The 64,156-nt window shown below is 32.7% G+C and overlaps 3 protein-coding genes across 4 annotated transcripts; 2 read left to right on the plus strand and 1 right to left on the minus strand.

The window, feature by feature from the left end:
• The first annotated feature begins 10,110 nt into the window (after window positions 1-10,110).
• On the plus strand, window positions 10,111-10,982 carry LOC126885609 (zinc finger protein 514-like). The gene is made up of 4 exons (XM_050652213.1): window positions 10,111-10,405; window positions 10,519-10,638; window positions 10,722-10,874; window positions 10,975-10,982. Exons 1-4 carry the CDS (start codon window positions 10,324-10,326, stop codon window positions 10,980-10,982), a joined length of 363 nt encoding a protein of 120 aa, XP_050508170.1. The 5' UTR covers window positions 10,111-10,323.
• LOC126884856 (uncharacterized) lies at window positions 10,816-14,254 on the plus strand. The gene is made up of 3 exons (XM_050651172.1): window positions 10,816-11,904; window positions 12,669-12,741; window positions 12,795-14,254. Exons 1-3 carry the CDS (start codon window positions 11,006-11,008, stop codon window positions 13,905-13,907), a joined length of 2,085 nt encoding a protein of 694 aa, XP_050507129.1. The 5' UTR covers window positions 10,816-11,005; the 3' UTR covers window positions 13,908-14,254.
• Window positions 14,255-30,997: 16,743 nt separating this feature from the next.
• On the minus strand, window positions 30,998-60,066 carry LOC114329635 (snRNA-activating protein complex subunit 3). 2 transcript variants are annotated; one of them, XM_028278814.2, is made up of 6 exons: window positions 59,942-60,066; window positions 58,011-58,208; window positions 53,041-53,251; window positions 47,679-47,942; window positions 44,915-45,061; window positions 30,998-34,661 (listed from the first exon to the last, which is right to left on the minus strand). In XM_028278814.2, the coding sequence occupies exons 2-6, from the start codon at window positions 58,190-58,192 to the stop codon at window positions 34,317-34,319; spliced, it is 1,149 nt and encodes a 382-aa protein (XP_028134615.1). In that variant the 5' UTR covers window positions 58,193-58,208; window positions 59,942-60,066; the 3' UTR covers window positions 30,998-34,316. The 2 variants fall into 2 exon arrangements, with proteins under 2 accessions (XP_028134615.1, XP_028134623.1); XM_028278822.2 differs by having other exon boundaries at window positions 58,011-58,196; window positions 59,942-60,052.
• Window positions 60,067-64,156: the final 4,090 nt, after the last annotated feature.

Below are 64,156 nucleotides of genomic sequence, written 5' to 3' on the forward strand. Positions count from 1 at the left end.
TAAAAATATTTGTTTTTTTCGCATGCAAGCGTTTTAAGATCATGTTACCTTATGCTTTTTAATATCATTTTTTTTTTTATTTAAATTTATTTTGCAATCTGTTGAGTGTCAACAATAAAAAAAAGTAATTACATTGACTAAGGACAAGAAAGATTTTACCCACTAGCAAAATCAAAGTACAATTTTTTATAAAGTTCTGTACAAAATAATTACATTTCATAACTACTAACTCATTAGTTTAAAAGTTTACTCTAAATGGTAAGTCCAATGGTTTGAACCTCTTTAACCTACGCTGTTCTTGGGAATTGTCTAGGAGGTTAAGTGCAAACTGGTTTTCATGATCCTCCAACTTGGCAATGTAAGCAGCGCTACGTTTTGTGATGACTTCTTGTACCGTATCAGTTTTAAGGTCTCGATGAATAATTCTATTGTTGATGTACCAAGTTGCATTAGTGATGGTTCTGAGGGTTTTTGATTGGAAGCGTTGGATGATTTCGATGTTGGAGTGACTGGCTGTTCCCCATAGTTCCAACCCATATGTCCAGATTGGCATAAGTATTGCCTTATAGAGCAGCAATTTATTATCCAGAGATAGTCTTGATGAACGGCCCATTAACCAATACATATTTCTGAATTGGAGACCTAGTTGCTTTCTCTTGGTCCAGATATGTTTCCTCCATGTGAGACTTCTGTCCAAATGAATACCAAGATATTTTACCTCGTTGGCTGATGGTAATTGGTGATTGTTTAAAGTTACAGGAGGACAAGTTCCTCTTCGTGTTGTAAATGTAACTTGAATAGATTTTCCTTCATTCACTTTAATTTTCCATTCCAAAAACCAAATTTGTACTCTGTCTAGATACGCTTGAAGGATATGCGAGGCATAAATAGGGTCTGTGTGTGAGGCTAGGATTGCAGTATCGTCGGCAAATGTTCCTAGCATCATTTCTTCTGTAAGTGGTCTCTCCTCTAGTGGTTCCTGAAGAGGTGGAGGTATATCTGCGGTAAACAAGAGATACAAGGTAGGTCCCAGCACGCTACCCTGTGGTACGCCAGCTTTGATAGAATAGAGTTTGGAAATTGCATCTTGGTATTTAAATATCATTTTAATATTTAAAAATTTATGCAAGTTCCATGCACTTTTTTGAAATCTAAATGGGTGATCTGGAATCATAGGTATTTGAACGAAATAATAATAAAACAATAGTACATAAACAATCATTTCATTGTGAAGCGAAACAAGGGCAGACTTATTTTATTTAGTTCATAGAGCGTCAAAAGTACTCTAACTAGTTTCAATCTTTTTTTTTAATGAACTTTTCCCATTTTTTTAAACTATTGATAATATTTTTAGAATAAAAAATTAGAATTCGAAATACATATTTTTACGTAAATATACTTACCTATAAGCAGTGCTGTTTTTGTGACGGTACACGCCCGTATGCCGTAACGGTACCTCTTACGACAAAAAAAAACAAAATTATAGACAAATTCCTTAATTTTTTCCTTGCTCCCAAATAGCTTTAAGACTCCCTTATTGAGGCTAAATTTAAAAAGTATTCTAGGGGGGCGGACCCCCTTATGAACACCCCGAAGACCCCGGAACATTGCGTGCCAGAACCTGTATTGTTACAAAACCAGCACTGCCTATAAGTAAAACTCACAATTAACAATAATCTTTTTTTTTAATAGTCCAACAGTTCTATTACACAAAAATATAAGAAATTTAATTTTTAAAATAATACACTACTGCACTGAACAGATGTTGATACAGATAACAGAACAGATAAGAGAATCGTGCTATTACATTTAGAAATCTGACGCAGGTTTTTCAAAATGACAGTGACTTTTTCGCTATGTTGACTAATCAGTTATTTAGTTATTATAATCGATACAGATTACAGAACAGAAAAGAGAATCGTGCTATTATTACACTTAGAAATCTGACGCAAGTTTGTCAAACTGACAGTGACTATTTCTCTATTTTGACTAATCAGTTATTTAGTTATAATATGGTCGATTTACCCCCTCTGTGGCTCAGTGGTAAGAGCGCCTAACCTTGGGATCGAAAGTTCCGAATGGTAGTGAGTTCGAATCTCACCAGGGTCAGGAATTTTTTCATTTATTATAAATTAATAAATGAAAATAGTTTCTGTCCTTGTGGGATCGGTACTCACCGGAGGGACCGCAGACGTTCGGATACAATTAGCGTCTCTTTGCAAACACAATGACGTCGACTTTGCAAAGTAACAAGACACTTACTCAACACACACGACACATTACACCTGAGTTACTGATAAGTTATACAATTACGTGGCTAAAGGTTCTAGTTCTAAACCAAGGCCAGAATCAGAGAAAAAAAAATATGCTCGATTTCTTGTTAGAGATAAAAAATTTTAGTAGTTCCAATATGACACAAAATCTAGGCATGGGATAAAAAAATTTATTTGACTTTTGTCAAATTTGCATTTTTTTGTTTTTCTTAATGGCGGTACATGCTCGTTTTTATAATATTGTATTTTGTTATAGAGTAATTTCCACATATTTCTCAAATTGGGCTCTGTACCGCCATTCTTGACTATATTAAGAAAATGTGTGCCAAATATATTGACAAAATATTCAAAATTAAAGCCGCAATCTTGGAACGCGTTTTTCTTTTTGATGATAGGTTACTAGGTATAGCCTTTTAAATATTTTGTGCCCGTATATGTGACGTCACTCGCTATGACGCGGAAGACGTGCAACGGTATTTATTCTGTAGGAACCATATCATATTATATAAGAAGTCTAAGGACTTGATAATAAGTTAGGTTACAACATTTTTTTGAAAAATATTTAATTAAAGCAAATTAGGAAGGTCGCAATATCGCTGAAAAATTTATGCATAGCTTTATGTGAATACGCAGCCATCCAAGCGAGATTAATGAAGAAATCTCCCAATTAGATTTTCTTTGAGGGTGAATATTTAATGAGTCGACGCGAACGTTTTCGGTGGTTTACCTATCTCTTCTGTCACTTCAACTTATTTTCATTTCTTTAGAGGAGAGGTGACATCGTTGCCGTTCGATGTTAATGAGATTCTGGTCTGCCTTAAGGTAAACATAAATAAGTGTAAAAAGTACTAAACAAAAAATATAAAAAATATTTAACCTTCCAGAGGGCACGCCTTTTAATTTGTCATCAGCGGGCGCGTGTCGTAAATTTTACGTCTTTGTAAATGATGATTTCTTTAAATAAATGTTGAGAAATTCTTACAAGGATATAAAAAGATATATTTTACTATATTTTAAACTATTTTTTTAGTTTTGTTTGCAAAAAAACCAATCAACACTTCAAAAATATAATATTTTGAAAGAACCTGATTATTGCTCAGAATCGATATTCTCATTCATACCATAATCTTAAACTTCCTCTTGCACGCAAATGAGTGATAATGCCTACACTTAATTTAACCTAAGGATGTTATGGTTACATGTTGTAGCATTACAAATTCCGTTACAAAGTTTTGTTTTAAATCCGCCTAATAAATAATTATTCCTTGTATTTTGTGTTGGTAATATCATTCATTAAAATATTCTAAAACCGCCCCTGTTGGAAATATTTCAAATTATTTCGCAACATTTAGAAACCTTATGAAATTTTATGTTCATCTGTATAAGCATTTGTTATTCTAGAATAATTCGTTGAAAGTCCTTGAAACAGTCTACGCATGTTTTCTCTTCTTTTGAGCGCAAAGAATCCCGTGCTACTATTGGAGTAGATTTTGAAAGATCCCTTGGTTGTCTCAGATGGGTGAACGTCTTCAGCCGAGGAAAGTGCATCGGCTTAACGCGCAAGAAGAGAAGTGAGAAGGAGGGTAGTTCGAAATGGATTTTTGAGCCGTCCACAGGTGGTTCCCATAGATAAATAATATATAGTATTACCAGATAGATAGGCAACTCAATGTAAAAATTTGGTTCCTTACGCCATTTGCGAGCGATGTGTTAACTAATCACCATTTGGCGGGAAATTCAAATGGACAAGCATTAATTTTATCCGTTTAGCGCCTCTTGCGGGCAATTTCGTTACTAATTAAAATATCTTGTTATTTTACAAGAAATAATTTCACCTATATTATTAAAATAAAATACCAAAACTTACTAAGCTTGTTAAAGTATTTTATTTAAATAATATCTAAGTAATACCCATAAATTATTCGGAATTCTCAAGTTGCAAAATATGTTATTTTGCTGTCAAATTTAGTAAGGAAAAGGGATATAAAAAAGTTAGACAATTTTTTTCTAAATATAGGTACGTGTATTTATTCGTTGTTTCAGATAAAACAGTTATAAACTAATTACTATTTACCTATGCATTTTCTAACTTTTCTATGATTTGTACACAACAATAATAAACCATGTTTATTTTTTTTAACACAACACCAAAGTTCTTTCGCAACTAAAACAAAACTACACACTACACTTTATAAACGAAGGATAAGGAACCAACTGAAATTGAAATTACTAAGAATAAATCGTTACAGATAATACAATAAAAACTGTAAACTAATAGAAAATTATTTGTATTTGCACTAACTCTAACTGTCATTACTTTTGAAGAATTGACAATAATTGACATCGTCGAGTTAAGCCTCGTTTGATTATTTTATTTGTGACATTCAGGTATGGTGTTTTAACATAAATGATTGGTTAAAGTCTTCGTGAGCGAGAAAGGCTGTCGTTTCTCCTTATTTAGCTGAGCGGTGTGGAAGTGGTGGGGGAAATTCCCCAATTTTTCCATATGAGATTCCGGGACATGGGTGGTTCCCGTCGACTCATAGAAGCTCCACCTACCGGCATAGATTGGCTGTTATCGCTGTGTGAAGTCGATTAAATGGTTTGCAGTGTATTTTGTGTCTATTGAAAAATATCCATGAAGAATTTCACTCCATAATGTTGGATTTTTAAGGTGAAAGTCAGATACGCAGTACAAATAAATTGTGTGACACAGTTGTGACCGGTAGTTGGTGGAAGTTTCTGTTCCTTTTTTTAAGCCCTGTGTAGTCGAATATGGTCAGTTTTAATAATATATGAAGTTCCCGATGAGATGTCTGGTTTTGTTCCAGCTTTTATTCTGTTCCCATTTTCTAAGGAGCCTGTTTTCGTCATAAGAAGCACCCCCCTGTTGATTGACACATGAAAATAGAAGTTTTTGTTTTGAGTAGTGTGGCAAGGAGATGTTTTTTAAATAAAAAAGGTACTGTACGATTTTGTTTTTAAAAGGTGATTAAATTCCAAGTAAATGTTAAAATTTGCAGTTGGTAGAATCTTTTTAATATTTTTATAGATATTGCTTTCAATATGGTGAAGTTTTTTTGTAAACAGAATAATTGTAAAATGTTAAATATCTGAATATCTTTTGTCTTGTTTTGTTATTCTAGCTATTTAAGTATTATTTGTTTAAAAATAAGGCCCTAATAACAGTATGTAAATTAAATATAATATGCAGTGACATTTGACAGCTGCATGACTTTAAAATATGTAGGTCAAATTTTGTTTTGAAATACACTGCCCAATAAAGTTTAAAATTTTGTGTATATAAAGGTTATAGTTTTTTTTATTTTGTCATTCATAATGGTAGTCAGTATTTTTTTGAGATTATGTTTTTTTCCAAATAATAGAAATAAAGTTTTGTGGTTTAAATAAACATTATAACAATGTACCTATTTTTATTTCTGAAACCCTTTGGAAAATGATTAACCAGATTTCTAATACAACTGAAATTGAGTTTTAGTGAAGAGGAAAAAGGAAAATGGCATAGAAGCCAAGAATGAAGTTAAGAGTAGCCCGATTAGACCCAAAAGAGGAATGTCGAATGAAAGTCCCTCCATTTGGTATCCGTAAGTACAATGATATGTCCAGTAAGTACCCAGTAATGAATCAGAGGATTTTTCAAACGGCGTCCAAAGTTTCTTAAATAGTAGGAAAGTCCTCCAGTCTGTGTAAGTATCCTTTGCTTATTTGGTAAAGGTAGTTAGTCTTCTTAAAATCCCCCCATTCCTTAAACCGATTTCATGACCCGCCACCGAATAACCACTGAGCTGTCGTTTGCAATGAAGGTTTGAATGTTTCTGCTCCTTCTACTTTAGCCCAATTTCGACCCCCAGTATACATGTAGTTACTTATATCCCTGACCCCATCTGAGCAGACATTTAAAATGCTTCAATGTTACCAACACACATGCACACACGCGCGCGCACACACTGTGCTTTGGAAGGTTTCTATTTTGTTCTTCTTCAGTAGGTTCAACCTTCCGACTATAAGTCACATTGAGGAAAGCACTTTTGTCTTTAGGTAACTATCTTAGGGTTAATCTATTTTTCATTTAGGACTTCGACATTTAGGAGCTGTCTCTGAGATATTTAGGAGTTGTCGCTGGATAGGCCAATTTGTATAAAATATGAGCATTTATGTTTCCAATCTTTATCAGACTGTAGCAAACTTTGGACAGCCATATGTTTGTAATCCTAGATAATTGAAAAAAGTGGCAAACAAAAAATATAATAAGTAATTAATTAAAAGATGTTTGACAAGTTTTGAGATGCAGTGTAGGTAAAATAATTGTTTGAAAATAATTGGAAAACAACTCTGCCTGGAGTTAGTTTGGGAATGCATTGAGTAGCTTACAAATTATCACAGCCATTTTTTAGCAGCAACCAGCTAAAGTGGGAAAGTTGAGCAATAGACCAACAACTTTGTCGGCAATATTAATTCATCAATAACTTTGGCAATTAATTATGGCGAGTTGTTCACGGTATTCCTGTCCAATTGCAAATGTTCCTGAGCTGGAAACATATGTATACTTACTTCCTACTCCTCTACGACCCTCGATTTTATCTTTCATGGTAAGCTGAAAGTTTTTGTGCCAGACTCCTTTAAAAACATGCCTTGGGTATAAAATTTGTCTTATTTTAATAGTATTCAATATCTCAGGACCGGAATTTGCTCTATTTAATACAGATTTTTGGTCGGCATTACTGTCCACGGTATTCGTAGCATTTTTCTGTGTCAAAATGTCTTAATATATTTGTTGTGTTCCTGACCAAAACAAACAATAGGGAACTTGCATAAAATTTTAAATTCGAAAAAAATGTTATAAATCACAACAGAACATAATTTAAAACATGTATCAAAGGTAAAAAGTTTTGTTTGGCTTTCGTTTAGCCCCTAAATAGTATGGTATAGTTAGACGCAAACCCAGACATCCAAAATGAAAGTAATTCTCCAACACCAAATTGTTCTATATGGTCCACATAATGTTCAGAAAAAAGTCACACCATTTTGAGCGTCGGGTTTGGGGGGGAGAGGGAGGAGAAATCTGGAAATTCGTAGATTTTTACGTTTTTTGTCAATATTTCTAAAACTAAGCGGTTTAGCATGAACAACCCTCTACACAAAATTATTCTACAATAAATTTGAAATAAAAAAGGCCCTATGCATAACCCTTCTAAAATGAACGGTTCCAAAGTTACGGAGGTAGTATAGTATAATAGGTCCAAAAGAGGCCTAATCCAGACATCCAAAGTAAAAGTTTTCCTTCAACACCAAATTTTTCTATATGGTCCACATATTGTTCAGTAAAAAGTTACACCATTTTGAGCGTTGGGGGGGAGATGGGGGAGAAGTCGGTAAATTAGTAGTTTTTTAGGTTTTTCGTCAAGATTTCTAAAACTATGCTTTAGTGTAAGGAATGTCCTATAGAAAAATGTTCTACATAAAATTTAAAACAAAAAAGGTTCTATACATAATTGTTATAAAATCAACGGTTCCAGAGTTACGGAGGGTGAAAAGTAGAGGTTTTCGATACTTTTTATATTTACCGATTTCTCCCCCCAAACCCGACGCTCAAAATGGTGTGACTTTTTTCTGAACATTATGTGGACCATATAGAACAATTTGGTGTTGGAGGATAACTTTCACTTTGGATGTCTGGGTTTTTGGTATAGTTATATCATAAATATTGCCCAAAAAATATAAAAAGTATAAAAAACCTCGATTTTTCACCCTCCGTAACTCTGAATCCGTTGATTTTATAACAATTATGTATAGAACATTTTTTGTTTTAAATTTCATGTAAAACATTTTTGTGTACAACATTGTTTACGCTAAAGCATAGTTTTAGAAATATTGACGAAAAACGTAAAAAAAACTACTAATTTACCGGCTTCTCTCCCATCTCCCTACCAAACCGGACGCTCAAAATGGTGTAACTTTTTACTGAACAATATGTGGACCATATAAAACATTTTGGTATTGGAGGAAAACTTTTACTTTGGATGTTTGGGTTAGGCCTTTTTTTGGACCAGTTATACTATACTACCCCCGTAACTTTGGAACCATTCATTTTAGAAAGATTATGCATAGAACCTTTTTTATTTCAAATTTAATGTAGAACAATTTTGTATAGAAGGTTGTTTATGCTAAACCGCATAGTTTTAGAAATATTGGCGAAAAACTTAAAAAACTACGAATTTACCGATTTCTTCCCCCTCTCCCCCCCCCCCCCAAACCCGACGCTCAAAATGGTGTGACTTTTTTCTGGACATTGTGTGGACCATATAGAACAATTTGGTGTTGAAGGATAACTTTGACTTTGGATGTCTGGGTTATGCCATCTTTTGGATCAACTATACTATACTAAAAGACGATTAAAAATTCACATTATTTCAGCCAGGCCAAAACGCGTCGTGACGTCATCCGTTTATATGTTTACATTCTTCCAACAAAGTAAACAGAATTTTAAATTAGACGTTATAAACCTCAGTAGAAAATACAGTTATGTGATGTTACAAGTGTTTTTGATCGTTTGAACTATTCATAGAAAACTTCAATGTCAACAAACTGGTATATATTATTACAATGACATACGATACAACTTAATAGAATATAAATATTTTTCCTTTATTCCGCGACGAGGTATACCCAAGTAGGTGGAGGCCAATAAACTAAAGAAGAAGAAGAATATAGGTACCTAATCTAAGTTAATATGAGTTTTTGAAGCGTAAAATTTTGGAAATCTCATTTTTATACAAAACTGAACATTATTATGTAATAAAAAAAATGTGCAAGTTCCCTATAGGGCTTTTCATCGATTGTCATTTGTTTCGAGCTTCTGTCGTGTGTCACATAATATTAATATATCTACTTCATACGTCTGTGGTTTGTATTATTGTATATACCAATAACGTATGTCGTAGATATATTAATATTATGTGACACATGACAGAAGCTCGAAACAAATGACTGTGAATGAAAAGCCCTATTCATACATAAAGAATGCACACAGGCAATAAGTCAATTACGAACAATCAACAGAAAGATACAAGGTAAATTTTGGAGTTATTTAATTTTATCGTAATTGTAATTACTGTATTGAAAGTATTGATTTTTAAAATATTTTATTCTGGTCGATGAACCGTCTACAGAAAGAGAGTTAAATTAACAAAAATCAATATAGTTATGACATCTTTTCATCCTTATAGATCTAGCAAGGAAATGGAATTTTGATACTTAACTTTTTCTAAACCGGAAGGAAGGAAAGACGCATTAAAACTTCATTCTCTATCCTTTATTAAAGAAACTTTTGACCCGCAATACAAAAGTAATGAGATTTCTACTTCAATGTTTATATTCTCCCGTGAAAACTTTCCCATATTCTTCGAAGATTAACGTTCCTATAAAAGCCCAGCTTTACGATCTCATCAAATAAAAGGAGGAATATGACATTTTCTAGCTCGGAAATGAGCATTGGCTCGTCTTTAATGTATGGAAGTGTTTATATGATATCGCGGGATAATATCTAAAGCTGGAAGCGTTTTGTAAAAAAAATTGTTTAATGATTTTCTAGATGCCAGATTTGCTATAAAGCAGAAATTAAAAATTACTAGAATATAGAGCTTAACTCGCGTCTAGAAATTATAAAATATTTTGGCTCCTTGGCTTCCACAAGGTCAAAGTTGTGACAGTTCTATGAGAATGTAAAATAAAATGCCGCGAAATTCAAATATGTTTAATAAGGTTATGTTTCAACTGTTGACATTATTTGAAATATTGATATTTGAAATATATATTGATGTAATATTTGTGCTGATTAAATTTGTATGTATTATTAGTAAATAATATTTGTGCTGAATTAATGTTACAAGACATTCATAATATAAATTGCTGTCAGAGTAATCTAGTAGATGTTCTTAAACTATATAAGGCCTACAATATTTTGAGATTATTATTTACTATAAATCTACATATTATTTTAAAACTATTTCGGCTAAAATAGGAATATATAATGGAACATATATGCACGGAGTGTACGCTCACATTCTCAAAACATTCTAATTTAAGAAGTCACCTGAAAACGTTTCATCCTGGTAAGTTGTTTTTGATTAATAACAATCCACTGGATATCTATGCAATCTACAAACTTGAAGACTTCTCGTTGTTATATCTACAATTTGATGATTCCTAATTCTTGTAATTTTAGATAAACTGGACATAATTGCACCCAACAAAACATTTAAGTCTATTGTACTTTGTAACAAATGTCCCAAAAGGTTCTCTAAATATTCCAATTTAAAAAGGCATGTCACTAAGTTTCATCCAGGTGAGGACAAAACTTCTATTTAGTGCTTTTTGGCTATTATTGTATACAGGAATCAATAGCGAACATATTTTATTTTATTTCAGAAAATATCAACGAGCTGACTTCATCTAAGATTTGCCCATATCAATGCAGTGAATGCCAGAAAAAGTTTTCACATTTACAAAATCTTATAAAACATAAAAAAATTCATGCAAAAGACAGTGATATTGGAAAAAAGCAACAAAACTTCAAGTGCAGTTTGTGTAACTACGAAAATTCTATAAAATCCAATTTAATTCTTCATTTCGAAGAATATCATGCCATTAAAATAGAGCAACAAGATCTTCACTTTTCTAGTGAACTAGAATTTCAAAAATGGAAAACTGACATGGAAAAAAAAGAATTTTCTTCATATGTCACATACAGTCATCCATATACGACTGCAGAGGGCATTAAGAAACAGAGTTATATTTGCCATCGTTCAGGTTTTTATGTGAAAAAGGGTAAGGATATGCGATATTTAAAAACCAAAGGAAGCAGAAAAATTAATGGAATATGTCCTTCTCGATTGAAAGTTTGTATTTTACCAGAAAATGGCAATGTTAAAATTAATTTTATACAAACTCACATTGGTCATGACAATGACTTGGGTCATTTGAATATTACTAAAAATGAAAAAATAGAAATAGCTAGTAAAATTGCTTCGAAAATTCCTCTTGTTTGCATATTAGATGAGATTAGAGATTCTGTAACTAATAATAAGTTGGAAAGGATGCATATCTTAACAAGAAAAGATCTTCATAATATATCACAAACTTTTAATTTAAATTCTGATGGAATTCGCCATAAAAATGAAGTTATAAGTATTGAATCCTGGATTGAAGAAGCCAAGAATAGTGGAATAATTTTATATTACAAGCCACAAGGGGCTTTATGTAATGATTTTCCTTGTTTAAAAAATGAAGATTTTCTGTTAATTGTTATGCATCCTGGTCAACTGGAAGTGTTAGACAAATACTCAGAAGATGTAATTTGTATCGACGGAACACATGGACTTAATGCTCATGATTTTGAACTTACTACATTGTTAATATTGGATGATATGAGGGAGGGATTTCCTTGTTGTTTTATGATTGGAAATCGGTCTGATGAGGAAATAATGACTATTTTTTTCATGAAGATAAAAGAAAATTTAGGAAGAGTAATCAAACCCATGGTTTTCATGTCAGACATGGCCCAATATTACTATAATGCATGGCTCCAAATTATGACTCCAGCTAAATTCAGGTAGAAAACTATGCAATATATTCTTATTTTTAAACGCTTTTATTTAGTTCAATAGTTTTCGTCAAATCTTTAGACATTAATTTGACTGCCTTTTCTCCAATGCAAATGAATGAAAATTTGCAGACATATGCATTTGCGGTAACAATACACGAATAGTCAATAAAAAATTTTTTTGTTTATTAAATACTTAAATTCTCTTGTTTTTTACGATGTAAAAACTTGAAACTTTTACGGATTGTAGCTAATGATATGAACCATACATAATTTCACTTCTTGCGTTAATTGTTTACGTTATGCTTCATAAATAAACAACAAAGTTTCAAATTTTTTGCCCATTCCAACTACTTTTCACGTTAGTAGATACATCATATGTTTTATACATATTTTAATAAACATGACGATATATTTTAATGTTTGAAAAGTGTAAGACTAAAAAGTACAAAATAAAAAAATATGAAAAAAAAATTTTAAGAAACGCTTTTCTTTAGTTATGAGTGACTAAAATTAAATATATAAAAAAATCAACTAAAAAGCAAAAAATAAAAATGAAAAAATCTAACACATTCGTTAAATAAAAGCGTGGGGCGAAAACCATTTATTCGATGAAGACGTGCCACGCTTTTTTTTGACGAATGTGTTAGATTTTTTAAATTTTTTTTTGTTAATTTTTTATAATATTTTTAATTTTATTCATTCGTTATTAAAGAAAAGCGTTTCTTAAAAAATTTTTTTATTAAATCTATATTATGGATATTAAATTTTAGGCTATTCTGTTCCTGGCACGTAGATAAAGCGTGGCGGAAAAATCTAAATAAAATTGATGGTCAAGAGCAAAAGGTAACTTAAATATTTAATTTTTTTGCCCACTCATCATATCATTCGTCTTTTAGGTTATCGTATACAAACAGCTACGTACCTTATTACAAGAGACCGATGTTACTTCATTTAGGGATATGATACAAAATTTTCAAATTTCTCTTCTATCTTCTGGTAATACCCAAGAATTTGGTCAATATTTTCAAAAATGTTATCTGCACAATATGGAATCCTGGGCGTACTGTTATCGCTTGCATGCAGGAATAAATACAAATATGAGCATAGAACGAATGCATCAAACGATTAAATATTTGTATTTAAATGGAAGACAAGTACGAAGGCTGGATAAAACTATCAATATCTTGATTAAATTAATTAAAGACAAATTGTTTGAACGGCTTATTACGTTGAATAAAGGTAAAATATCCAGCAAATTACGAGAGTTACGGAAAAGGCACAAAACAAGTCTTAATTTAGATATGGACACCATTGTCATGTCTGAAATGGGCTGGGAGATACCATCAAGTTCAACCAATGATATCTATTTAGTTCAGAAAAACAAACCCAGTTGTGACTGCCGATTAGTCTGTGATTTGTGCCAATCCTGTCTACATTCATATTCCTGTACATGCTTGGATAACAGTATAAGATGGAATATGTGCAAACACATACATCTTGTGTGTCAATTTATGAAAGGCCATCAAATTCAAGATACTAATGCAGATGAAGAACATATAATAAATACAGATGAGGTAAAAATTAATCAAGCTACAGAGCAAGCTAAATTTGTGGAATTTGTGAGTAAGTCTTGTAATATCAATCAAGAAAAAACGTCCAAACAACTGGAAGTTGAAAAACAGAAATTGATAGAAATACAAACCCAAATAATTCAAAATATAACAACTTTTGAACAACTTGAGGCATTTAAAAGTATTACAGCACCCTTGGTGCCTACATTAAGGACATTAGCAGAACATTCTGGAAATGAATTTAATATTGTGGCACTATCTCATGGAACACAAAACATTCCACACAATAAAAAAGTAGTTGCTCAAAAACGTTTATTTTCCACCAAGAAAAAAACTACAAAGTCAAAAAAAAAGCTGTTATCAAAACCTGATGCTGAAGAAACAAATTTGATAGCAAATCAATTAATGCTACAAGTAAATAATGTGCTCTTTAATTAGAATAAAATCTTTATTTGTATACATTATTAATTTGTTTGATTTTCTCACCTATTCTAATTCAATTTTTTTTAATCCATATTGAAAATATTGTAGGCATTAATACTTTAAAAACATTTACTAACGTACCTACTCTGAAAGCAATTTATGATATTATGTCTCTTGTAACATTAATTCGTAATTTCATCAGCACCAATAATATTTATTAATACATAATATAATAATTTCAAATTCACAATAAAAATAAAACATAACCTTATAAATAATATTATTGTTTGCATTTTTATTTGACATTTCAATCGAATGACCTTGAGAAAGCCAAGGAGCAAAAATATTTTATAATTTCTAGACGCGAGTATAGAGCTTACACTGGAAAAATGATGTTTTAACGTCGCGTCACACCGAAAGATTTTGTTTTTTTTTATTTTGATTTTTAATTGCCGGTTATTACTTTTTAAACTAACGTGTGATCCAAAATTATTGTCACCATAGGTGGCTCTGATTGCTCTGAACGACAGAGATAGCTATACAGTGCATGTCTATTATTATTTCAGATATACTTTCCAGTTTATGTCAACTTTGACAGATACCTGTCAGTGTACGTACGTCAACTTAAAGAACACTAAATTGAACATAAAAAGTAGCAGAGGAAGCAAAATTTTAACTTTATACGAATTAATAGGTCTTGAGATTGAGTATCTTTTCAACGTGTTTTCAATCTTTATTCTTTGTTTAGAAAAGTGATCAAAACAACACTGAATATAGCCGCAGTTGGCCGTGACGTCACACTCCGGCGGTCTTTCAGGTTAAAACAGGACCTACGTAATTTTTTGCACGGATAGCTTTGATCCCAATAGTTTTGGATCGCTCGTTATCATTATGATCCTCTGTAACTCAGAAACAATTGATTTCTGAGTCTTAGGCCATAAGGACTTTTGATCAGTGTGACCAAAGCTACCTCTATGCGAAATTTCAGAAAAAACTTTTAGTTTGTTCAACTGCCAGAGTTCTTTGCTCTCAGAAACATATAGGTAGAATGAGAAATCAGATATAAAAACCTAGTTTAAAACGACATATGTGTCAGTCTTCATAATAATGGATTATAAAAAGCAGCTAATGGTTAGTACCAACTATTCTAAATGGTAAATAAGCCACAATTTAACAAAAAAATGATTTTATTAACGTTTCGACGTCCAATCGAATGTCGTTGTCAAAATACAAAATATTAATAGGACACAGGCAATATCCCAAAAGATTGGCTAGTTTCAGAATTTATTACCTTACCAAAGAAACAGGGAGCAAAAAAGTGCGGAGAATATAGGCTAATAAGTCTAATGAACCATACATTAAAACTTTTTCTTAAAATTATACATCGTAGAATATACAAGCTATGCGAAGAGAGAATACAAGACACACAGTTTGGATTCATGAAAGGCGTAGGTACAAGAGATGCACCGTTTAGTCTACAGGTTTTATTTCAAAGATGCAGAGATATGACTTGCGATATTTACACCTGCTTTGTGGATTTCTAGATGCCAGATTTGCTATAAACCAGAAATTAAAAATTACTAGAATATAGAGCTTACACTGGAAAAATGATGTTTTAACGTCGCGTCACACCGAAAGATTTTGTTTTTTTTTATTTTGATTTTTAATTGCCGGTTACTACTTTTTAAACTAACGTGTGATCCAAAATTATTGTCACCATAGGTGGCTCTGAACGACAGAGATAGCTATACAGTGTATGCCTATTATTATTTCAGATATACTTTCCAGTTTATGTCAACTTTGACAGATACCTGTCAGTGTACGTACGTCAACTTACAGAACACTAAATTGAACATAAAAAGTAGCAGAGGAAGCAAAATTTTAACTTTATACGAATTAATAGGTCTTGAGATTGGGTATCTTTTCAACGTGTTTTCAATCTTTATTCTTTGTTTAGAAAAGTGATCAAAACAACACTGAATATAGCCGCAGTTGGCCGTGACGTCACACTCCGGCGGTCTTTCAGGTTAAAACAAGACCTACGTAATTTTTTGCACGGATAGCTTTGATCCCAATAGTTTTGGATCGCTCGTTATCATTATGATCCTCTGTAACTCAGAAACAATTGATTTCTGAGTCTTAGGCCATAAGGACTTTTGATCAGTGTGACCAAAGCTACCTCTATGCCAAATTTCAGAAAAAACTTTTAGTTTGTTCAACTGCCAGAGTTCTTTGCTCTCAGAAACATATAGGTAGAATGAGAAATCAGATATAAAAACCTAGTTTAAAACGACATATGTGTCAGTCTTCATAATAATGGATTATAAAAAGCAGCTACCCTAATAACACAAAACATTCCAGGAATGTTCCTAGAAGGTACACACAGGACATTGAAAACATTCCTGGAATGTCCCCAAAAGCACACGAACGTCCCTGGAAAGTCCCAGGAAAGTGCTGTGTCAGCATTTTAAACATTCCTTGAATGTCTTGTTGGAACATTCCATGAATGTCTACGAATGTTCTTTGAACATTCACAGTATATTGTTTAGACTGAATGTCTTGTTGAAACATTCCATGAATGTTCTTAGTACTTTCAAAGTATATTTTTTAGACATTATCTGAAATATATCGTCAGTGATGTGACAATACCTCCTATATGTTTTTTCATGAGTTTTGCAGGAGACGAAAAACATTTTTTACCGTCACCTCCTGTTTTCATATGTAAGTTTTGACTTGTTTTGTAGTAAATAGATAGTTAAATTTACTACAAAACAAATCAAAAAATATATGAAAACACGAGGTGGCCCAAACAAGTTTTTGATCTCCTACAAAATTCATGAAAAAGCAGATAGGAGGTATTGTCACATCACCGACGATATACCAGAAGTACAGTAGGAAAAATAAAAGAATACCCATGAACGAACATATAAAACACGCTGTATTTTCCTGTCACCGTGTCACACAAAAAACTGGTCAGCACAAGTACGTGTAATAATTATTGTTACTTGCACTGGACAATTTTCTTTGTGACACGGTGACAGGAAAATACAGCGTGTTTTATATGTTCATTCATGGGTATTCTTTCATTTTTCCGACTGTATATGTAGCCATACTAAATAATACATCCTTGATAAATATAAACATTTTTATTGCACAAAATCTTGTCATATATTTTTTTCCATAATCATCACTACGATGACGATTCATTGTATTGAATTGTTCATTAGAATTACAATCTGGTCGTAACTCTGACCAATGAGCAATTTTAATTTAACCTAAATTACTACTGTTCCTTAAAATGAAGAGCTTACCCATAGCGTCTCTTATCTAATCTAACAGGCACACAAGCACTATGCTCTGCTTTTCTAACCGCACTATTCTAACATACACATGCACACAAGCATTATGCTCTGCTTTTCACTATCACTCAAACTAGTTCAAAAGGCTTTGTCCTCTTCAATCTTCTAGTTTGCCCAGTAGTATCCAGGAGCTGGATTTCCTCAATATTCTTGTAGGTACTTACGAAGTTGTTGCTTGTGACTTCCAACTTTACTCCAACTTTAAAAACAAATCCAGCTGTGAAATATTTATGTGCCTGAAGGCTTTTGTATGCTTTCATCTATAATATCTATAATAGTAATTTGGTGGAATGCACTTTATGGTAATATCCAATTCTGACTGAATTGTATATGGATCTAAATCCCCAATTATTTTCAGCTTCAATAAATATCTAAAACAATAAAAGAAATAATGTTATTGCTTGCAAAATTCATCAATATTGATAAATATCAGAGAAAAATGAACATTGATAAAAATTGTTTGCCCTACCTTTCTCCAAACATCTGGTGTCTCCAATAATAATTTCCTTAAATAATCACTTTGCAGTGTGGTAAAGTTTATAAAGTTCACAAAATACAGCAAACGAAATCCAAATGAATCCAAAATATGACGATAAACAGTGAAATGATGAAATGAAATGATATTACAAATTACAAACATAACCTCTGTAACCTGTATGCCATGCCAACCAGAACCAGAAGTCACGTGGTTTGGATTGCCTAAATACATATACACGCGCAGCAAATTTGAAAATGAATGCAAATTGAATAGTAAATGACCTCTCTTAAAATATAGGACATTGGTAGTATGTTCATAGAATATCTTGTGGTAACATTCCACGAATAAATTAATCAGATATTCACCGAATGTTCCTTGAATGTCCAGTACATTCAAACATTAATAGAACTTTGATAGTACATTCCTGGAATGTTTTGTGTTGTTAGGGTAATGGTTAGTACCAACTATTCTAAATGGTAAATAAGCCACAATTTAACAAAAAAATGATTTTATTAACGTTTCGACGTCCAATCGAATGTCGTTGTCAAAATACAAAATATTAATAAGACACCGGCAATATCCCAAAAGATTGGCTAGTTTCAGAATTTATTACCTTACCAAAGAAACAGGGAGCAAAAAAGTGCGGAGAATATAGGCTAATAAGTCTAATGAGCCATACATTAAAACTTTTTCTTAAAATTATACATCGTAGAATATACAAGCTATGCGAAGAGAGAATACAAGACACACAGTTTGGATTCATGAAAGGCGTAGGTACAAGAGATGCACTGTTTAGTCTACAGGTTTTATTTCAAAGATGCATAGATATGACTTGCGATATTTACACCTGCTTTGTGGACTACCAAAAAGCATTTGATACAGTTCAACACCGAAAAATGATGGATGTTCTAACAAAAGCCCAAATGGATGATAAAGACCGACGTATAATACAAAATTTATACTGGAACCAATCAGCCACAATAAGAACGAATCTTTGAGGTGCACCAACGGAAGCGATCCAGGTTCTACGAGGCGTTAGACAAGGTTGTATACCTTGCTTCGAATTATCGCCCTATTGCACTCCTGCCCACGTTGTCGAAGATAATTGAAATCTGGTAAAAAAAAGAATCTTATCTTTTCTGTTGAAATACAAATTGCTTACTCCACATCAATTTGGATTCCTGAGTGACAAATGCACGAATGATGCTATGTTCTTCCTTTTCGATCATGTTTACTCCAGTCTAAACAACCATCACTCTACAGCAACAATTTTCTGTGATTTCTCTAAAGCATTCGATTGTGTAAACCATAACATCTTGACTGACAAATTACAGCACTATGGATTTCGGGGAAATGCTCTTAAATGGCTTAAATCATATCTTAATAAAAGAAGTCAGTTTGTAAGGGTTGACACGAAGACGTCTTCTTGCATGCCATTAGAATGTGGGGTACCTCAGGGTTCAGTTCTAGGCCCTATATTGTTTCTGATATACATAAATGACATCTCTAGTCTGAACATTAAAGGTAAAATATGTCTCTTTGCAGATGATACTAGTATTACTTGGAGTAACACGGATATTATGGATCTTCGCAATACCATAGCTACAGACCTAGTCACCATTAAATCGTGGTGCGATTCGAATCTCCTGTTACTTAACGTTTCTAAAACCGAAGTCCTACCTTACAATAGTATGATGCAACCTTTAGTACTTAATAACAACAGTCTAGAGGTAGTTGAATCGGTGAAGTTCTTAGGGCTTATTGTGGATAAGTCTCTAAAATGGAACTTGCACATTGATGCCTTACACAAAAAATTAAGTTCTGCTTGTTTTGCGCTAAGATCAGTTGCTACGGAAATGAATTTGTCAACATCTAGGACCGTTTATTATGCCCTTTTTGAGTCTCATCTTCGGTACGCCCTTCCATTCTGGGGTACGTGTTGTGCGACTCAATTTGAGCGTATTTTTAAACTACAAAAGAGAGCTCTTCGTTACTCCCTGAGACTCAATAGCAGAGTTCATTGCCAAGAATTCTTTAAAAAATTTAAAATATTAACTCTTCCTTCTTTGTTTGTTTTTGAATCCGTTTGTTTAATCCGCAAACATGCATCAGAAGGTCCAGAGAGACCCACTCATAACTATGCCCTTAGAAACATGGATCATAATCTTTATCTGCCAACCCCACGGTCTGAGCTGGTTAAGTGCTCTATACTATACAATTCGAGAAAAATGTACAATCACCTGCCATCTAACATCAAATCTATTGCAGAATTTCCCGCTTTTCGCAAGGCCTTGAAAGCTTATTTGCTGGAGAAAGCTTTTTATACAGTGAATGACTTTTTTATAAACGATTTGAATTCAGCAAATTGACTTGTAGGATTATTACTTTCGAGTACTTGTGTACATATTTGCAGCGGCATAGAACTTTGATTTACTTTCCCTTTCCCCTTTCCTCGTTTGCCTTCTTTTTGCTCTGACGTTGTATACATATTGTTTGCAAAATTTTTAATTTTTTAATGTGTACTTAATAACTGTAAAATTATATTAAGTAAAATTATATTAAGTAGTATAACTCACGCCATTTACTTGGTGTCTGTTTCTGTTTTTGTTTTGTTTGTAGTTTTTTACTATTTTTTGTTTTTTATTGTATTTTTTATTTTGTATAAGCTTTGTCCACAAATTGTTAAAAATTTTTGACAATAAAGCATACCTTACTATACTTTCACCTATATTATTTTACCTATATTCATAGGAAATATTTAGTGAAGCCTTGGAAAATTGCGAACATGGAATACTCCTAAATGGTGAACGCCAGAACAAAATCCGCTATGCAGACGACACCGTTATCTTTGCAGACAGTTTGAACAGTTTACATCAATTAATAAACAAAGTAAATAAAGTAAGTGAAAGATTTGGACTTCAAGTAAATATATCAAAAACTAAATTTATGATCTTCAGCAAAAACAAAATTAGAGACGCCCAACTACCTATCAATAATACACCAGTGGACCGAGTACAACAGTATAACTATCTTGGAACAATAGTGCATTCAATAACATGTCCAAACTTTTTAAAAGCCACAACCTTAATCTGGAGATAAAAATAAGGCTCCTACGATGTTGTATGTTCTCAATATTGTATTTCGAAGTTGAATCCTGGACACTCACTGAAGCAATGGAGAAAAAACATGAAGTCTTCGAGATGTGGCTATACAGGCGAATCCTAAGGATATCATGGACGGACAAGATAACCAACGAGACCGTATTACGAAGAGTGGGCAAAGAAAGAGAGGTGATGTATACCAGTAAAAGGAGAAAGTTAGAATATCTCGGACACCTAATGAGAAACGGCACTAAATACAGATTACTGAAGGTAATCCTTCAAGGTAAAGTATTCGGAAAGCGAGTAGTTGGGAGAAGAAGAATATCATGGTTGAAGAACCCGAGGAAATGGTTCTCCACAACAACAACTAATATATTTAAAGCATCAGTTAATAAAATAATTATAGCCAGAATGATCACCAATATTTGAAACGAATAGGCACTAAAACAAGAAGAATAATAATTTTTTAACATTAATATTTTGTATTTTGACAACGATCTCCGATGTGGACGTCGAAACGTTAATAAAATCATTGGTTTTAGTTAAATTGTGGCTTATTCCCATTTAGAATAGTTGATTATAAATTGCTGTTAATAAATTGTAAAATGGTAGCCATTTTTTAATACACATTAAATGTGATTATTTTATATACAGGGTGTAACAAAAATACAGGTCATAAATTTAATCACATATTCTGGGACCAAAAATAGTTCGATTGAACCTAACTTATCTTAGTACAAATATGCACATAAAAAAGCTATAGCCCTTTGAAGTTACAAAATGAAAATCGATTTTTTCCAATATATCGAAAACTATTAGAGATCTTTTATTGAAAATAGACATGTGGCATTCTTATGGTAGTAGTATCTTAAGAAAAAATTATAGTGAAATTTGGACACCCCATAAAAATTTTATGACGGTTTTGTTCCTTTAAACCCCCCAAACTTTTGTGTACGTTCCAATTTAATTATTATTGTAGTACCATTAGTTAAACACAATATTTTGAAAACTTTTTTGCCTCTTAGTACTTTTTCGAAAAGTCAGTTTTTATCGAGATATTTTGAATATTTGTCAAATCCACCACATATTTGTATATGGCTAAGTACGATTATGGAGACTTCGTAATAATATGAAAATTTATTTATGATTTACATTTTTAGGTCTATTTTGAACCATATTAAAAAAGAAGTAATATCTCGATAAAAAATGCCTTCTCGAAAAAATACAAAGAGGCAAAAAAGTTTTAAAATCACTGTGTTTAACTAATGGTACCGCAGTAAAAGTTTAATTGGAACATACACAAACATTTGGGGGGTTTAAAGGAACAAAACCCCTATAAAATTTTTATGTAAACATATTAAAAAAGAAGCCGCAACTCGATAAAAACTGCCTTATCGAAAAAATACTAGGAGGCAAAAAAGTTTTAGAAATATTAAATTTAACTAATGGTACCACAATAATAATTTAATTGGAACGTACACAAAAGTTTGGGGGGTTTAAGGGAACAAAACCCCCATCAAATTTTTATGGGGTGCACCAATTTCACTATAATTATTTTTTAAAATGTTCCTGCCATAAGAATGCTACATGTCCATTTTCAATAAAAAATCTCTAATAGTTTTCGATATATTCGAAAAAATCGATTTTCATTTTGTAACTTCAAAGGGCTGTAACTTTTTTATGTGCATATTTGTACTAAGGTAAATTAGGTTCATTCGAACTATTTTTGGTCTCAGAATATGTGATTTAATTTATGACCTGTATTTTCGTTACACCCTGTATGTTTTAAGGGTTTTTACCCTGACCAGTGGTTTGATCCCTGGGTCATTTTTAAAATTGTAATGTGTTCATGTTCAATGGACCTTCTTTTGAGGTATTTACAACTATGAGACGCTAGCTCTGATGATGACATTTAAAATGCTGAAAGTACTTAGCTGAATTAGAATAAATTTATTTACATACTGTCAGTTTTTCGAAAACGTACACCAGACACCAGTTCTCGTTTTGATTTATATAGAAGTGTGTAAAAGTCAAACAGTCTTTTTCTATTTTCGATTACAAAAATGCCACAAGGAAATAGCTTCAGAACAACGATGTGTGTTGATGCGCGATTCACCAATTTACCAAAGAAAATATAATATGTAATAGTGAAAAGGATCTCAGTTGGCACCCTAAAGTACTGTAAAATTGATAAATACATATTTATTTTGTGATAAAATAGGTTGTAGATAAAAACATTAGGTAGTAGGCTGGTTAATTCACACAATGATAAAAATTAAAACACAACGTGGTTAGACCACTACGTACTAAAATTACAGCGACACTCATCGTATCAACCCCCTAGCTTAGTCAAAAGGGGGACGCTGTAATACCTGTATGTTAAATTCCTTTGAACCGTTTCATTTTACCGAAAATTTATGGGGAAAGAAATGGTTCAATATTAGCTTAAGGATCATAAATAACAAACTTTAAGAGAAATTTCGCTTTTTCTCGTTGCGTTGATTTCTGTTCGTAGTTTTTATTTTTCTCTTTTATATTTTTCTATTTCGCAAAGCGCGCGTCAACACGCTCCCTCTGAATTCCTTTTAACAGTCTCTACTTCGAAAGAAAACAATCATAAACAAAAGGTGATGTAGCGGTACCTCAAATTTAAGCACATGGACGCAAACAAAAGATGCGAATTGATGGCCTAATCCCAGATTAAATCTCCAGCTGAAGTTCAGAAATTATTGGCAATAAATTTTGCCCCCCTCCTCGATACCCATCGCGCCTGCTTTGATAGACGTGATTTTTTATGCCAACAAGATAAACATGGTGGCATGGCGCAGTCGACATGTTGGTGATTTATGGGGTGTTAACTCCAAGTTAGGGAAATGTTTTAAAGGGTTGTATGATTTGTTCTTGTTGACATCTACATTACTCACGGCTTAACGTTATTTGACCTGCAATTTTGCGATCGTTTTATCGGTGATGGAATAGAGTAGATAGTTTTGTAAAGAGCGAGATAGTATCGTATCAAACAGTTAAACTTAAAGTGATCTATTTGAACGAGAGATTGTTTAAAAATTAAATAGAGCAGCACTGAATGATATTGTTTGCAGAATTGATTGTAAATTAATGAAACATTACTTAGCTGTAGCGTTGCATGGTTGTATTTTAATAATGTACTATTCTAATTGGGAAATAAGCCACAATTTAACTTAATAAATGATTTTATTGACGTTTCGACTTCCACTTCGGAGGTCGTTATCTAAATACAAAATATTAATAAATTAAACAAAGTTTATTGCTTAGTAAAAATTCTTCTAATAATTTAATTTAATCTGACTCATTCACGGCGGCACATCAGACATATATTAGGTATACATTTTAAAGTAGAACACTTTAAAATGTTATTGCCAATATTTATGAGTTGCGTTCCTGGGACGACTTTGTTGAAAAATAGTTCATTCAATTACATGAAATCAACTTTAACTTAAGAATATCGCGGTCACAAAAATCATAGAATGTGATTTGTCTTTAAAAAGACAGCCACATGCAATGGTGACAGTAAAATTTTCGTGTTAGTGATTCCATATAGTTAATCTCGAGGAAAAACTAGAAAAAAACCTCATGATACTATCCCGACATGGTAAGCATTTGGTCCTACATTCATTTCTCTTGTATTTACGTCGGGATAGTATCATGTGGTTTTTTCCTGATTTTTCCTCGGATTGCAGCCCAATAGGAAAGAGAAGAAGAGGTAGAACCCGAAGATCATGAAGGGACGAAGTGGACAAGGCCATAGAAAGACAAGACCTTAGAGATGGAGAATGGCAGAACAGAAAGGCCTGAAGACGTTTGCTGAAAGAAGGAATACGGCGAGAACTGTAAAAATCCTTATATAGATAGAAGTTAAGTGTTCTGTAAGAGATTCTTGGTAATCCGTTAATAAATAAATAATTAAAAATTTAATATAATGCATTAGAGTTTTCAAACGGATTTTCCAATTTTAAATAAATCACAATCAGAATCCCAACCTCGACATCGTCGGAAGCTCGGAAACAATTGCCTCAGTGCCTCTTTCCGCATTGTTTATATACCGTAAGTAATGTCAAAAACATTCACAACTCCCCTCAAATTCATAATGAAGGGCTTAACAATATCCATTTATCTATGAGCAAAGTGTTTGTTGGTACTGTCACGAATAACAGGTTAAGAAAGAGCAGCAACAATTAAGACGACCGACCCCGTAGATCATTAATCACCGCCATTGTTAAGAAATTACAGAAATCTGTCTCTTTCGTCAGTCTGAGCACGTCTAAAGATTTCTGGTAACTAATGAAACTTCGCGGGAGGGTTACGACCAACTACAAAAAAGTTGTGTAGTTTGAGAATGAACTGTTTTTTGTCTCTTCTCACGAATTTCCATGCATTTATGGTTTTTAAACAGATGTAGCAATGAAAAATGCAAGTTGGTACTATAAGTCATAAAAAGCAAAAGATGGAATGAATTGAAAACGAATTGTAGAATTATATGTACTAGGTACACATGCGAAATTTTAAAAATAATTTCGGAGTTTGTGGACTGTATTTTAGGATGTAGTTCAAAATGAATTGAAACGAGGCAATTAACTATTATACAGACAAAAGCATAAAGTTTATAAAAAAAGACAAAATATGGAGAAGGAAGAAAGGAGATAGGAAAACGAGCAAATATTAAGAATGGAGGAATATTTCACTCAGGGTGACAATAGAGGAGCATATAAATTCCTGAAACAGCTTAAAGAGGGATATAAACCACGCACTGATCTTTTTATAAATAGTGAACGACAGAACGACAAATTATCAGTGACGAAGCAGCAATAAAAAAAGAATGTGTGTGTGTACTTTGTACGCACGTTAGAAGTTATTCTTCTATTATATAATTTTAACGAAGTCAATATACTTAAAAGGTTATTTGTATTCTATTTAAATATTAAACTAATAACTTTCTTACCTACCGCTTTCAAAAAATTTTTATTAAAACAACCAAAAATAAAAAAAAAATGAATCGTCCAGGATTGGAACCCGGGACCTTTCGATCTCTCACCGAACGCTCAACAACTAGACCACCGAGTCTCCTGTAATTGACACGTAAGTTTCGGATATAATTACACAACACGGTGACAAATAGATTGAGTGGTATCGTGATAAAAATGGGTTTGTTCGGACGACCACAGCGACTGGACAGCTGAGCCAGCAGTAGCTGTCAGACGTTACCGTTGGAATGTTTATTTGGTTCTACCGATATTTTTGAAAATAAAAGTAATATTTTGAGTTAAATATGGGTGGGTATAAAAAGTACACCCTTGGTAAAACTTGTTACTAAAGGTTTAATATATAATTTGTCGTTGGTAGGAACACAATCCATATAATTATCGACGTATAATTACATAATCGACATAATTATCTGCCAATAAGGAGGCTGAAAGGAAGAATGTGGAGAAAATCGACAAATCTGAATTACTGGCTTTTACTGGTATGTTAATTTTGATGTACATTGTAATTTTGTTGTAAGGTTTGTAAATTGTTTATATTAATATTTTAGAAGATGCTGTGTTTAATAAGCATAAGATTCTTAAGTTTAATCCATTTCCAACAACTCTCAATAAATATATTAGCTATTTTCGAGGTGGACATTTTTTACCCACCGTTGGGCGTACATGGAACCTAAAAAAGGTTGGGAGTTTAAGGGTTAAGCCAGGATGTTCTTCGTCTTCCCATATTTCGCTTTCCTCGGATTTTGCCTTGCATAATAAGTTGTAATAATGAGTATTTTTGCCCTCTCATCACATATTCCAAGTACTCAAGTTTTCGTCTTTTGATAGATAGTATTATTTCCGGTTGATTTCCTATCCTTCTAGTTACTTCCACGTTCGACATTCTTTGAATCCATGATATTCGTAGAATTCTTCTGTAACACCAAAATTCAAAGGCGGCCAACTTATTCAAATGTATTTGTTTCAACGTCCACGCTTCCAAGCCATAAAGAAGAGTAGAGAACACGTAACATCGAAGCATCCTTAGGCGTAGTTCTAACCTTATATCCCGACAACAAAGAAACTTTTTAAGTTTAATGAATGATGCACGTGCTATTTCAATACGTGTCTTAATTTCTTTGGTTTGGTCTACATTTGATGTTATCCATGTTCCTAAGTATCTTTACGTGTGCTGATTTTGTTATGATCATGCATTTAGTTTTCTTTAAAATTTAAAAAGAGATGACCGGTACTAGAAATTCATAATTATTGATGTAGTTGATTTATCTCTGGAAGATAAATAAGTGTATAGGTTTTCGTTTTTCTAAATAGGAGTGTTCTGGAGATATTTAAGAAAAACTAATTCCAAAACGCCATCTTCAAAGAGCTCTATCTCCCTTAGGAAGCATTTTCGGACTAGGTAAATTGGGTTAAATTGTCTTACAATTATCTAAAGAATCTCCAGTCTTCGTTTGTCGGGAGAGTTTCTGGACACCCTGTATAAAACCATCATACGACTAATAGCAACATATGGCGTAGAAACATGGATCATGACAGAAAAGACAATAAATCTTATTAATACTTTTGAAAGAAGATATTAAGGAGGATATCAAAGACTGGTATGAAAGTTGTACTTCAGGGTCTTAAACTTAGCTTAACTTTGGAAAAACAAGACATTGTATTAAAATAAGAAAAAGAATGAGAAGAATAAGGAGAGAGCAGGCTTTTTTGGTCTACAGTCTACGCAGTAGACGTAAAGATCTTGGTAAATATTACAAAAAAGAAGTGCGAATGAAATTTTCTGGAATTTCGTAACCCTTCTCACGTATAAACCCAATACCGAGCATTAGAAAATGGCAATGCTACAGGAAATACGCCATTGAATGGCGATTTGACAAATTGTTTAATCGAATCGAACTGAATGAGGTGCACCAAATGAGAAATTGAATGAGATGATATATTTATTAATAAACTATAGTAATAAAAACAGTCATGTATCAACAGTAATCGCAAGCAATTTATTGAAATGATCGAATAATTTCTCCTGTTCTGTTTTTTATAGCAAATAGTTTTGTTTGGTTTTTCATACTAACTTTTTCAATTTAATCCTTCAATTTGTTACAAAAGATATTTTTACTAAGTGTTGTGGGAAAGATTAACACCATATAAAAATATATTGGCTGGCATCATCATCATCATCCAACCAATTCACGTCCACTGCTGGACACAGTTCTCCCCCAATTATTTCCACATTTCACGGTTTTGTGCTGATTGTTGCCAGTTCCATTAGCTTTCGTGTCCATCTTGAATCTTTCAGCCTGGCGACGTGTCCTGCCCAGTTCCATTTAAGCCTGGTGATACGTTCTATAACATCTGCGATACCGGTTCTTTGTCTGAGATCTTCATTTCTTATTTTATCCCGTAGGGTTTCACTTTAACAGAAATCCATCATTGCTTTATTGTATTATTATTGTATTGTGTTATTTATTGTATTAGTATATTGATTCTGTTTAATTTTGTATTAGGGATAGGACTAGGATTGTATATTCTTTATTGCAACTGGTTGAATGACTAATGTCTATGCCATTAAATAAAAAAAAATAAAAAAAAACCGTATAGGGTTACACCCAGCATGGATCTTTCCATACGCCTTTGAGCAACCCGCATTTTCGACGCTGTTGCCTTGGTTAGAGTGACATATTGTTGCTGACATATGAGGCCTAAACCATAGACAGCCAAATTCAACCGAATAAATCCGCTAGTTGGGAAAATTAGGGGAATTTAATGCATAAAAGTTATTATTTATGTCTTATTTGGGTTTACTTTTTGTGTTTTGATGGGTGTTTCATTAAAAGCCGCCCCTCCCCCCTTCTCCCCCCAAGGAAAATATCAAGAACCGACACTTTGGGACAAGGATCTATAGGTTCTATTAATTCACCAGCTGGGACTAGCAGGAAACCAAACGGAAGTGATCATACTGAAAGGACCACGACAAAGACTCGAGCCGACTTTTCAGATTGCTAGTATGTACTACAATAATGCCTACAGACTGTGCAAAATACCTAAGCATATACATCGACACAGGCCTAAGGTTCGTAAAACACCTCACAAATGTTGTCCAGAGGGCAGCCCTACAAAGGATCAGGCCGAATATAGGAGGCCCAAGCAGCCAAAAACGAAGAATGTACCTGCAAGTGATACATTCGACCCTCCTATATCGAATTCCCATTGGACAGATGTACTAAAATATCAGAAATACAGAGTTATGATAATTAGAGCCCAACGAAAGCCCCTATTAAAAGTGACAAGCGCGTACCGGATTACTTAGACTACGGACCTACAGGTGATAGCGGGTACGCTCCCCAGTCTCCTTCTAGAGAAAGAACGACAGATTTTCTACAACTATCGGGATCATCGTCATCTACCACAAGTGAAAGCTGTCACCAGAGAGCAATTACTAATAGAATGGCAAACATATTGGGAGGTACAGACAGACAAGTCACAATGGACCAAAAAACTAATACCCAAAGAGTGATATAAATGTAAGTTCAAATGAGTACATTATTATTTTACGCAGTTCCTGACCGGACATAGAGCTTTCAGGTCTTTTACGCATCGTATTCGAAAAAGTAGAGATGACAATTAGGTACATATCTTGCAACGTAACAGACGACGCATAGCATTGTCTCTTTAGATGCAATGCGTTTGCGTCGGAAGAGCACAGAATGTATCGCCTGACAACTTGATATGTGTCGCTATTGGTCGGAAGACAATTTTTGAATTCCTCATGGACCAAATAACAAAAATTATGAAGAGAAAGCCTATTATAAAGAAAAAAATTGAGACAGGACGAGAGAGAACTGGGTCAATCTACTTTTTAGGAAATGGTTGAATGCTCGAATAAATGAATTTTAAAGTCAAAAGGCAGATATCGAGCACTGAATTTAATTAAATCTTGCCCAAGTATACTTTCGCTCAGAAGAGAATCCTCAGGGGCATTTCGTCAATAAAAAGAAGGTATCCTCGAATGTCATTTAATTATTATAAATCATTTTGGTGGCAAACTTAAATTAACAACTAACTACACACTGAACAAGGGACAAACATATAAATTAAATTGCCAGTAGGTTCTACATTTTAAAAATGGAGGCAGAACGAAGAATGAATGAGGTTCTACATTCTTCGTTCTGCCTCCATATTTAAAATGTAGAACCTACTGGCAATTTAATTTATATGTTTGTCCCTTGTTCAGTGTGTAGTTAGTTGTTAATTTAAGTTTGCCACCAAAATGATCTATAATAATTAAATGACATTCGAGGATACCTTCTTTTTATTGACGAAATGCCCCTGAGGATGCTCTTCTGAGCGAAAGTATACTTGGGCAAGATTTAATTAAATTCAGTGCTCGATATCTGCCTTTTGACTTTAAAATTTATCTACTTTTTGTTGATTATAGGATATTAGTGATACTTGATACTGATATCTTAGCCTCTTTTTGCTTTAAGTCCCCATCACAGACACGAATAACATTTAAACTTCATTGTTATTTTCCTGTAAAGGCATCCGTTTGCAGGACCTCCATACCCAGGGGAAAATGGACTCGGATGCTTTTTTCTACTCTGAATCCAATGCACCTGACTATGGTACGGTGTTTACATTTCCACGCACATAAAAAGGTTGCACCCAATTTAAGTAGCATAACAGTGGAAAGATGATTTTTGAAAGCTGTCAGGCCTCACTCATATGAAAGTATAACATAAACTTGGTAATTATTTATTGATAACATTAATTACTACATATTTATATATACTTATGTAAAAGATACACGGAACTTGAAATTTTTATCGCGTATTTTCCGCTACCAGCGCCATCTTTTGACGAAAAGTTGAAATGCAGCGACGAGGCGTTCACAGAAGCTATCTCAGAGATTCAATAGAGGGTGTATTATCATTTACTAATGGAAAAATTCAGTGAGAGTGAGAGCAATTGTTAGCAATTTGAGAAGAATGGGAAATGAAGCAGAAAAAATATAAAAACCACTCTTTGTATTTATTAATATACATAATTCTAAAGAAGTTTTGGTCTTGCAAGATTATTTTAGCACAGATGAATTTCTATCTTCCCATTCATAGTTTAGTTGCGTTTTAAAAAAGTAAGTACACAAACGTATTAGGTATTCTTTATTATCACAACATAATGTCACATTAGTATGAATAGAGAATAAAAATAATACATTATAATACACCTATCTACACAATTTCGTTCAAATTGACTAATAGGCAACCAGTAAAACCTAGCAAATCTCCGAATTTCAATTGGTCAGGTTGGGAAAAAGTTAAAAACAAAAACTATCGCACATTCATTAATAAAGTAAACATATGTATAGTTTCCTTCATTACAGTGGAACACCGATAAGTCGGCCCCCGATAACCCGGAACTCCGGCTGACCCGGACCGACTTTCATTTCAACATTAAAATGTACTATCCGTTGCAAGATAATTCGGATGGAATTCCCCAGATTATTTTGTGCTTGATATCGGCCCAGTCTCTTAATCTGGGGAATTCCATCCGAATTATCTTGCAACGGATAGTATGTAATATAATATTTGAGAGATAATGTGTATTTGTGTAATTTGAACTATGTATACGATAGTAAAAATGTGTTGTCTCGGATTTATCGGAAACAACAGGCACCTGTTATTCCTTTATTTATTTCGTCTTAGCATTGTTTAAAAAAGACTAAAAGACTATTTGAAAAATTCTTTTTTAAACAATGGTCTTAGTTTTCACTGTTCATAACATCGTTGTGACTGTATTGTGTGAGTACAGTCTTGTATTGTTTGCTTAGGTTTGTGTTTGCGTGTTTTTAATAATTTAGATGTGTAGGTGTAGGTACTGTGCATATATATATATTTCATGTTATTTCAATTATAACGAAGTTTATCTGTAAGTATACCGTATTTTATTAATTTTTACCATATTCTCCGGCTAACCCGGATCGGCCGCGGTCACGATTAATCCGAGTTATCGAGGTTCCACTGTACTTAGTTACTAAATATGTTATATTTATTTATTTTATTTACTACCGCATTTATTATATCTTGTAGTTCTTGTGCGTTGCTTGCTCTTAGGATGATAGAATCAGCGTGCCTGATGTGATATTATATGCTGGTTCCATTATTCTCGATTCCACCTTGGTTCTTGTCTAATACTTCTCTAAGTATATATACATACAGAATAAATAATAACGGTGATAACTTGTCTGGGTACGCAGTCGAATGCTTTTCGACAATCAATAAAACATGCATATACATCTACATTTGTCTCTACACCATAGCGTTGACACATTTAAAGCAAAAAGAGCTTCTCATGTTCCCAATACCTTTTGAAATCCGAACAGAGTATCACTTATTTGGAACTTACACTTCTTGTAAATTCGTGTATGGATGATTCTGAGAAAAGTTTTAAGGACATGATACATCAAGCTTAATATTCGATAGTTATCGCATTGTGAGAACAAAAATTTGGTTTTTTTTGTAATGCTACGAATGTAAATTTTAGCCAGTTTGATAGTATTTTACCTGTGTCGTATATCTTATTGAATAGTGATCATTATTAATTCTAGGCTTTTACTATCTTTGTCTGCAATTTAGTTAAGTATGTACTTCGACATTAATATTCTCTGGTCCTGTGACTTTTCAGTATTTCTGAGCTTTTATTGCATGAATTCTAACGTTCCTGTTTTCTTTGAGAAAAATTTCTCACTTGTGTTCAAAATTTGTCTGATGGGTGAAAGGAGTGTGTAACGTTACAAACGTCACATCTTTGCTATTTTTTTTTTAAATAATTATTTTACTTTATTATCTTTAATATTTCATTAGTAATAATTTTCTTCTATTTGTTTACCTGTTTTCTTCGTTAAAAACTCGTTGACGCCCTCTTTTATTATCCTCTATGTCCTATCTCTCTTTTCATCTAAGTCATACTGAACATACTTCATAATCTTACATTCTAGCATCTGATCTAATCTTGTGTTCCATAGTCGTTATTTCAAATTTCATGTTCTGTGTTGTGTGTTTCGCTGATATGACAGTGACACTTCGTCTCTTAACAATACAGAGTGGTGGAAAATTAATTTCGCTATATAAGCCAATTACAAGGCTGATGCCAGCTATTTATTTCCAGACTTTCACATTCTCTCTTGAGGTAAGTTTTTAACCATCACTGTACAAGATTTTCTAAGCCTGTATTAATTTTTTATAACCTTTTTTGTTTATATACCTAACCTCGACGTTACTCTCCACGTATCTTGGTATCTTAATTTTAAATATTTCATTTCATTTATTAATATGCTTTTAGTAATCGAATTATTTGACTAGTCCCTGTCAGTATTCATTTTAATTTTCCTTTGTCAATTACTACTTTTTATGATTGTTTGGCAAAGGCTCGTTTTTGGTTTTTTATTTCTTGATGTTTGATATGTGTTTTATCTTACAGGTTTTGGAAAGAAATCAAACCTTTCTCCCTTCGGGAGCCTCAAGCATGAAGCCCCCACCGCCGGCGATGACACTAAGGTTGACACAATGAAGACCATGTCATCTAGACTGCAACGACTATTATCTCCAGCTGCAGGGGCCTAGGGCCACAACATCTGCCCAGGTCTACAAGAAGTCTACAGCAGTACCATTTGACATCAAGAAGTTACCATCGAACCAGATACCAAAAGCCACAAGTATAATCCAAGAATTGTTAGTTTTTGGCAAGAATTTGAATATATTTGTTAATGCATTTAATAAGTCACATTTTAATTATATCTTTATGAACAATAAACATGATTGGTTAAAATATTGTTTTGTTTGCTTCCATTTTGAATTTTCATAGTTCATATCTAAGATTAGGACAAGACGAACGCACACCTTGAGAGACTGAGCTAAGCTAGAGTGAACGATGGCTATCTTGGTTGGTTCAAATATTATTTTCGAATGGTATTTCAATTAGCTGCGGTAATCAATCGTGTATTTCGTTTCAGAATAACTTCTTTGGTTATTTCTGAAACTTTTTCGTTTATGCGATTATCTGTGGATGGTACAGCTCAAGGTCTCTCGTCGTCAAAAAGTGTCATTATTTCTTAATATTGTTTCTTGTCTCTGTCTGTGTCTACCTGTCATTTCTTTCACTTTTTTATGGATACTAAACATCTACTATGATATACTATGATCTCTTGTGTTATCCATTCTCATTTTCTGTTGTTTTTCGTGAATACGATGTATTCGTGTACTTCTGTTATTTACGTTTTTTAAAACGTCTTTATCGTTTTCTCGTTGCTTCGAAAGTTTTTAGACGCTTAAAACCGGTCATCAACGTTTTCTTGGCGCTGATAACCGCCATTTTTCTAGTACCTACTAAACTAATATGTATACAAACATATGTATACATACCCTGTACATATTAGTTTATAGGTTTGTACTATACATTCATGATCAAGTTCAATCATCGGACTGGTTGAACATGGGATATAACCTAAAATCCGTCACCTTTTTACCGTCAATATAAAGGTAAGAATCGCAGCAGTCCGTACACAAAAAGACCTTCTCATGCGGTAGCCTGTCGCACTTCCTCACCGTCCATTTGACAACCCTTTTCAGACACAGCGAACACATATTGTTCGAATCGTTGTTGAAGGCCAATGTCCTGGGATACATCTTCGAAACCAGACAGTCCCTGGATTGTAACAATCTGGCATCAGCAAATACGAAAATGTGTTCGCAGTCTCCTTGGTGGACGTAGACGTACGGGTATCCCAGTCGAGGTTTCAGATCACAGAAACGGGTCTAAAAAAACAAAATTATACGATTCAATTCGATACATTTGGAGGATTTTAAAATTCAGTTATGTACCATAAGCGCACAAATATAGTGAAGCCTTTCAACTCACCAAGCATCTACCAACTACCAACCAAGTATATAACAAGTAGTATTTTGTATTTTGACAACGACACCCGATTTAGGCGTCGAAACATTAATAAAATTATTTTTTTCGATTTAACTGGGGCTTATGTCCCATATAAATAGTTGATTATAAAAATGCCACAAGGAAATAACTTCAGAACAACAGTGTTTAATTTTTTTTACAGCGCTAGGGCATCAACCCGGTTCAACACGTCGGAGGTTTAAGTCCTCTTTGTGTGTGTGCTTTATTATTCGTGTAATTATTTCCTGAAAAATAATACAATTTAGATCTATTGGAAGGGGTATCTTGTAGTGAATTAAATTTTTGTATAGTTTATTAATGCTTACAATATTTATTGGACATTCAAGTAAAACATGTACCAATGTACCCATTTTACCACAACTACAAAGTGGATCGTCCCTAATTTTTTCATTTTGTCCTTATAACAAGGTGTATCTCATTATATAAATACAAGATTTTTGCTTCGATATAATTAACTTATCTATTTATTTTTACATTTTTAAGTTTGTCTACTGCACTTTTAGGCTATTGATTATATTCAAAATAAGATAGCTAAAAGGAACTACAACGTTAACGGGGTTTAATTATTTCATATGGTCAATGGACATCTATATATGATAAAACCGCGGAGTGCTACCATTTAAAGGGGTGCGTTTTTGAGAAATGGGAGAATTAGTCCCTGGGCACAGGTTACATTAGGGTAAGTTCAATGCACTTTTGGTACAAACATATCTACATAAAAATTGTTCCTGGTTAAATTTCCTATCTAAATATCACTTTTTAAAGTCAATTGTACTTTTTTTTACAAAAATATATTCAAATGAAAAAGCACAAAGAAACCCAAAAGAAAGAAATTTTGTTTTTTGTCCCATAACTTTTGTCCACGAGGATATGGGTATAGACATTGCTTTACAGAAAAAAAAACTACATATTTCTTCTTTAAAATGTTGTTTAATAGAGGTCATTAGGATTTATAGTTTTCGAAATATGATTTTTCAACGTTCGACACTCACAGCAATTTTGGGCAATTTTCCTTGTTATTTCGCAAATATTGTTCTGTAACTTTTTTCTACGTAACTTTAGGTATACGCAATGGTACACGTAATAGGAATAGAAATCAATTACCTTTAAAATGGTCTAAGGTATAACGTTGTAAGACTTTTTTAAAGAGATTATGGTTTGTCAAGGTTTTATACTTTTAACGATTTTTTATAATATAATATAAAAATAAAATAATATTAATATATAATATATTATATATTATATAATATTATATTATATATAGTATATATAATATAATATTATATTATATATTATATAATACCTAATATAAAATTATTTTTTACATTTTTTACGATTATTTTTGGAATTTCTCATTATAACTTTTTATTTCTTGTACATTTCTTTATTGTATATATTGTTCAATAAAGAGGGCTTACTTTCTGTTCTTTAAAATGGTGTATCATCTATATTTAAATATGTAATGGAAACCGAGTGATTCTTTGATATGTTTTTATCTGTATTATTTAAAATTATTTCTTTTACAAAAATTACATAAGCATTAGTCTTAGAAAATATCACTTTAGTTAAAATTATTTAAACGTTGACATTTAAAAAATTTTCAAAATCAAAGTCCATCTCTTCGTTACCATTAGCTTCAACATCTTCCTCTGACACCTCAGTTATCTTAGAGTTCCCACAATTAGTACCCATGCACATGCACCCTTTGCAGAATATTGAACAACTAATTCCTATCTTTCTACAACCGCAGTTTTTTGTACATCCTTTGGTACATTTACATGCTATTTTTTCAAGCAAAGCTTGTGGTTCAGGGGCTTTGACAGTAAATATTGGAATTAATCCATATTTTGAAGTTTGCCCGGCCAGGTCAAGAGGATCCAAAGTATTACCTATAAAAAATAAGATTCAATCATAACACACAATCACATAAAAAAGTTATAATGAGGAATTTAAAAAATAATCCTAAAATCAAAAATCGTTGCAAGTACTTATTACATTTTGAAAAAGCATATCTTATTCAAAAATAATCCTAGAATTTTTTATAGTACACCATTTTAAAGTAAACAGAATAAGCTTTCTTTTTTATTATATGATATATTATACCTAAATGTAGAAAAAAAGATTATAATGGGAAATTTAAAAAATAATCGTAAAAAATATAAAAACTCGTTAAAAGTATAAAGTCTTGAAAAAGATAACCTCTTTAAAAGAAGACGTACAACATTATACAGTAGCACATTTTAAAGGTAATTAATTTCTATTCCTCTTACATGTACCATTGCATATGCCTAAAGTTACGTAGAAAAAAGTTACAGAACAATATTTGCGAAATAACAAGGAAAATTGCCCAAAATTGCTGTGAGTGGCGAACTTCGAAAAATCATATTTCCAAAACTGTAACTCCAAATGACCTCTGCCAAACACCATTTTAAAGACAAAATATGTAAGTTTTTTTTCTGTGAAGCAATGTCTATACCTATGTCCCCCTGGACAAAACTTATGGGACAAAAAACAAAATTTCTTTCTTTTGGGTTTCTTTGTGCTTTTTCTTTTGAATATTTACTAATGAAGTAAAAACCTCACATGTAGGTAGGTGGTATATAATTTATTAAAAATTTTTTTCTAAAAATGATCCAAGATGGATAAAATCACAAACGTTTTCGGACCAATCAGTCCATCATCATCAGGTGGTAGAAACTTCAGATCCAAAGTAGTTGGAACTAGCTACATATTTAGGTCAAAAGACCTTAATGTAATAATAATTATGCCATTTAGGCTACAAAAATGTCGACAATAAGTCGATGTCACAAGAAATTCTTGTGACATCGACTTATTGTCGACATTTTTGTAGCCTAAATGGCATAATTATTATTACATTAAGGTCTTTTGACCTAAATATGTAGCTAGTTCCAACTACTTTGGATCTGAAGTTTCTACCACCTGATGATGATGGACTGATTGGTCCGAAAACGTTTGTGATTTTATCCATCTTGGATCATTTTTAGAAAAAATTTTTTAATAAATTATATACCACCTACCTACATGTGAGGTTTTTACTTCATTAGTAAGTTTTTATTATGGTATACAGCCAATGAGAGGAATCTTTTCCTTTATATTCTTTTGAATATATTTTTGTAAAAAAAAGTAACTTTGACTTTAAAAAGATATATTTAGATAGGAAACTTAACCAGGAACAATTTTTATGTAGGTATGCTTGTACCAAAAGTGCATAGAACTTACCCTAATGTAACCTGTGCCCAGGGACTAATTCACCCATTTCTCAAAAACGCACCCCTTTAAATGGTAGCACTCCGCGGTTTTTTCATATATAGAGATTCATTGACCATATGAAATAATAAAACCCCGTTAACGTTGTAGTTCCTTTCTATAGTACATAATCAATAGCCTATTTTGCTGTCCGTACATATTATGAATTTGTCGTGGCTAGAGCCGAGTATGTATTTCATAGCTTGCACAATTGCTGTTAATTCTGCAGTGCATAAGGAAGCTTTCTTTGGTAAAATAAATTTTTTGTCAGTATTTTCCTCAAAGTGGTTAAAGGCACAACTGGTATATTCTTTTAATTTTGATCCATCGGTAAATATACAGCGTGTCTACTTGAGTTGGAAACATATGGGAAACTTTTTTATTATTAATTTTACGAAAAAAAGTTATTCATTATAAAAAGTTCTGCATGCCCCAAAACCTAAGATTCAATTATCAGATATCAAATTTTCTCAATATTATACGAGGTATGTCAAAAAATATGAATTTCGGCTAAGGGTAAAGTACCTTTATTTCTCTCAATATCGAAAATTCTTATGATAAAAAGTTGTTTGGAATTAAAAACTAAGATGAAATATGCAATTACATGCTTCTTATTGAAAAAAAAAAAATATTTTTCTCAAATTTATGGATACCCAACATCGTTTTTAATTATTACAAATATCATAACTCGTTTATTATTCATTTTACGAAAAAAAGTTATTCTTCATAAAAAACTTTGCATGGTCTAAAATCTAAGACACAGCTATGATATATCAACTTTTATTAATTTTATACGAGGTGTGTCAAAAAATATGAAATTCGCTCAATACTATAGCACCTTTATATTTCACAGTATTTCAATTAGAAGGATGTAATTGCATATTGACACATAGTTTTTAATTCTAAACAACTTTTTTAATAACCGTTTTCAATATTGTGAAAAATAAAGGTACTTTACTCTTGAGTGAAATTCATATTTTTTGACATAACTCGTATAAAATTAATAAAATGTCATATCTGTTGGTTGAATCTTCGGTCTTAGGACATACAGAGATTTTTATAAAGAATACCTTTTTTTCGTAAAAGTAATAATAAAAGAGTTATCGTATGTGTAATGAATAAAAACGAAGTTAGTATCAATAAATTTGAGAAAAATTTGGAAAATATTTTTTTCCAATTAGAAGCATGTAATTACATATTTGAGCTTGGTTTTTATTTCCAAACAACTTTTCATAATAAGAATTTTCGATATTGAGAGAAATAAAGGTACTTTACCCTTAGCCGAAATTCATATTTTTTGACATACCTCGTATAATATTGAGAAAATTTGATATCTGATAATTGAATCTTAGGTTTTGGGGCATGCAGAACTTTTTATAAAGAATAACTTTTTTTCGTAAAATTAATAATAAAAAAGTTTCCCATATGTTTCCAACTCAAGTAGACACGCTGTAGAATCATAGTTTGGCCAGTATTTGTTTTTTGTTTCGTTGAACTTTGTTTGATTGAAACTTGCTACTTCTTGACTTTCAATATAGTAGGTACCAATTTCACGTGAACAAATTTGTTCAGGGGAGTAAATTAAAACCGGGGGGAGTTGGTTGGAATAAAGTATATCTGTAATGTCAACTATTTCTGAGAAAGTTTCTACTATGAGGGGGATTTTCTTGAAGTGCCAGTATTTATGGGTCAAAGCTTGAACTGTTAGTGACTGTATATTATGGAGGTAAGAAGTTTTTTTGGAAATGGTTTTTATCACCAATTTTCTGCTCAACAGTTATCTTCTTAGTTTAAGAAGAGGTTCCACGGCTTCAGCTTGTATAATATGTATGGGCGTTGACTTAAGATATCCCTGCTGTTCCATAGAGTTGCTGCTGTTCCATAGAGTTGACTTCCATAATCCATTATTGATCATACCATTGTTTTGTAGAATAGCAAAGCCGTATTTGGGTCTGCTCCCCACTTGCTCTACAAAACGCTCTTAAAATATTTATAGAATTACTTGTTGTTTTGATAATTTGGTGGATACACTCCTTCCATAATAGTTTTCTATCTAGATGCAGACCAAGATATTTTACAGAGTTACTAATACAGAGTTTATATTTTCCTATTTTAACTGCTAGTCTTGAAAACGATAATCTTGATTGTAATGCAAAAATAACCTGTTCCTTTTTGTAAATTTAGCGTCAAAAATATTTAGTCATCATCATCAATGTCGTTATAACTTTTCGAGAGTGTTTGCCGCGTTTACTATTGCCTTCCATGTTTGTCGGTCCTGTGCCACTAATTCCCATTGTCTCACTCCCATTTTCTCTAGATCTTCTTTGACTGCATCTTTCCACCTTTTTCTAGGCCGTCCTACAGACCTTCTCCCACCTGGCCTGTCCCTGAGCAGCTATATCTGGTTTGAATACATATATAGCGATACGCTATAATTCCTATTTCTGCTAATTTTATTTTCTTAATTTTTAATTATTTTTTCTCAAAAACGAAACAACATTAGTCATTCAAAATTTACATGTAAATACAAACCATATGTTAAGAGGGACATGGTTTTACGAAACGGATCCTTCACCATCTGTTTTTCGTTTGTGCGGTTTAACAAACTGCACCCCCATAAATTAATTACCATATCAGACAATTATGTCAACAACGCACTTAATCCATTCGAAATTGTTTTCTTAAAACTGCAAAAGTATACGCAAGACCTAAATAATTTATTGCTCATCTGGTCAGAGGAAAGAAACACAAACATATTATCGTTTGTGGCTTTCTTTTCAGTCACTACTCAGCATGTGAACGATTCACACACACCGACCGTTCTCACTAACAATCGACCCTTTTCCGAGACCTAAGCGAAACACATTTTTTGTTACCAAAATAAATAAAATATTTACCATTCGTTTTGTTACATTTATTTTTATTGTTTTCAATTAATTCCGTCAACATCACCACCGGAATACATACATATTTTAAGGCATATTCTAAGGCCAGGTTAAACAACAATGGGGACAATGGATCTCCCTGTCTCAGTCCAGAATTTACGCAGAAAGCGTTTGATATTTTCCCCCCTATTCTAACTTACATACACTTGCGTTACCGCAGTTAGTTTCTTGGGTACGCCCAGCTCTGCCATTTTGGTGGAGCTAGGCGTACTTAAAAACTGTATTCCATATAATGCTGAGACGATTAATTGAATCATAAGTCTGTTTAAAATCTATAAAGACCTGATGCACGTCTTGATTATACTCTCAATCCTTTCAAGCATTTGTCTAATAGTAGATATTTGATCAACAATCGATCTTCCAGGCCTGAAATCACACTGGTAATCACCAACTATTTGTTCGGAGTATGGTAGTAATATTTTTAGTAATACCCAAAAATATTTAGTCATTACAAAAAATTGGAAAAAATCCTTTGTAAAAGGTATATTTTTTATTAAAAATCCCTTTAAGGGCTACATCACAACAAAACGTTTTCGATTTAATAAAAAATCATCATCAGTGTTAGACAGATTTTATACCATCAATCACAAAAATTGAAAAAAAAATCCTTTGTAAAAGGTATACATTTTTTATTAAAAATCCCTTTAAGGACTACATCACAAAAAAACGTTATCGATTTTATAAAAAATCATCATCAGTGTTAGACAGATTGGATGCCAGGTGAGCCACCAAAGAAATATTCGGGTAAAATCCCTTTAAATATAATATGGATGCATTAAAGGTGCATACTTAAATAAATTTAAAAGGTGCATTAAAGGTGCATATTTAAGTATGCACCTTTCTTCTCTTCTTCTTTGAGTGCCTCTCCTATCGGAGATTGGATATCATTAGGGCGATTCTAATTTTATTTACTGCTGTTTTGAACAATTCGTTAGTGGTACAGCCAAACCACTCTCTCAGATTTCTCATCCAGGACATTCTTCTACGGCCTGGATTTCTTCGTCCTTGGATTTTTCCTTGCATTATGTTTTGTAGGAATGTGTACTTTTGTCCCCTCATCAGGTGGCCTAAGTATTCAAGTTTTTTTTTTATATTCAGTAGAGCTTCTGGCTTGTTATTTATTCTACGTATTACTTCTTCATTTGTAATTTTATCCACCCAACTTATTCTTAGTATACGGCGGTAGCACCACATCTCAAAGCTTTCAAGATTTTTAATATTCCTCTGTTTAAGAGTCCATGACTCAACACCGTAGAGCAAAGTACTGAATACATAGCATTTTAACATTCTAGTTCGTAGATGAATACTAATATCACGATTACAAAATAATTTTTTCATTTTTATAAAAGTAGACCTGGCAATTTCAATACGTCTTTTTATCTCGTGATTTTGGTCACCTGTTTCATTGATAAGGGTTCCCAAGTATTTGTATTCGTTTACTTTTTCAAGTTGGGTACCGTTTATTGTGATACTAGTGTCATTTATTGGATTCTTACTGAAGGTCATATATTTGGTTTTTTTGACGTTCATCCTTATGCCGTAGTTATTACATATCTCATTCATACTTTCAACTAGATGTTGTAGATCTTCCGCTGTTCTTGCCATTATCACAGTATCGTCAGCATATCGAATGTTATTGATAACTTCTCCATTGACTATTATCCCTTCGTTTGCATATGAGAGAGCTTCTTGGCATATTTGTTCGCTGTAGATATTAAACAAGAGCGGTGACAATATACAACCCTGTCGTACCCCTCTACGTATTTCTATTTCGTCCGATGTTTGGTCTTCTATTTTTATATTAGCTCGCTGATTCCAGTACAGATTTAATATTATTTGTATGTCTCTGGTGTCAATGTTCTTACTCTCCAGGATTTCTTTGAGTTTACTGTGGCGTACTTTGTCAAAGGCCTTTTCAAAGTCTATAAAGCAGGCGTGTACCTCTTGGTTAACATCTAGGCATCTCTGTGTCAGAACGTTCAGGGCAAAGAGAGCATCCCTTGTACCTAATCCTTTTCTGAATCCCATCTGTGTATCGTTAATATCGATGTCTAGTTTTTGATAGATTCGGTTGTGGATGACTCTAAGAAATATTTTAAGCAGGTGACTCATCAAGGAGATTGTTCGATGATCTGAACATTGCACTGCCTTAGTTTTCTTCGGTATGGTGACAAACGTAGACAGCAACCATTCTTGTGGTATTATACAAGTACTGTATATTGTATTGAATATATGCAATATTATGGTTACGGATTGAACATTCAAAAGCTTCAGCAGTTCTGTAGGGATTTCATCAGGTCCGTTTGCTTTTCCATTTTTAGCGTTTCTTATTGCGTATTCTACTTCTTCTTTCAATATGTCTGGCCCAGTTGCATTGATTATCTGAGTTGTTTCTATCGTCTTCAAATAATTCATTCAGGTATTCTGTCCATCTTTTTATTTTATTCTCTAGATCTACAATAAGGTTTCCATCTTTGTCTTTAAGTTTACCTATTTGGCATTTCTTTATGCTTCCTGTTATCTCTTTTACTTTTTTGTGCATATTGAACGCATCGTACTTTTTCTCATAGGTTTCCATTTCTTCACACTGTTCTTTAATCCACGCCTCTTTGGCTTCTTTTATTCTCTTTTTTATGTGTTTGTTTATTTCTTTGTATTTGTCTAGGTAATTCTTCATATTTCTTCTTTGTTCCATCAAGTCTAGTATGTCCTGTGTCATCCACCCCTTGTTCTTTGTTGTCGTTTTTGTCAGATATTTCTTTCCTGCTGTTTGTATAGCTGTATTTATGTACTTTAATTTTTGGTTAACGTTATCTGTATCGTTAATTTGTTGTTGCACTGAACTGAGGTTTTCATTTATTTCTTCTCCTGTTTCTTGTTGTATATTTTTGTTTCTAAGTTTAACTAAATCTAGTGTCTTTCTTTGTGGTCTCCTTATCTTTTTTGGTCTCGCCTCTATCACAGTAACTACCGGATTATGATCTGAGCCTATATCAGCTCCTGGGTACGTCTTAGTACATGCACCTTTAATGCATCCATATTATATTTAAAGGGTTTTTACCCGAATATTTCTTTGGTGGCTCAGCTGGCATCCAATCTGTCTAACACTGATGATTTTTTATAAAATCGAAAACGTTTTGTTGTGATGTAGCCCTTAAAGGGATTTTTAATAAAAAATTTTATACCTTTTACAAAGGAATTTTTCCAATTTTTGTGATTGATGGTATACAGCCAACTACAAGAAAAAAATTTTTCTTTTCCTTGTGGATTTAGTCATCAGTTTCAATCCAATGCAAACATTTTTTTCAAAAATCTGCTTCAATAAAAGCTATGTCAAAAACCTGTGTTCTGCGTTTTCATAACAAAGCTAATCATTCATAATACGACAACAGTTTTGCATGGATGCACACAGATAATAGGCCATGTTTTACACATAGTTATTCAAGGCAGAGTGAGCAAAAGATTTAAGCGGATAATTACAACATGATTCCCACAGCCTTAGCTCATTTCGCGTATCTTCCACGATTTTTGAAAAAACTCACTCTTTTGTCATGTAAAATTAAAAAAGTTTTCGACATCGAATTGGAATTAGAAATTTGGTAAAATTAGAGTTTTAGAGAACTACTCCGCAGCAAATATTTCTTGGGGATTTGTTGGCTGGGATTTTTTGTGGGATATTTTGTCCAAAAAAATTTGTGGGGATTATTTGTCCGGGATTTTTTGTGGGGATTTTTTTCCGGAGATTATTTGTCCGGGGATATTTTTTCTGGGGATTTTTTGTCCAGGGAGAATTTGTGGGGATTTTTTGTCCGGAGATGATTTGTCCGGGGATTATTTGTCCGGGCAACAGTGTTTAACAAATGAAAATTTGATATACATACTTCGTCCATTTTAGCTGTGGTAAAATTTCCGATATTCTTATCAGCAGCCCATTTAATAATTTTTGGAGATAAGTCTACGGCGTTGGGCTGCCTCATGTCGTTATAGAAGACGCCGTTGATAAATAGGAACCTTGAGGGATACCATCTCTAAAAACAATTGTCAGGTTAAATTCTTATGTTTTAAATAGCTACATCTAATAATATAATGTTATGTTAACCGTCCTCTTTACGTCTGTTTTATAGACTACAATAAAGCGTTTGATAAAGTAAAACATGATCGACTCATGGAAATTCTGAAAACTAAAAACCTAGATGAAAGAGATTTAAGACTAATAACACACCTCTATTACAATCAGCGAGCAACAGTAAGAATTGAAAAAGAAACATCTGAAGAAATGAAAATAAAGAGAGGAGTCCAGCAAGGCTGCATACTATCACCTCTATTATTTAACGCTTATTCTGAAGAGGTAATGCGAGAAAATCTGGATGATGAAACAGTCGGCATAAGAGTAAATGGAGTCTTAGTTAACAACATCAGATATCTAGATGATACAGTAATAATAGCCGATAGTTTACAAGACCTGCAAAAACTCATGAGTAAAATAGTACGGTGTAGTAGGGAGTACGGACTCTCTCTCTCTCTCAATATTAAAAAGACGAAGTTTATGAAAATTAGTAAAAACAACCATAATACTAACGAAATCTTGATAGCAGAGGGCCAGCAGATCGAAAGAGTAAAAAAGTACACTTACCTAGGATCACATATAACAGAAAATAATGACTACACTGCAGAAATCAAAGTAAGAATCGAAAAAGCACGTTCTAATTTTATGAAAATGAAAAAGGTCCTATGTAGCAAAGATTTAACATTAGCTCTTAAAGTACACCTAACAAAATGTTACGTATACAGTGTACTATACTATGGAGTGGAATCATGGACTTAAATGTAGAGACAATGAGACGACTTAACGCCTTTGAAATGTGGACCTATAGAAGAATTATGAGGGTTTCCTGGGTAGATAGAGTTACAAAGAACGAAGTACTAAGAAGAATAGGTAAAGAGAAGGAAGTTGTACTTACAATTAAAGAAAGAGAACTACAGTATCTCGGATATGTGATACGGGGCGAGAAGTATGGCATCCTGCGACTCATAATGCAAGGAAATATAGATGTCAGAAGAAGCATCGGAAGAAGACGAATTTCATGGCTGAAGAACATGCGAGAATGGTTTGGATGCAGCTCAAAACAACTATTTAGAGCTACTGCCTCAAAAATTAAAATAGCTATGATGATTGCCATCCTCCATAGCGGAGATGGCACCTGAAGAAGAAGAATAATATAGTAATAATACCGCGACATTTTTTTCAACAGTGTAGGGGATGACAAAATGTTCTGAGTAGGTTGTAGGGTGTGCAAAATAAATACAAACATAATAAACAGTTTTGATCCAATTTCAGATAGAATGCGCAGTCTTAGAATAAAAACGAAAGAACATTTTATAAGTATCCTAAATGTTCATGCGCTAAGCGAGGGTAAGGAGGACAAAGAAAGAATAAGACTAACAGGCTCTTTATGAAAACATGTAAAAATATTTTAACTTTTTACCAAAACCATACCATATATCGCTGATATCTATGATTAATGTGATTCCTAATATATTTCCAGTGAAAATAATAACTCTTTGATAGGTGTTGACGATCCAATTCTTTTTTATATGCGTGTCCGCGAAGATCCAAAATATTTATAACGAAAAGATTTAGTACATAATAGATGCCGACGAAAACAATTATTTCTGAGAACTTTTTAGTAATTATAATTTTCGTAGACCCACAAACAGAAATGATGTTTTTTGCTGATACTCCTCAAAAAATAAATTTTTTCGCTAACACTTTATTAGGGATTATAAATTTCACAATCATATAATTGAAAATAATACTTTTCGCGGCGTTCATTGAAAGTTCTACTCTTAACGGCATTTTTCGGAGTTATACTTTTCGTAGGCTGCGGCCATATAAAGATAATATTGTCCTTTTCATGATCATTTTTCAGTGCGTAACAAATGATAGGAAAAAGGGTAAGTCCGTGATAATACACATTTATGACATTTATTATAACATGACATTTTAGTTAAATCTGACAGTTGTCACATTTTATTTTCAATTTGGAATAAAAACAAATCAAATGTGTTTCTTGCATTTACGAAATGGAATTTTCTTTGATTTGTATAGTCTTATAAATTATACAGATTATATTTGTAATATTATTATCTAATTAAAAAAAAATTATTTCTTTTATTATGGCGCCATCTATCGACAACTAGAATAAATAGAATAAATGTTATAAAAATGTCACTGACGAAATGTAATCACCGACGTGCCTTTTTTTCTGTCACATACAATTTAATGCGTTAGAAAGAAATCGAAAAACTGTGACGCACTAAAAGATGATCATGAGAAAAAGAATAATATGGATTTCAATGCAAAATTGGATAGGAAAATGTGGAAGAGTTCTTTTCACAGATGAAAGAAGGATACAATTATGGTAGTCAGATGGACGTGGCCGAGTATACAGAAGTTCTGGGGAACGTTTTACAGAATGTAATCTAGTATACAATGCTGGCAGTTTCAATATGCTACGGGGTGACATTATTAGGTAGTAAAAGGTAAAAAAACGTTTAAAAAAAAATCTACTTCAAAACCCGACTGAAAATAAAATATGCAATATTTTTGTCTTTGAGTCTACATATATACATATTCATACTAACCCTGGCATCCTTGAATTGTTGGATGTCGACCTTGGTGTTTTCAACTTCGGGTAAGATCATCGTGTCTGCAGGGCACTCTATTTTATCTATGACATCAGATAAAAAATTGCTACCCAATATATCAATCTCTGTCTTAAACCTCAGCTTCTCTGTAGAGTTCCGAACGCCATGGTGGAAACTAAAAGGTCTATACCATAACATGGTATAAACAAATTCGTTTCCAGGAACCAAATCATCAACTTCACCTATGTGATCCGGTTGTGGCTAAAAATGAAGTTTTCTTAAGTATGATAGAAAGAAAAGATAAAAATGAAAAGAAAAAATCTGTGCCGTGTTTGAAGATCTTCTCCTTCTTCAGCTTGTTTGCATCCACTCCTGGACAAAGGCCTATCCATGAGTTCTCCATTCTTCTCTGTTTTGTGCTATTTGGTGCCAGTTTCTCCCCATTTTTGCTTTGCTGTCGTCTAGCCATTGTTTTTGTGGTCTTCCTCTACTACGACTGTGCTCCCGTGGTCTCCAATGTACAATGTTTCTTATCCACCTTTCGTTGTTTTGGCATGCCACATGTCCTACCCAGTTCCATTTCATTTGTACAATTCTTCAAATTACATCTTCCATCTTCATCCTGCTTGGCACATCCTCATTTCGTATACATATGTTCCATCAGAGATACTCCTAATCAACTATTTTCAATGGGAAATAATTTAAATAAGAAGTGAGCGAAGAGGAAATGAAAGCTTTAAAAACTTTAAAAGATGATGACTCCATAACACTGGAAAACAAAATCTATAGAACTTTATACAAATTTAAAAATGATCTAACGTACTATCAAAGAAAATTAATGACACCTCATTACAGTAAGCACCACATTTTTATGGAGTACCGAAAATTCATAAAGCGAATATTCCACTTAGACCCATTTGTAGTCCCATCAATTGTCCTTGTAGTGAACTATCAAAATTTTTATTAAATATTATAAAACCATTTGCAAATAATAATGACACATTTATAAAAAATACACAATATTTTTTAAACAAATTACCAAATATTGAATTTAATCCAAATAATATTTTAGTAAGTTTTGACATAAACAGTTTATTTACAAATGTGCCATTAGATAAAACTTTAAACATAATCAAAACGAAATTAGAGAATGATAACACATTGACAACTAGGACAAGACTAAATGTATCAGCTATAATGGAGTTATTGACATTATGTACTAATAATACCTATTTTCAACTAAATAATGAATTCTATAAACAAAATTTTGGTCTAGCAATGGGCTCTTCTTTATCTCCATTATTGGCTTATATATTTATGGAGGATTTCGAAACTAATATCATTTCTAAACAAAATTTAAAACCCACAGTATGGTGGAGATATGTAGATGACGTGTTTTCAATATGGCCTCATAGATCAGAATTGTTGAATACATTCCTAAATGTTATAAACGATCAAAAAGAGACAATAAAATTTACAATGGAAAAGGGATATAATAACACTCTACCTTTCCTCGATGTTTTAGTCTCAAAGAAGGATACTGGATATGAGACTCAAGTGTATAGAAAACCAACACACACCAACAGATATCTCAATTACAAATCAAATCACAACATCAACGTTAAAAAGGGAATCATTAAATCCTTATATGATAGAGCCAAAATTACTTATTCTAACGAAAATTCATTGTTAGAAGAACAACAATTGTTAACATCTGTTCTATTAAAAAATGAGTATCCTTTATTGTTTATAAATAAGGAATTGTCAAGATTGGATTGAATAGAACAGAACAATGTAGAAAGGGATCCTATAACATCCACAAGAAATAATACGAGGAAAATATCACTACCATATATAAAAGGACTATCCGAGAAACTTAAAACAATAGGAAATAAAAATATTTCAACAACATTCAAAACAACAAACGCATTCAGATCTATTCTATCTAAAACTAAACCTAACAATGAACAAGAAAGAACAAAGAATGGTATTTATAAAATACCTTGTGAATGCGAACAATTTTATTTAGGTGAAACATCAAGACCATTAAACGTTAGAATAAATGAACATCAGTCTTATATTAAAAATAGAGAATTTGATAGATCTCAAATATGTCAACACGCATGGGATAATGAACATAGAGTTCAGTGGAGAGATTCAAGTATAGTCCTGAAAGAAACAGATTGTAAAAAGAGAAAAATCAAAGAAGCGGCTCTAAGTATGCTAAATGAAACCAACTGTGTCGCAAATTCCTCGGTAGAATGCAGTAGGATGTGGTTACCCATACTAAAAGAGGAAGTCAATAGAAAGAAAATACCACGATTAGTAAGTCAGTAACATATCGAGTACATATTTTATATTATAGTATTATGTATATAATATCTATGTATTATTAATATTATTTATAATTTAAAATAGCATATATATTGTTATGATCTGCTTCTTATTAATTTTATGTTAATAATTATTTATTTGATTAATTATTTAATTGTCGCAAATCATACATAAAAATTTAATAAAAAATCTCAGGGTGCCTTTTTTTATACTATTAAAAAAATCCAAATTATCTCACGTTATACTTATCTTCTCTCGTGGGTTCAGTATCTCTGAGTTGATCCTAATCGGGATAAAATAGGGAAAAGAAATAAAGCAAAATATTAAAATAAAAATACAGAATTGTCTTTTATTTATCAAAATCAATACTCTGAAATCTATCGAATCTAAAAACCTGTGGACACAGATGTCCGAATGAAATTTTTATCACTTAAATTTATTATAGTTAACAAAAAACAATTTATCGGTTTGTTCCCGATGACTTTGGTAAAACAAACTAAACAAAACAAATTTATGTCTTCCCAAGATTACCTATATTTACTATTTATATTTTGAAATATTGGAATTTTAATTCATATGCTTTTTACTCAAAAATTTAGTTCCCGAACATAAAAATATCTTTCACATAAATTGACTGACCTTTTGCTTCACTCACTCGGATGTCTTCTCGTGACCCCAAACAGCTCTCCCTCGTTGATTATGTTAAAGGCTACTCATCAAAGCCTCTCTCCGTTGTCCAGCTTCAAAACTATCAGCATACCAGCACCAATTCTCCAACAAGCCGGGTCTCTTTTGACACGTACTCGATTCAAACAAAACTCCAAAAATTCTCTGCTCTCCTTCTCACAATAATACAGAATCAAAGAGGTATTTCGTCTCAATTTGATCTGTCTCTCGTTCCACTTTTCAACACTATTCTCCACTATCAGACAGCCACTGGTATCTGCTAACTATCTATCCACTTAACACGTCGAACCGCTCCTTAGCGATGCCAAAAACATAATGACTTCTTTTTCAAACTCCTCAATCATTCTAACTACTTTTCCCCTTCCACATTGCCAAACATCAGAAACCTCGACTTTTCCATTCGACAAACAAAACAGTTATTTTTAAAATTATTCCTACCATCCTAATTACTTTCGTGGAAACTCTACAACATTCACTCGGGTTGACACAAAGATATTAAATTTCCAACTTTCTTTTAATTATCCATTTCTAGAAATTGATAATTACCTATACCCTAAACAATCTTTTTCCATTTTAAATCTAAATACATCGTTCTTTTCACTTTAATTATTCACAAAAGTCTTTAATGGTTCATCGGAAAGCTCATTAAAAGAGAAATCTACTTACATCCAACCTAAATTCTAATAAATTTTAAAACAGCTCAATATACAGGGTGTATCAAATTTATGTGCCCGCGTTATTTAAAAAAAATTTAATTTAATTTTTATTTTGCTTTTGATTGATAAAATGTAAACACAATAATATATTAAAGTCGGAATTGGGCGTCGAAAAGTTAATAAAATCATTTTTTTGGTAAAATGGTGGCTTATTTCCCATTGAAAATAGTTGATTATAAAAATGCCACAAGGGAATAGCTTCAGAACACCATTGAGATACTCCTAACATAGATCATTTGATTGCCTTGTGTGTAACTCTCGATCTATTGGCTGATACCTTGTCATCTTCTCCATTCCGTTCCATAGGTCATAACTGGTAGAATGCAACTGTTGAATTCCCTTTTCTTTAGATTTATTGGTATCTCTTCGTTTTTCAACACATCACTGAGTCTTCCTGCTGCTGCCCAAGTCATTTAGATTCTTCTAATTATTTCAGCCGTTTGATTCTGTTTGCCTAGTTTTATCATGTGACCTATTGTGCGTCCCCTCTTGACTTTACAGTACAGGTTCTTATGACCAACAGTGATGCCAAATTTTATCAGAAACAGGTTTTAAGCAAACATACTTTTTTCTATAGGATAACTATTAATAACTTAGGAATTAATATTATTGACATTTTGTGGCTGTCAGGGGTTCCAAAACATTTTTTTTTTCGAAAAATACCTTTATCTGAACAAAATAAAAATAATTTTGTATAAAACATTTAAACTTTGACAATCTATTTGATATTTTTCTTGACATTACTTCAGAACTGTCTATACTGTCAATACATAAATTAAAACAACCATAGAACAACATCCACTTTTAATGTTGAATATTCTAACATTTTTAAGCAAAAAAAGTTATTACGCATATCGATTATAAAATTGCCTATTACTTTTCGAAAATGACTATCACTCACAAAAAAAAAAAACAATGAAAAATATTGTTTTACTTGACTGTAACGGGTTAGTTTTGATTTAACACTTTTAGGGACCTACATTTTTAGGACCTTGGTAATGTTCGATTGAAAATTATTTTGAAGAAAATCGGCATCGCCGCGCTAAAAACTCCCGTAAGGATTGTATTGCCGTATGTTCGTGTACTGTAAAGTCAAGGTGGGACAGACAATAGGTATATTATACTATTCGACACTTTCGATCTCACTTCCATCTAAGTTTGAAGTTACTTTTGTAATAATGATATTGGTGAAGAAAAAGCATTAGTTGGGAGCAGGTAGTCATTATTATCATTTAATCAATTGTTGCATCCAATGCTGAGCATAGACCTTACTCAGTCTCTTTCCAGTCTCTTGAAATCACACACACATGTCAGCATTTATTAAACACTTTGCTGACTGATTTTAGTACAATTTCTCTTCCTGCTTTTATTGCCTCATTACCAGGTAACTGAAGATTTTTCATTTCCTTTAAAGGCGTACTTGGTTCCTACGCTGTAATTGGTAAAAGTACTTCAAATCCCTTATTTATGAGAGTCCTGTTGATGTTTATCTATTGTATACGTTTTATATCCTTTAAAAACCTGTATAAGATTGTATAAACATGAAGTTGATGATTGGGTACTGAGCTAACAGTATGTCTGCCTCCCATTCCAATATTAATAAAGAAATTAAAAACACTTACCATTATAGACTTTATAAACCTCTTCGTACCAAGAAGAACACTTATAGCATTGAACTTTTTATCGAAACTTTCTTTCACCTTTATAACATTCAAATGTCTTGCACTGTCAGAGATGGGCAGAATAGGATCCAGTTTCGTTTTCGTAGATATCTTCTTTGGTACGTGTATAGGCAGGTTGGTAGGCTCGTCTGGAAGTTTAAAGTTCTCTATGCTGTTAAAATAATAATTATATTAATATTACATTATTATACGTAACACGTAACACTTACTTAATTATAAAAATTAAATTGACGGTTAAAAGAAGAATAAAAAATCGCTAAACGCCGTAAAAATGAGTGGCGCATACAATATTCCAGCTACAAAAGATCATGATCTGGCTAAAAAAGCAACAACGAAGGAATCCACTCTGCATACTTATCAACTTCCTATGGGAGACATAATTTCTATTATGAGATCTATCAAACGGACGAAATGGCAGGAACAATACAATAATTCAGACAAAGGAAATTATTACAAAAAAATCCAGCCTACACTTCCCATCAAGACATGGTTTAATCAAGTTTCCAACAAAGGCTTTATCAAAACTATTTGTCGAATAAGAAGTAATCACTGTCTGACTCCAGTCTACAAAAGAGAAATAGGACTTGTAGATAATGATGAATGTTTATGTGGAGAGCTAGCTGATCTACAACATATGCTGTTAGAATGTCCTTTACATTTTATTGAAATATCAAACTTTTTTGCCAATCTAGTTCAAGTTAATGTACAATTTCCTTTTAATCTTATATACCTTTTACAATCAAACAATCTAGATGTTTATAAAATTTTGTACAACCATGTTAATTGTTTAAAACTAAAGCTCTGAGAAAAAAAAGAAAAAAAAAATAAAAAAAAAAAATAATTAAATAAAATAAAAAGTTACTAAGATCTAAACCTCCGCGAGGTTGAATCGGGTTTAGGTCTTAGCGCGATAAAAAAATATACAAAAAAAAAAAAAAAAAAAAAAAAAAAAAAAAAAAAAGAAAACTAAAAAAAAATAAAAAATGTAATAAAAAAATGTTAAAAAATATAATAAAAAAAATAAAAAAAATAATAAAAAAAACAGAGTAAAAAAAAACAGTAGTACAAATAGTTTTAAATTTAGATACTAAGCATATATTTTGTAAAAGAGAGAATTCAAAACACATTGACTGGCCAGTTGGTTGCTTAAACCAGTGCCAATAAAACATAAACACACACACAGCTACAAAAGATCTGATATGAATATTACGTGGCGCGAAAATGTATTTTCATTTTGATGCAAAACAAAATTCTAGTTTTATTTTAAAAGATTTTTCCACAATATTTCCATAATATTTTCCAGTTTGAATTTTGAAACTCTTTTGTGGCGCGTTTACTTCAAATTTAGCAAATATTATGGAGAAATATTTTCAAATAAAACTCAACTTTTATTTTGCATCAAAATGAAAATACATTTTCGCACCACGAAATATTCATATCAGATCTTTTGTAGCTGAAATATTGTATGCGCCACTCATTTTTACGGCGTTTAGCGTTTTTTATTCTTGTATCAGGAGTTTTTCAAAGTTTTTTTTATAAATTAAATGTATGAAGTTAAATGTAATTTTTCTCGATTACACGTTAAGCTTTATAAATGGTTGCCTTTGCCGCATTATCTCCCAAATGACCTAGTGTCCATCGAATGTACACTAGATTTTTTTCGATTCGAAATACCTACTTAGATTGAAAAAAATTATTGGGATGGCCGGTTAATGAACTCGGATTGCCCGTTGTCAGATCAAATTTAGAGTTGTAACCACTACAACTACATAAACTATTTCGGGAATAATCGTTAATTTTATTATACTTTTGTAGCTTAATAACTTCTAAACGGCTTAACCGATTTTGATCACTAAACATGAGTTTGAAACGTATTGACCAGTAGTATCTGATGCATGTAAGATCAAGTATGATAACTGAACCTATTACAGGAATTATTGAGCTTAAAAAACCGTTTTTCCCATGGGAAATAGATTTGATCGTACTTATGAAGCCTATAACTTAAAGATTCGAATTTTCCCGGATATGAGGTATACACCGTCAGATTCGTCTAGAGTTCTTCTTCAAACGCTCAGTTATTGGCGCAATTCGTAGGTTGAAATTTTAAGTAATTGTCGAAAAACCAAAATTTTCAAAGTTTAGTTTTTCAGTTTTTCGGCGATACTGAGCCGTGTGTATGTCTGATCCTGACGGCGTAGACACCATTTGAAAGCTTAACTCAACACTATTGATTTGGTGTATTTGCTGTTCACCTGTCTCTTCTCGAACCGAAGATATATACCCCAAAAAAATATGCCGTTTTGTACCTCCCAAGTCCTATAGCTGGCTTATGGGTGGTCAAAAGTCACAAACTACACCGGTTCTGAATCGGCCCTGACCCCCTCTTCAAACACAGAAAAAAAATTCAGATCGGTGTAACTTTTCCAGTCACATACATACATACATATCCACAAACATGTTCCCTTCTTTAAATATAAATTGAGTCATATTTCTGAGCTTGGTAAGTTTTGAATGGTATAATCGATGTTCAAAATTAGACATGCGTTGGAAAGTTAATTGTCAGTACTATTAGAAGCCGCAAAGGTCGGACTTAAATTTTCGAAGTTTTAGGGAGTTTTGGGGACGAGAACGAAAAACAGGCCCTAAATACGAAGGGCCGTAAAATCCACGCCTTTGGACTGAAATGGATGGTTGATATATGAATGGGTGAGTCTTTTCCCGAACTTTAAGATAGGAGTTGGTACAATTTTCAACTCCGTCAGATTTAGAAAATCTAAAATTTCGTGTATATGTATATAGTGTCGTTTGTAGGGTGGTGTTGGTGTGCGCCACTGGCGAGAACTGCCGTTCTCTGGTAATACTAATAACAGTGGTGCCAACATATATGGTTCAGAAACTTACACAGAATGAATAAGAAACGCTCAAACGTTTCGAGCGAAAAATCCTAAAATACTAATGGAGGATAAAAGAATAAGGCTTGTGGTGCAGGTATTACAACTTGTGAGTTGTATAGAAGTTTTGGAGAACCTGACGTAAAATTCATTAAGGTAGCATATCAAGACGGATAGTGCATGTAATCAGGCGAGAGGAACATGCTACAGTTAGAAAAGCTTTTGACTGAAGAGGACTGATAGGACAATGAGCGAGAGGAAGACTGAGACTTATAGGTACCAAGACAACTTAGAGAATAATATTTAAAATCTATTGGAATTAGAGCATGGAGATGAGTTGCCAGAGACAGGGGTGAATGAAGGATTATTCTGAAGAAGGCTTTGGCTCATAAAGAGCTGTGATTGCAATGGCCATAATACTTAATAATAATAAGAACCCCAATTATATCACTGTACAGATTATCTGTGCTTTTAGCAATTAATAAATGTTCAGATCATCCGTACTTTTCAATCATCTGTGACTCATCTGGTCCCATGGATTACAGATAATAGTGGTTCTATTGTATATAGTTACTATTCCAAGCTTCATAATGATAGAAATTGTTACAACCTTTGATCAAACTATACACTGTATACACCGTATTACACTTTAAACTATACACTGTATTACATTTAAAACAAATTTGTAACACAAACCTGCTTTTGTTTAAAAATAATTTATACAGTAGACTCCCTCTATAACAAGAACTGAAATGGCAGACTAATTACCTTGTTATCTATAAGCCAATCTCGTTATATCAGACAACAATAATATTTTGCATACATATGAATAGGAGAATAGGTATGTAGTTTTCTGCGACAAGACCTTCATATAGTGAAGCCATTCCGAGCAATATAAGATGCTAAATATTATTTGAATGGCGCTTTTGAAAAAGAGTCAGTGGATAAACAGAAAGAAGTTGACAGTGGAGTTTATTAAATCACTGGCCTCGATAAGCACACAGATTTTAGGCATTTGTGTATACAGGCAGCTCGGATATCTATTTATAGCCATCACCTTGCCAAAAACAGGTAAAGAAACATGATCTTCGATCTCATTTTTCCTCGTTATAACCAAATATGCCTAGTTATAAAGGGTTATAGTTAGGGTTACCATACGTCCGGATTTCGTCTGGACAGTCCGCATTTGAAAAACATGTCCGGATTGGGGTCCGGATATGAGAAATGTCCGGATTTATACTTTACTAAAAAAAAATGGAAAATACTAGGCCCCACGGTGGGAAATTTCATTCTGCGCAGCACCTTAGGTCTAAAGTATGTTAAAACATAGGTGTATATGTACCTATGTATTTTAAACTAGCAAAGATTTTCGATGTTAGTTGCATATTGTAGCGAAACAGCTGTACTTTTAATTCTGCCATATGCATTTCGCATATATGTACAATGTAGAGGTAGCAACACATTCAAATTCACATTTTACATTTTCTACAACCCCTTTGACTACCCATGTCCGGATTTGGCCTTAATAAATTATGGTAACCCTAGTTATAGTTCAAAAGTAACTTCATAGGACACCTAATATACTTTGTTATAAGCGAAACCACAGAATAACTAACCATACAGAAGCGAAACTCAGGCCGAAAACGGTAACATAAATTTTATGCTCATGCGTCACGTAACTGGTGCAACCTCACTTTTGCGACTGACAGTGACAGTTGTTTATAGTTAAATTTTATATTTATATATGTTTTATTTATTTTTCTAGTTAAATTTTATATTTCATATTTAATTAATAACTATTTGTCAAAAATATTACCTCATTTGGGATGGTCTATTCATTAGAACATCAAGTTCTATTCTGTAACTGGTGCACAAGGTCAAATATTTCGGTCCCAACAAAATCAATGGAAACGACAGTCAGATTCGCTTTGTATGGTTAGTTATTCTGTGGCAAAACCTTGTAATACCTGTATTCATTATATAGAGAGTAGGTATACTGTTTATTAAAATGTAACTTACCTACATATACGTTCAATGCGATCAAAATTAATCATATTGGGTTTGGTATCCCCTATTAAGCCATTAAAAATATTTTCAACAGACTCATGCATCGGCATGCACTTGGTGCTGTATTCACAAAAGTATTCAGTGGCATTGAAGTTTTCTGTAGCATGAAAGGTTTCAGGTGAGTACATATCCATGATTCTAGAATAAAACCTGAAAGTGTTAATATATTATGTAATTTATAAATATAGTGTAAACCAAAGATGTTAAAAGATCAAACTACTAAGTTATGCAATATGGACAATTATAATAATTAATTCAATGATATAGATAGAATATGGTGAATGAGTAAAACTTGTCTAGTTTAGACAGAAATCTTCTTCTTCTTTAGCCCATTTCTATCCAACTTTGGACATAGGCCTTCGCCAAATCTGTCCATATCTGTCTGTCCTTGGCTGCGCTTTTCTAGTAAGTTCCTGCAGTTTTTACAATATCATCCTTCCATCGCATCTGAGGTAGGAAGAGGGGACTGTCCACTGTCTCCAGTTTTGTATTTCAGCATTCCACCATTCCAGCATATCTTCCTATCTCTCACTGTGGTCCGCAAATCTCCACTTTAACCCTTAACTACAGAGATCCGGTATTTTTTACCGGTGGACATCCCCAAAATGTGGATTTCATAGTAACCTCACCACTTACAAGTTCATGTCTCTCTCTACCTCTCAGGTAGTTTGTATAACAATGCTAGTCAAAGCGTGTAGTGTGTATTGTCAATATTTTCTTTTCTAGTACACATCAAAATTTTAACTGGTAAAAATTACCAGATGTCTGTTTTAAGTAAGTATTTTTATACTTACTTACTTAGTCCTAAGCCTTTCTACCTTTAGGTGTAAGTATTTTTATATGAGTACTATATTTGTAAATTTGAATGTTATTATTATTTTTGTGTGTTTTTAGGAGAAAAGTAAAGAAATGGACTGTGGAAGTCATCCTGGACCTTCAATGAAGGTTAAATTTGACGATAAAAATTTTGAGGCCACTTTGCAAAAATGGAATTGTCATTTAATTCTGTGATAATTTTACCCCTTGCAGATTTTTTCTCATGGATGTAAAAATTTTTGTAAATGCTTTTTTATGTTTCCTTTGTCATTCTATGTTACGTTTATTTGTTAAAAAAAAGTCTAAAGTTTTGTCCATAGCATTTATAGCCGTGTGTTTCTATAGACCAAAAATTTCACCAAAATTCTCGTTTAACAGATTATTCTTTAAAAATCTTGTATTATATTATTAAAATCACTCATTTTACTATTTTTTCCATATCTAGAGACTCCAGAAAAACACATAATGCATATTTTTTTTGTTTTTTATTATTAACTTTATATTTTGGCTCTATTTTATAATGACTGGTAAAAAATACCGGGATCTGTAGTTACATGGTAATATTGGGATGTCTGTAGTTAAGGGTAACCCTGTTATATGTTCAGTTACATTTAGACAGAAATATAAGAGCTAAAAGGCACAGACATAGAAATTTGTCCTTGATTTTAAATCACTTTTAAAGAGCGTGGACAATATTTTTGGACTCCAGTGGATTGAGGAAACCGAAGTAAGCTTATGTTTAACCTTTATAGATACTACATATAAAGTTCATACATTTATTTTTAAGAAATTTTAAATATCAAAGTCCTACTAATCCTACATTGTTCAATTTTCTGGTTATACTCTGTGTAATAAACATGTTTTAAGTTTTTGTCTTGAATTTTTTCACTTTCCATTGGTTCGGATTTGCGGAGGATGTAGTAAATTAAAGAATTTTGGAAAGGACTCTCAAATTTCAAAATAACACAGCATTATAGTGTTCCCACAATTTTAGTGTAGCATACACCAAATCACATACAATAACAAAATTAATTTAATTATTATATATAAGTGTAATTAACTCTTACCATAAAATAGAAATGTAAAAGAAATTTGCTTTTTTAAACACAAAAAACTAGAGAAGTAATGTTAATTATTATTAATGTTTCTGATTATTTTTGTTTACTTCTGGCACTTGACTGACAGTGACAGTGACAAATAAACAATGGTTGTCAGTTGTCAGTGTCAGAGAGAACGAGAGAACCATGGTAGGTGAAGTTTGCAACGAGTAATGGTTTGTTTAATTTTCCATAGACGTCGGAGCTTATTATTTTAAAGGAATGTTAACTATGAATATTGAAAGGATGTGCCCAATTATAAAATAATATTTTTAGTTATGGAAAGGGAGCCCAAGAGGGATTTTTGCACTTGTCTTGTACACTGTAAATGTACCTCTAACACATTGGCTCTTAGTACAGGGGAGTTGGTTAAGGGGGGTCCGAAAAAAAATCTATCATTAGAAAAACTCAAAATCGTCAGATTAAGATAAGGTATCTCAAATCTCAAATCTGACGATCTGAGCGTGGCGTAAGGAAATGGGCGAGTCACAAAGTTTCACAAAAAAGGTGAATGTTACGCGAATTGAACGTCAGATCGAAAAACTAAAAAATATGTGTTCAATATTTGTCAAAAATCTATCTAATTTTAGCAAATACGACTCCCACGGAGGTGCGGTGGGGGGTTACTTAAAAATCTTAAATAGGAGCCCCAAATTTTTATTGCAGATTTTCGTTCTTTGAGTAAAAATAAGCAATTTTTGTTCGAAACATTTTTTGAATTATGGATAGATGGCGTTATAATCGGAAAAAACGATTGCTGGAAATTGAAAATTAAATTTAAAAATGGAAAGTCCCAAACTTTATGAAAAACTTAACTTTTTTTGATTTTAGGACCTACTCTTCACAACTAAATAGAATGCTCGAGTAACTGCAAATTTAGTATACGTACTCCCCCCTACTATTACTTTTATTTACTTAAATATAGATACAAGAGAAACCAGAAGAATAAGATTTGGCTAAGTATAATTAAAACTACAAACATAAGATGTATTATTGAAAAAGCTATTTCAACCCTACAACTTAATATTATTTTATGTGGCTTTATTCTTGTACCTACCCAAATATTGAGACAATAAAATTTCTCAGGAGGCTATGTAGATGAACGTCAAAGAATTAGTTAAGGCTATGCTGAACACAGTTTAGATGGAAGTGAAGAAGGAGTCCAAATGAGCGACGAAGAGGAAGAAGGTAATATCAGTATTGAAGGAACAGATACAAGAAGCGATGATGAACGCCATTCAGTGAAAGAAGAAAACGGTAATAATAAGAATTGTGAAGCTACTGAGTTGAATCCTAATGTAAATTAAGTACGAATGTTTTTCCTTCCTTTTCACAGAAAATCACAGCATTAGAGGTGACTGTTGGTGAGAGGATGGTAGCGAAGTAAGCGAAACTACTTTATGTGAAACACTTCAATCGAAAGAGATATGTTTGTGTATTGATCGTTTTTTATACTGTTAATTACATGAATAATCTATACAGTCGGAAAAATGAAAGAATACCCATGAACGAACATATAAAACACGTTGTATTTTCCTGTCAACGTGTCACAAAGAAAATTGTCCAGTGCAAGTACATGTAACAATAATTATTACATGTACTTGCGCTGGCCAATTTTTTGAGTGATACGGTGACAGGAAAATACAGCGTGTTTTATATGTTCGTTCATGGGTATTCTTTCATTTTTCCTACTGTACCTACATGCGAAGTCCACAAAGAATACGCCCTAATTAATTAATAAGAAACAAACTAGAGATGAATATGATTCATTCTTCTCCATCTTGATGATAATAGCAATCTTTATCTTATCTGGAGCAGTGCTGAAAAGCTACAAAGATGTTATGTTAAACTATAGGACCTGAGGTTTCTTAACCAGGATGTTCTTTTTGTTCCTGGACCTAGCTTACCAAATTTTTCCTTGCAGGATGCTTTGTAGGAGGGCATAATACACTCACCGGCAGAGAAAACGGGCACCCCAAAAAATGGGTCATTTTTAATGTCTTGTATTTCCTAAACCTGATGTCCGATTTAAGTATTTTTTTTAATATGTTATAGCCTTATTCTTTATCAATATCGGTGTAATAATATTGTTGCTAGACAGGTACATTCTCATTGTATACAGGGTGTACGGATCAAACTGTGTTTTTTTATCAAACTTTGGAACGCCCTGTGGAATGTTCTAGCTTTTATAAAATACTAAAATTAAAACCCAACTATAGCCACAGATTTTCTTAACATTCTGTTTTTTTATTCATTCACTTATGTTGGATAATAAAAAAGTTAGGCACTTTAACAACTACCCCTGTTTTTCGTCAATACAGGGTATTTTTCAATAAGTATGTCAAGCTTTAAGGGGCAATTCTGCATAATAAAATAATGACAGTTTGCTTTATAAACTTATGCCCGCAAATACTTCGTTTCTGAGATAGGGGGTGTTGAAATTGTTCTTACAAACTGACGATTTATTTATTGCTCTAAAACGGTTTGTGATATGCAAATGAAATTTGGTAGATTTTAAGAGCTAGTTATTGTGCATTTTTTGGCATACAATTGAGAATTTTATATTCACCATTGGCGTGCATACGGGATATATCTAAAATATTTATACCCGTATGCACGCCAATGGTGAATATAAAATTCTTAGTTGTATGCTAAAAAATGCGCAATAACTACCTATTAAAATCTACCAAATTTCATTTGCATATCACAAACCGTTTTAGAGAAATAAATAAATCGTCAGTTTGTAAGAAAATTTCAACACCCCCTATCTCGGAAACGAAGCATTTGCGGGCATACGTTTATAAAGCAAACTGTCATTATTTTATCATGCAAAATTACCCCTTAAAGTTTGCCGTACTTATTTAAAAACACCCTGTATTAACGAAAAACAGGGGTAGTTGTTAAAGTGCTTAACTTTTTTATTATCCAACATAAGCGAATGAATAAAAAAACAGAATGTTAAGAAAATCTGAGGCTATAGTTTGATTATAATTTCAGTATTTTATAGAAGCTAGAACATTCCACAGGGTGTTCCAAAGTTTGAGAAAAAAACACAGTTTGATTCGTACACCCTGTATACAATGACAATGTACTTGTCTAGCAACAATATTATTACAACGATATTGATAAAGAATAAGGCTATAACATATTAAAAACATTACTTAAATCGGACATCAGGTTTAGGAAATACAAGACATTAAAAATGACTCATTTTTTGGGGTGCCCGTTTTCTCTGTCGGTGAGTGTATATCTATCTGGCTTAATTTCGCATAATGTGTCCAATGTACTGTAACTTCTGAGATTCGGTTCTTTATCATTCTTCTGATGACGTCTTCATTTATGACTCATTCAGTCCACAGGATCTTAAGTATTCTCCAGTATAGCCACATCTAAAATGCTTCCAATCTTCTGCACTATATTTGTTCGAAGTCTTACTTTTGTACCAAGAAGCTGTGGCCCTTGGAGAAGGCTCCATCCAGTTGAAGCTGGATCTAGCTTTTCCGATGCGCACTCCTGGTTAGTGGTCCAGTCTTAATTTGATATGGTACTGGAGTTTGGTTGACGCAAAGTTGACCTTCTGTTACCTTTGTGCAGTTAGCTGGAAGGATAAAGAAGTTTTACTTTTATCAAACTGTAGACCTAGACAATATTTTAAAATCCATTAAAACGCAGGATGTTACAATTATAATGGGAGATTTTAACGCAAAGGTTGGAGACGAAAAAGTAGAAGAATGTACAGGAGGATATGGTCTGGGCAACAGAAACGAAAGAGGTGACAGGCTTATCGAATTTTGCCAAAACAATAATTTTGTCATAACTAATACATTGTTTAAAATGCCAAAGAGAAGACTATATACCTGGAAGTCACCAGCAGATCAAGAAGGGAGAATTGTAAGAAACCAAATAGATTATGTATTGATTAGACAAAGATACAAGAACGCAATTATATCTTCAAAAACCTATCCAGGTGCCGACATAGGATCAGATCACAATCCAATAGTGACCAAAATTAGGCTCAAAATGAAAATAATAAAATGCAGAACAACAGATGTAAAAATCGATACAAGTAAACTAAGAAACCCACTCATAAAACAACGCCTGACAGATGAAATTAATAACCGTTTAATGAATGTTAAAGAACAAATCCAGCAAAATACTGAAACAGAGACAAAATGGTTATTAATA

The sequence above is a fragment of the Diabrotica virgifera genome, chromosome 5 (genome assembly GCF_917563875.1).
Source record: "Diabrotica virgifera virgifera chromosome 5, PGI_DIABVI_V3a".
Taxonomy (NCBI): Eukaryota; Metazoa; Arthropoda; class Insecta; order Coleoptera; family Chrysomelidae; genus Diabrotica; species Diabrotica virgifera.

What these genes read in the sequence shown, in the direction of transcription:
- LOC114329635 (XM_028278814.2), bottom strand. Translation starts at nt 58,192, where the DNA reads ATGGATATGTACTCACCTGAAACCTTTCATGCTACAGAAAACTTCAAT. An exon ending in CGCATTGAACGTATATGTAG is followed by an intron (nt 53,252 to 58,010) that starts GTAAGTTACATT and finishes TTATTTTAACAG; the next exon opens with CATAGAGAACTTTAAACTTC. An exon ending in AACAATTCAAGGATGCCAGG is followed by an intron (nt 45,062 to 47,678) that starts GTTAGTATGAAT and finishes AATTGTTTTTAG; the next exon opens with AGATGGTATCCCTCAAGGTT.
- LOC126884856 (XM_050651172.1), top strand. Translation starts at nt 11,006, where the DNA reads ATGGAAAAAAAAGAATTTTCTTCATATGTCACATACAGTCATCCATAT. An exon ending in ATGACTCCAGCTAAATTCAG is followed by an intron (nt 11,905 to 12,668) that starts GTAGAAAACTAT and finishes ATTAAATTTTAG; the next exon opens with GCTATTCTGTTCCTGGCACG. An exon ending in TTGATGGTCAAGAGCAAAAG is followed by an intron (nt 12,742 to 12,794) that starts GTAACTTAAATA and finishes TTCGTCTTTTAG; the next exon opens with GTTATCGTATACAAACAGCT.
- LOC126885609 (XM_050652213.1), top strand. Translation starts at nt 10,324, where the DNA reads ATGGAACATATATGCACGGAGTGTACGCTCACATTCTCAAAACATTCT. An exon ending in CCTGAAAACGTTTCATCCTG is followed by an intron (nt 10,406 to 10,518) that starts GTAAGTTGTTTT and finishes TTGTAATTTTAG; the next exon opens with ATAAACTGGACATAATTGCA. An exon ending in TGTCACTAAGTTTCATCCAG is followed by an intron (nt 10,639 to 10,721) that starts GTGAGGACAAAA and finishes ATTTTATTTCAG; the next exon opens with AAAATATCAACGAGCTGACT.